At 48.8% G+C, this 72,089-nt stretch overlaps 1 protein-coding gene and 2 long non-coding RNA genes across 3 annotated transcripts; all 3 read left to right on the forward strand.

Moving 5' to 3' along the window:
• The first annotated feature begins 18,951 nt into the window (after positions 1-18,951).
• Positions 18,952-19,477, forward strand: LOC123131204 (uncharacterized). Its single transcript, XR_006464097.1, has 2 exons — positions 18,952-19,087; positions 19,169-19,477. It is a non-coding gene; the product is annotated as an uncharacterized lncRNA (long non-coding RNA).
• Positions 19,478-21,967: 2,490 nt separating this feature from the next.
• Positions 21,968-22,672, forward strand: LOC123131205 (uncharacterized). Its single transcript, XR_006464098.1, has 2 exons — positions 21,968-22,183; positions 22,279-22,672. It is a non-coding gene; the product is annotated as an uncharacterized lncRNA (long non-coding RNA).
• Positions 22,673-29,973: 7,301 nt separating this feature from the next.
• On the forward strand, positions 29,974-30,782 carry LOC123128798 (formin-A-like). The gene is made up of 2 exons (XM_044548897.1): positions 29,974-30,240; positions 30,332-30,782. Exons 1-2 carry the CDS (start codon positions 30,108-30,110, stop codon positions 30,514-30,516), a joined length of 318 nt encoding a protein of 105 aa, XP_044404832.1. The 5' UTR covers positions 29,974-30,107; the 3' UTR covers positions 30,517-30,782.
• Positions 30,783-72,089: the final 41,307 nt, after the last annotated feature.

Consider the following 72,089-nt stretch of genomic DNA (forward strand, 5'->3'; position numbering starts at 1 on the left):
AACGAAGCAGGGACTCACGGGGATCGTGCAGGGAGGGTCAGCGAGCTCGGGGAAGCGACGATGGTGGCGAATTGACGGTGAAGATCCTCGGCGGCCGGCGATGGAAACGGCGATGCCGGCGGCGTTGTGGCGCGTCCGTAGGGCCGTGGTTCGGTGGGGAGGAAGGAGGGGTCGAGGGGGAGCTCCTGGGCGCATCGGCGAGGCTAGGGGTGGCCGGTGGCCACGGGGAAGCTCGTCGGCGGCGGCGGGTGTGTTCGGTGGCTGCGCGCGAGAGAGCCAGAGGAGGAGAGGAGCTCGGGGAGAGAGTGAGAGGCCTGGGGGGGTGCGTGGCGTCGCGGACGGGGTCCAGGGCGACGAGAGGAAGCAGGAGGTGGCCGAAGCAGGGAGGAGGTGGCCGGGGCGCGTGGCCGCGCGCGCCGGGCGCGTGCCCGTCCTCCTGGCAGAGGAGGAAGGCGACAGGGGAGGGAGGCGGCGGTGGGCTGGGCCAGCGGGAGGAGCTGGCCAGCTGGGCCGGCTACAGGTAAGTGGCCCAGGTAGTCTCTCTCTCTCTCTTTTTTTTTTACTGTTCTGTTTTATTTTCTTCTGTTTTGTTTTATTTAATTTCGTTTTGCCACTGTTTTGAATTTTTAAACAAATTCAAACAATGCCAAAAACTCCTCTGAATAATTTTATTTGGCTAGATGGACTTTTCCAAAAGCTCATAAAATATTTCAGGGGTATTTGAAATTATATTCTAATTATATGAATATAATTCAAATTCAAATAGCTAATGATTTAAATTCAAAGTCCCAAAAATAAATCCTTAAAAATGTTCAATATTTTGGTTGGGACCAGAACCCTTACCAAAAATTATCAAACATTTAAGAAGAGCCTTTTGGAGCAATGAATAAGATTTCTAGGGTTTTTGCCCCTCTTTTATTTAGGGTTTTGAGGCTTCCAATATTCCTCAATTCAAGTTTCAAAATATAGACATGATGCACACATGAAGCTAGGCTAGAGCAATGCCAGAAGCTAGGGATGTGACAACTCACCCCCACTAAACAAGAATCTTGTCTCGAGATTCAAGCGTAGGGTAAGGTGAAGGGGAAACGCAACTAGTATAATCTTCACGATCCAGGGTGCACTTCAGTTGAACGTTGATTTGAACACCATCTTGGTCTTGTCATCTTGCTCTGAGAACTTCAGCTAATCATGACAAGAAGAGGAAAGGAAAACTCTAAAAGGATCGGTCTTCTCGAAGGTCGAACAACTCAGGACTAACTCACGGAATGAGACTTAGAACCATCTCTCGGGTGAGACACGAGATACACATCAAGAGGGGTGGAAAGAAACGGATGACGAAGGTTCACCAGGTAGACAATAATTCCACACTTAAGAAGGTGGTAATCGATTGTTAACGTAGTGAGGAGTTGAATTGTCTTAATACCATAACGATACACCTTAGGGAAGGTGACTCGTAGAGATATTTCCTTAAGTGGCAAAAAGAATTACTTTTGATTCGGAGATCATTGAAACTCTTCATACCAGCATAAGGCAATTCACAACGATCGTTTGGAGGGGGTCGGTAGAATGGCATACTCGGACTTGGATGATGTGGATTACCTTGTTGAAGACAACGTAATGGATGAATTTCCTCATCACCGGAGATGGAAGAGACCCATGGTAGAATGGCACATTGGTGGTGCAAGCTGGGAACAAAATGCAAATGCTGGAATGATTCTGGTAACTGGGGAAGAACCCAACAAAAGAGAGTGGATTCTATGTTTGAAAGATCATAGCATTGCCGAGGAAACTGAGAGCAACCTCGGTTAGTGCCGATGATAACACGTAGCGCTTGTGTGTGCTCTCAAGAACTTGAGCATTTCCATATTCATCAAAGTTTTACCAACATCCGTTTCAAGGATCCTGGAAACACAACTTGCTACCATGATGAATGGTGATGGAGGATGCAGATGCGAAGGAGGATAACACTTTCTCAGATTTCACCTTAGCGAGGCCAACCAAATAAAATCTGGATGAACGACCGAGAGACATTTAGCACTCCGCTTCTAATGTTCTCCTTAATGTGCTAGCGTAATACACCCATAGATATGGTTTGATATCTAGAACATCAAGTAAAAAGGTCGGACTTCGGGAGCAATAGAATCCATAAGGAACAGTTACGGAGGTAAATCCTACGAAATCCTTATGGGGAGGTGGCCAACTTCCTCAACCAGGATACTATAATAATAGGTCTTCCGGCTGGGTGTGTTGGCCACGACATCCACTTTACCGGTTATCGAGGGACCAATATTATAGTTCTTGGGAAATGTTCCAACCATCATATCTGCCTGAGACCCAGATCTGGTTGGTGTCAGGATATTCCAGACTCATCGAGTCTAGGAGGAAAAATGAAAGTTTGCAACACAAATCGACGAGATGACGTTGCGAGATTCTCAGGAAAATGAACTACGATAGCAAGCTCCAAAACATGAGCTGGTTCTGCTACAAACATGTGAACACGTTGTTCCAGACAAGCATGCCCACATGGTAGTTTTACAATAAAACACTACCGAGTTCTGATTGGGAGCCATCATCGAGGATATCGAAGTTCTTTCATAAGTCCGGATTAGCTCCTATGAAGATACTCCTTCTCCTTGAACAAATCAGTCGGTGGCTTGATGTGCTAGGATACACATATGGAATGAAGATGATCAGTCTATCAAACCACAGAATACTTCGCACGTGCATAACTGACTTGGGATGGTTCCAGAGGAGGCAAAAACATGCTTTCTCGAATTCACGTCGGCAACTTACATCAAATGCACGTGAATCAAAGGAAGTCACTTCTTTTATCCAAACATATACTTCATGAACGGGGCATGAAGAAAATGCTTTCAAAAGTTTCCAACACTAACTTAATGTTCAACAACATCATGGAGGAGATAAGAATGTTGTCAATGGGCTCAACAACAACTCATCGGAATTTCCATATCACTGGACTTCCACCATCGTGTGAACACGGTGATAGCATTGGTCAGCCCCAAAAGATATAATGGTGTATGCTCGAGGGATCAACCACGAGTAAGACAACATTACGAACATCGTTGGTTCTGACTTGATTTGACGATAGCCCACACTCAAATCAAAGGATTGATAAGACGATAGGTCCAGCAACTGATCACAGGGACCAATCGATGAAGATATCATCTTCCTTCAACACACACTACACAAGAATATCCCTTTGGAACGAACTAAGTCAGGCAAGCTTTTATCTTCCAACTCTCCAAGTCGTTGTCTAACTTAACCAACTAGCTCAGGGATATCCAACACAGATTCTTGGAGAAGGATGGTTCACAAGAAACCAACTTGATCACGAGCTCAACATAGCGGTCAGGTGACAACCTGGTAATACTTCTGAGAAGATATTCAGAAAATCACAAGCCACCGGTATGTTACTAAGCTCGAGAACAATCTTGCTTTTCAGGGCAAGACGATATGATCAATAGAGCAAGAATTTGAAATAATCCTAACTCATCGATCGAGGAGTGAACCAGGAGAATGGACTAGGTAGCACGATCAATCTTAGAATGATGATTCAATAACCAACACACTAAGAATAAAATTATTGTCTTTTAACTACCCAGCAACGAGGTTGCTAGGCGTATTGATTTCACGCATCACAATTCATTTGTCGGTATTCCGGTTGCATCAACACGAAGACCGAGGAATGACTAATGACGACAAGAAGTATCACTGTACCAGGAGTTCATAGGATGGTGTGCAATTCCTATAACAATCCCGATTTAAAGATGGTAATACTCCAAGGTAGAACAGAACAAAAGCTGGATTAGCAATTTGATCTGCGGAGCACAACTTCTTTGACCCAATCCTGGATATGGAAGAGGTACTGGAGTTTGTTTCTCCTAGTCATCCCGGAATGGAATGGCTTGACAGACCACAAGAGTCATAGGCATCGATGAACGAACGCACGCATACTCTTGACTATCAATTGATAGACGAGGGTCAGAATGCAACTAAAGAGAACAGCTCAAAGGAACATATAACTTTCTGAGTTGTGGATGCATAGATTAGTATGTCGAACCAAGTTCAACATATTTCTTCCGGATAACCCATGCAGAAAGGTAGAACTGGCAGAGTCACGATTTATGAGTGGAGATCTCCTCAAGAGTACTCTAATTGTGATCTTTTTTTGATCCAATAAACATCTACCATAAGTAGTTCATGGTATTTGGAAGAAGAAGATACCACGGACTTCAAGGACTATCGCAAAGGTTACTAATATCCTAAAGGCACTAGCAATTGCTATCAACATGAAGTAGGTAGAGTGAATCTCGGGTTCAAAACCCCAGGAACAGAATGCCTACTAACTAATAACATCACGGGATGCTTTCGAGAATAGAAGCCAGAATCATCACACTGGGATCACAAAACATTGCTAGATTACTAGGTGACTCCCTAAACACCTAGGGCCATAATAGTAACTCCAACATAATGTCAAGGCAATAGAATACCTCAACTCAACAATTAGTGTGATTGAGCTGGCATAAAGGAGCATCGAAACCAGAGGGAAAGGATTTGCAAATGCATCAGACTATTTAGAAACCTGGAATGACTCGGACAGCATAACGGCTGTAAATGCTCAGAAAAGATTTGAGACATTCACAAAAATGGTGGCATAACCACTCAGAAGCACAATACCAAGGTTTCGAGATCAACAATTAACATACAGAAGATAGTAGGAGCTGAACTGAGGCTTGAATCAACAATCTTATAAGTCTACGGATTAGTAACACGTGATCCTGATAGAAAGAAGAGAAAGCCTAGTTCCTTAACCCCGTAGGAAAGATAAGATGACTCAGATCAGAAGGGCATGAGGTATAAGGAGTAAAAAGAGCCTTACGTTCCATCCCACAATCAATTCCCTTATATAACTAAAGAATTTCTAGACTCAACTTCGACCAGTTTGGCTTGGTAATCCTACAGGCAGTCAAGCTCTGATACCAACGCTGTCAGGACCCCGACTCGATGTCACATCGATCTAGCCGGTAACACCTCATATCACTTTGCGGCCTCACGCACGGTATCCCCACGGGTGTCGCCTTACCTTTGCCCGGGACCGTTTGCGCCTTTTGGCTCACGTATATGATAGTGTCGCTAGCATCCATATGATAAGGAGCCCGGGCTGACATGACTAGTCGTAAACCCAAAGTGGCACAGACTTACAGGGACAGGCATCCATGACCCAGCTTCGAACGTGTCGGTCATCAGCAAGTGGGTCCGGGCTGTAGCACTGGGCTAGCAGGACTCCGGTAAACCGGGCTGTAGCGGGCTAACAGGACTCCGGTACTCAAAGCGTGACATTTCCCCGAAGGGACAGACACAGGAACGGAGAAGGACACATGCCGGCCAGCCTAAGTGTTCCGGAGCAGTAGCAAGCTACCATGGCTCAGTGGAAACACTAGGAGACATTTCCCGGTAAGAGAGGCTACTAAAGATAAACAACTAGATGGTCAGATCCCACACATACCAAGCATTTCAATAACATACACACAATATGCTCGATATGTGCAATACAACATGGCATCACAAAATGACTCTATGACTCAAGTAATTATTCATTAGGCTCCGAGGAGCGAGACATTACAAACATGGGTCTCACGACCCAACAATCAGAGCATACAAGTCAAAGCACAAGCGGAAGCTATCATGTCTGAGTACAGACATCTATAAATGAAAAAGGCTGAGAAGCCTGACTATCTATCAGATCCTGCCGAGGGCACAAGATCGTAGCTGAGGTATCAAGCTAAACGTCGAAGTCCAAGCGGAACTACTAGTGAGACTGAAGTCTCTCTGCAAAAACATAAAATAGGCAAACGTGAGTACAAATGTACCCAGCAAGACTTACATCAGAACTATCTACATATGCATCATTATCAACAAAGGGGATGGTAGGGTTTGACTGCAGCAAGCCAGCTTTGACTCGGTGGCTATCCTGAACTACGACTGCAAGTAACTCTTTTGAAGTGGCGCACACGAGTCCACATATTCACCAACCAATACACCACTATGGATCCGCTCCCGTCTCCCTACGAGAACGCCATCCATAGCACTCACGCTTATCTTGCGTGTTTTAGAGTATCCACTTTCACTTGTCTATGAACTGATATAAGGGGTCCAAGTTTCCATATCCGAGGAATCCGGCTATTCGAATAGATAATGATAACCCTGCAGGGGTGTACTTCTTCACACACGCTCCCGCCACTTATCGCCCTGTACACGTCATGTACCTCGGCAACCTTCAAGCGGAAGCCGGGCGAGGGAGTCGGCCACGACCTGACTAACCGAACAAGTCTCTCGTCCAGGTTTATCGCCTATTCGGGTTCCATCCGCAAGGAGATCCGGCCGGGGTGTCGCTCACGGCCCCAAACGATGTGAGCAGGGTTCCCAAGCCCACCAACCGGGTGCCACTTGGTACACCGTGCCACTGTGCCTAGTCTGTCCCAAGCCCACCTGTACCGGGTGCCACTTGGTAGACTACTAACACTACCTACAAACACCAGAAACTAGTTGCAACTCCTGGACAGAGATCATGTTGATTAATAAGTCGAGAGGGGCACTTAAGCATTCCAATGTGTGGTAGTAGCTGGTCATGGATCACAAACACAGAACTCAGTTCCTAAGGACGGCTGCAACGAGACAACCCACCATGTACTCCTACATGGCCTCTCACCGCTACCTTTACCAAATCGTGTTCACACACTTAGCTCACACACGTTGGGACATGTTCACACGCCTCTGATTCATCCCCGATGAATCAGACCTGACTCAACTCTAAGCGGTAGCAGGCATGACAAACAAGCATGAATGAGTAGGCACATCAGGGCTCAAACAATTCCTACTCATGCTAGTGGGTTTCATCTATTTACTGTGGCAATGACAGGTCATGCGAAGGATAAAGGGGTTCAGCTACCGCAGCAAGTATCAAATATGTCGTTGTTGTCCTAATGCAGTAAAAGAGAGCAGGAGCGAGAGAGTGGGATTTTATCGGAATGAACAAGGGGGTTTTGCTTGCCTGGCACTTCTGAAGATAACATTGAGTCTTCATCAGTGTCAACGATCACATCCTCGGTATCACGTCTATCGAGAGGGGACAAATACCGGCAACACAGAAGGAAACACAATCAATGCAATGCACAATATGATGCATGATCATGACAATAGCAAAATGAATGTGTTTTGGGCTAATGCATCTAGTAACAAGTTAAATGAAGTTGGTTTGAATACAAGATTCAAATTCAAACTCCATATGTGATTATTTAAATGCCCTTTAAATGATTTGTGCTAAACAGCACCTATAAGTTGTTCTAACATGCATGAAAATGGTACAGATGGATTCCTTGAATTTTTCTGATAATTTTTCATACATAAATTATTTAATTTGGAGTTACGATTAATTTTCTATGATTTATTGAAGTTTTAGGCATTTTCTGGAATTTCCTGAATATTTAGAAATAAAATAATTCCAGAAAATGAATTATGGCGTCAGCATGTCATCACCTTGACGTCAGCAGGTCAACAGGGCGCCTCCAGGTCAAACCTGACCAGTGGGGTCCACTGGTCAGTGACCCAGGGCTGTTTAGTGTCAATGGCAGGTGGGGCCGGGTCAAGGCCACGTCAGCAGAGTCAATGCTGACGGGTGGGGCCACTGGATTAGTTAAAAACTAAACAGAAACTAATCTATGATTAATTAGCAGGTGGGGCCCTGCTGTCAGTGTCACAAAGCGGTGATTAGTGGCTAATTAAGCCAGCCACGTCACTGGCCACCGGAGTTCGGCCGGCGACGACCAAAACTGCGGCGGGAGCTCGCCGGAGTGGCGCTGCGAGGGGTTTTGGGCCAAGCCAAGGGCACCAGAGGGTAGCCCGTGCCCGTGCGCATCTAGGGGGGCCAACGGGAGGTGCGGGGGTGGCCGGGGTTCGCCGGAATGGAGCCCGAGGCGGCGGCCGGAGCTCGGGTGGGTGCGGGGTTAGCGCTGCGGCTTGCAAACGAGCTAGCTGCCACGCTAGCGTTGCTCCACGGGTCGTTGCGAGTGCAACGGACGCACGCGCGGGGCCATTTGGTCACCGGGGCTTCGCCGGCGACGAGTCCGTGCGGCGGAGCGTCTCGGCCCCGGTAGAGGGGGCGGCTAGAGCTCGAAATCGGGCTTGGGGTTAGGGGGAAACGGAGCAGGGACTCACGGGGATCGTGCAGGGAGGGTCAGCGAGCTCGGGGAAGCGACGATGGTGGCGAATTGACGGTGAAGATCCTCGGCGGCCGGCGATGGAAACGGCGATGCCGGCGGCGTTGTGGCGCGTCCGTAGGGCCGTGGTTCGGTGGGGAGGAAGGAGGGGTCGAGGGGGAGCTCCTGGGCGCATCGGCGAGGCTAGGGGTGGCCGGTGGCCACGGGGAAGCTCGTCGGCGGCGGCGGGTGTGTTCGGTGGCTGCGCGCGAGAGAGCCAGAGGAGGAGAGGAGCTCGGGGAGAGAGTGAGAGGCCTGGGGGGGTGCGTGGCGTCGCGGACGGGGTCCAGGGCGACGAGAGGAAGCAGGAGGTGGCCGAAGCAGGGAGGAGGTGGCCGGGGCGCGTGGCCGCGCGCGCCGGGCGCGTGCCCGTCCTCCTGGCAGAGGAGGAAGGCGACAGGGGAGGGAGGCGGCGGTGGGCTGGGCCAGCGGGAGGAGCTGGCCAGCTGGGCCGGCTACAGGTAAGTGGCCCAGGTAGTCTCTCTCTCTCTCTTTCTTTTTTTTTACTGTTCTGTTTTATTTTCTTCGGTTTTGTTTTATTTAATTTCGTTTTGCCACTATTTTGAATTTTTAAACAAATTCAAACAATGCCAAAAACTCCTCTGAATAATTTTATTTGGCTAGATGGACTTTTCCAAAAGCTCATAAAATATTTCAGGGGTATTTGAAATTATATTCTAATTATATGAATATAATTCAAATTCAAATAGCTAATGATTTAAATTCAAAGTCCCAAAAATAAATCCTTAAAAATGTTCAATATTTTGGTTGGGACCAGAACCCTTACCAAAAATTATCAAACATTTAAGAAGAGCCTTTTGGAGCAATGAATAAGATTTCTAGGGTTTTTGCCCCTCTTTTATTTAGGGTTTTGAGGCTTCCAATATTCCTCAATTCAAGTTTCAAAATATAGACATGATGCACACATGAAGCTAGGCTAGAGCAATGCCAGAAGCTAGGGATGTGACACCAGTCGGAGCCACATGGGGCCCACAAGGCATGCATCAGGGCGCGCCTATCCCCTGTGTGTGCCCTGTTGCCTTGCCGTCCCCTCGCTTCTTGTCTAGTATCCCCCCAAAGCTTCTAAGGTCTCTCTTGTCTAGAAAAAATCATCAAAAAGTTCCATAGCATTTGGACTCCGTTTGATACTAATTTACTGAAAAACCAAAAACAAGCAGAAAACAACAACTAGCACTTGACACTGGGTTAATAGGTTAGTACCAGAAAATGATATAAAATAGAACAAAAAGTTATATAAAACATCCAAGATTGATACTATATAGCATGAAACAATTAAAAATATAGATACGTTGGATATGTATCACATGGCAATCTCATGGAGGTAGAGCGTGTGGCGTACATTCAATTCACTCATGAAAGTGGTTGAATCGCTGTTCAATTGCTTAGAGAATCTAGTGTAGGAGTTGCCTAATCCGGGCCCATATACATTCACGACCATGCGCGGGAGCATCCGCAGACATTGACCGGGAATGCATTAAAAGTACGCCTCCACAACTGGATCCATCAAACCAAATCCACAAATCCATACCAGACTCATGCAACGTTAAAAATACGTAGTTGAACACAAGTCATCGAACTACCAAAATTTGACACATTCTACTTAACTATGAAGGAAACAACAACGGAAGAAGTTCATGCATGGTCTCCCTTTCCCTTGGCGTATTCCTTGCGGAAGTAATGGTCGAAGATGCAAAACGGATCGAGGCGAATCTGCTCACTGCTGGTTGTCCGATCCGTCCTCGTCCTCGTCCTTCTCCTTGGGAGGTAGTCCGACCATGGCATGGACCGCTCTGCTTTGCACTTCTGCCATGACATGGATCACACTCCTTCATCACTTCATGATGATGTAGGCATGGAGGGCTTCCTCCTTGCTGCCCATGCCGGCGTGCGATTCCACTTGCTCCTCCTCGCGACCTTCGCTTCAAGGTGTGCCCGTAGCCTTGTGCGGCAAGCAAGCCGTGCCTCCTTCTCATTTCGTCTGCAAACCATGGAGGCGGATATGGCCTCCATTTTGGAAGTCGACGCCGTGGGCCACCTAAACGGTTCCACAGGCACAATGGGGTTACTTTGCGATGCGGTGGTGGTCACCGCTTCCCATGAGGCCGCCACCACTATTGGGGAATGTAGCATGCAATTTCAAAAAAGTTCCTACGATCACGCAAGATCTATCTAGGAGATGCATAGCAACGAGAGGGGGAGAGTGTGTCCACGTACCCTCGTAGACCGAAAGCGGAAGCGTTAGGTTAACGCGGTTGATGTAGTCGAACGTCTTCACGATCCAAATGATCTAGTGCCGAATATACGGCACCTCCGAGTTCAGCACACGTTCAGCTCGATGACGTCCCTCGAACTCTTGATCCAGCAGAGGGTCGAGGGAGAGTTTCGTCAGCACAACAGCGTGGTGACGGTGATGGTGATGTGATCCGCGCAGGGCTTCACCTAAGCACTACGACGCTATGACCGGAGGAGTAAACTATGGAGGGGGGCTCCGCACACGACTAAGAGAACAACTGTTGTGCTTTGGGGTGCCCCACTGCCCCCCGTATATAAAGGAGGGGAGGAGGAGGCCGGCCACCAAGGGGGCGCGCCAAGGGGGGGGGGAGTCCTACTAGGACTCCACTCCTAGTAGGATTCGGCCCCCTCTTTTTCCTCGCTATTAGTTTAGCAGGGAGGTACCAAAGTAGTTCTTAGGCGAAGCCCTGTGTCGGTAACTTCATCATCACCGTTACCACGCCATCGTGCTGACGAAACTCTCCCTCGACCTCAGCTGGATCTAGAGTTTGAGGGACGTCACCGAGCTGAACGTGTGCAGATCGCGGAGGTGCTGTGCGTTCGGTACTTGATCGGTTGGATCATGAAGACGTTCGACTACATCAACCGCGTTACTCAATGCTTCCACTTTCGGTCTACGAGGGTATGTGGACACACTCTCCCCGCTCGTTGCTATGCTTCTCCTAGATAGATCTTGCGTGATCGTAGGCAAATCTTTTAAATACTACGTTCCCCAACAATTCCTACATATTCTATGAAGGTCTTTATCGATCAAATCGCAATAACAACATACGTTATTCCCTTTGTCATCGGTATGTTACTTGCCCGAGATTCGATCGTCGGTATCATCATAACTAGTTCAATCTCATTACCGGCAAGTCTCTTTACTCGTTCCGTAATGCATCATCCTGTAACTAACTCATTAGTCACATTGCTTGCAAGGCTTATAGTGATGTGCATTATAGAGAGGGCCCATAGATACCTCTCCGATACTCGGAGTGACAAATCCTAATATTGATCTATGCCAACCCAACAAACACCTTAGGAGACATCTGTAGAGCATCTTTATAATCACCCAGTTACGTTGTGACGTTTGATAGCACACAAGGTGTTCCTCCGGTATTTGGAAGTTGCATAATCTCATAGTCAGAGGAATATGTATAAGTCATGAAGAAAGCAATAGCAATAAAACTTAACAATCATTATGCTAAGCTAATGGATGGGTCTTGTCCATCACATCATTCTCTAATGATGTGATCTCGTTCATCAAATGACAACACATGTCTATGATTAGGAAACTATAACCATCTTTGATTAACGAGCTAGTCAAGTAGAGGCATACTAGGGACACTCTGTTTTGTCTATGTATTCACACATGTACTAAGTTTCGGGTTAATACAATTCTAGCATGAATAATAAACATTTATCATGATATAAGGAAATATAAATAACAACTTTATTATTGCCTCTAGGGTATATTTCTTTCAGTCTCCCACTTGCACTAGGGTCAATAATCTAGATTACATAGTAATGATTCTAACACCCATGGAGTCTTGGTGCTGATCATGTTTTGCTCGTGGAAGAGGCTTAGTCAACGGGTCTGCAACATTCAGATTCGTATGTATTTTTCAAATCTCTATGTCTCCCTCCTTGACTTGATCGCGGATGGAATTGAAGCGTCTCTTGATGTGTTTCATTCTCTTGTGAAATCTGGATTCCTTTGCTAAGGCAATTGCTCCAGTATTGTCACAATAGATTTTCATTGGACCCGATGCACTAGGTATTACACCTAGATCGAATATGAACTCCTTCATCCAGACTCCTTCATTTGCTGCTTTCGAAGCAGCTATGTACTCCGCTTCACACGTAGATCCCGCCACGACGCTCTGCTTGGAACTGCATCAACTGACAGCTCTGCCATTCAGTATAAATACATATCTGGTTTGCGACTTAGAGTCATCCGGATCAGTGTCAAAACTAGCATCAACGTAACCATTTACGACATGCTCTTTGTCACCTCATAAACGAGAAACATATCCTTGGTCCTTTTTAGATATTTCAGGATGTTCTTGACCACTGTCCAGTGATCCACTCCTGGATTACTTTGGTACCTCCCTGCTAAACTTATAGCAAGGCACACATCAGGTCTGGTACACAGCATTGCATACATGATAGAACCTATGGCTGAGGCATAGGGATTGACTTTCATTTTCTCTCTATCTTCTGAAGTGGTCGGGCATTGAGTCTGACTCAAGTTCACACCTTGTAACACAGGCAAGAACCCTTTCTTTAACTGGTCCATTTTGAACTTGTTCAAAACTTTATCAAGGTCTTCCATTTTGAGGATAGATCCTCAATTCTGACTATGCAAAAAAATGCACTCAAGTGGCTGTACCACTGATGCTAGCGGTTGTACCGCTCCCTTGTGGACTGGGTAAACGCAGGCCAAGCTAGGCGGTTGTACCAGCCACATGGACGGTTGTACTGCTACCTCCCCTGCCGCGGTAGCGATGGCCCTCGTACTGGGCCAACTACCACCGGAGGCGGTCTCCCTTCAGGTTTGGCCAGCGGTATAGGGTGGTGCTGGAGCGGTTGCACTGGTTATTACACTAATAAATGGTACAACTGGTGGTGAGGGTGGTTGTACCGCTTGACCCACCAGAAACACTCATGCCTTGCACGGTTGTACCGCGCAGCTGACTGTTGTACTATGCAGCTGAGCTATTGTACCACTCAGTCCTGGCAAATGGCTCATGTGAATTGGGGTGGTTGTACCGCTCTCTGGAGCAGTTGTACCGCTCCCATGTGTTTTTATGCATAATGGTTGGGTTTGATGAGGGACTATTTAAGGAGATGGATCTGCCACCTCCCACATACCTCTTGGCCTTCTTCTCTTCTCCATTAATGCCCTAAGCTCTATTTTGCCAAATTTCTTTCTCTAGCCAATCAAACTTATTGGTTTGCTAGGGATTGAGGGAGGTCTAGATATACGTATCCACCAAAGGAAATTTGATTCCGCCATATATTTCTTGTGGGTTTTATTACTCTTGGGTGTTTGGGCACCCTAGACGGAAAAGGTCACCTTGGAGCCATGATCCATTGTGGTGAAGCTTAGTGGTGGTGTTGGGAGTCTCCAATTAAGTTGTGTAAAGAGTCCCAACCTTATTTTTAAAGGTTACAATTGCCGCCTTCAAGGGCACAACTAGTGGATTCATGACACCTTGCATTGTGCGAGGGCCTGAGGAGAATAAGGTGAATCCTTGGGGCATTGTGCCTCCACGCGCCTACGGAGGCGTACGTTCCCCAAAGGGGAGAACTTTGGAAACACATCCTTGTTTTCATCGTCTACACTTGCGGTTATCTCGTTCCTTTACTTTGAGCAAGCTTCTACCTTGCGTTTACTCTTGATTGCTTGTGTTGCTTGTTGTGCATGCCATATATGTTTCCACCTAGTTGCATATCTATACAACCTATCTTCATTGTTGTGCCTAAAATATTTGGGAACAAAGTTAAAAATTGTTAGTCGCCTATTCGACTCCCCTTCTAGTCAACCATACCAATTCTTTCGTACGTCTGGGCTAAATAAGTTGCCATGCCTGCAGTGCATAAATTACCATGGTATTACACATAAGCTACCCGGGGTATGTTTTCAACAACTATCTCCCTCGGGTCAAAGTTACCCCACAGTTTGTACCTAAGTTATCATGTACGCGGTACATATATTATCGGGCTGTTTACACATAAGTGAACCGGGGTGTGTTTTCACAAACTTCTTTTCCTCATGTCAAAGTTATTGCAGTGTTTTATACCTAAGTTATCATGTTTGTGGTGTGTAAATCACCATGTTATATACAAATAAGTTGTTGGGGGTATGTTTTCAGATCTATGGTGTGTACATTATCATGCTATATACACAGAAGTTATCAGAGGATATGTTTTCAACAACCCCCCCCCCCCCCCCTCCCCCCACCCAGGAAAAAAATTACTACAATGTTTTTACATAAATTATTAGGATTGCGGTGCGTATATTGCCATGCTATTTGCACAAAGGTTGTCGGAGTATGTTTTTCAACAACTTTTTCCCCGGGGTGAAATAGCTACCATGATGTTAGTACGTGTGGCATCAACTTTCTTGAGCGTAAATTAATATGCTATTACACAAAAAGTTATCGAGGGTATGTTTTTCAAAAACTTGTTTCCCGGGTCAAAAAGTTATCCCGGTGTTTGGTCATAAGTTATCATGCTTACAGAGTGTATATTATCATACAATTTGAACACAAGTTATCAGATTAAGTTTTCAACAACATTTTCTCAGGCCAAAAGTTATTGTGATATTTATACATGAGTTACCAGTTCTATTACGAGTATATAACATTTTATTTACATAGAAGTTACCGAAGTATGTTTTTCAATAACTTTTTCCCCAAGTAAAAAAATACAATGGTACTTGTAAGCATGACAGCATGACAAAGAAAATTGGTGGGAGACGGTTGTGCGGGAGAATTAGACGGGAAATTGAGATCGTGAACCGGTATGGGTTTGTGTTGGCAAAATAAAATCTGTGGGTGGTGGGCGTGAAAAATCGGAGGATATTTGGTAATGGTCTTGATTCACCATGCTTTTTCTTATGTGTTTTTAGTTATATTAAACTTTTTTTATTGTATTTGCTGAACATTGTTCAGTCTTTTTTTAACTGTATTTTGTTTAGTCTAACCGGCTACTAGATTTAGCCTTCATCATGAGGTTGTGAGTTCAGCTACTATCATTAGCATTTTTTCGCACAAAACTAGACAAAATAATAGCAGAAGTAGTGTAAAAAATAGCAAATAAAATAGGGCCAAGTGGAAAATAATATGTGCATGAGAGGCAGGAGAAAAAAGAGGATAGGGAGAGAGAAGCAAAGCGGATCGAACAACCAACGAGTCGTTCAATAATAAAATGAAAAATGTGTGATTCATCGGGGGAATTTCGCATTATCGAATGCTTAATCCCCTAAACGAAATTTTTAACCCTCAAACATAACTTAAAGATCTTACCTGCAAAAAAACATAACTTAAAGATCTGCTAGACATGTCCTTAGCTATCTCCAACACTGATCGTCAAATGACCCGCAACTGTTCGGATAGTGCGGTCCAGGCGTGTTTTGCCATGGTCCTGCATCAGTCTGTTTGGCGATCCAGGCATATTTTTTCGACAAACCAGAAACAAAGTGGAAAGGACTTCACAGAACTTCGGACCACTGCCACGTCCGTCTTTGGCAACAATGACCCATCCAAAAACCCATTCCTCGCCATCGCGCTTTTCCTCCTGAAGCCAGCTGCCCGGCTCCAGAGCGTCAGTGCTGCATTTATGCCGGTCCAGAGTAGACGCAATCTCTCCCTCGAGTCGGCATTGAAGCGGCGCGTCAGCCAATAGAGTGTCGCGCACTGCACGCCTGCTGCACACACCTCCTCACCGCATTGAAACGTCTTTCGTCGCCCGGCTACTTCATTAAACTCGCGCGTGTGTCAAAAATCTACTCTTGGCACACGTCCGTTCGCGAGCTGGACGACAATGTACACAATGTCGGTTGGCTCCTCACATCCGTGTGCTGTTTAAACGAGGCCGGACGGCAAAAACCACGCACCACATCTCCGCTATCCATCTCCTCCTTACACCACACCCGCCATGGCATCCGACAAGTAGGATGAGGAGTTCTCCGGCACTAAAGCTGGGTGGGTGGCATGTTGAGCCCACCGGATAAACTCCACGCAACTCGTTACTCCACCTCCCTCGTCGCTCCAGGCTGTCACCACCATGGGCAAGGCTCTAGACCGGCGCGTGGAGGAGACACTCGCCGCTCCTAGCCGGCACGTGGTTCAGCAACTTGCCGCTCCAAATCAGTGCGCGAAGGAGTGGCGAGTTGCTCTAGGCCGGCACGCGAAGGAGCACAGCGACATGAACATCGTGGCGGGCGTGGACTTGCCCTCTGAGTGGAGGCGAAGGCCACGGTGACCGTCTCCCCTGTCTCAAAAACAAACTCCATGCTTCATGGAAGCGGAGGCTACTCTTCCCCTTCCTCTGAAGCATATCTGTCCGTGGCTCACGGCAGCCCGATGAGCAATGTTGTTGGACATAGGGAAGACATATTGTGGGAATAGGGCTTCGCCGCGGCAGGCAATACATTGGGTTAGAATAGTCTAGCCTAGTCTGATATAATTTAGTTGAAATGTGTCCGAATGCAAATGTTTTCGTCCGGTTCATTTTTTCAGATAATTAACATGGTTTGAAATGTATGCTGATAACTTTGAATGGTCGGCTTCTGCATCAGTGTTCGTGGATTGGTCCATCGATCCACGGATGGATACGGTGTCCAGTTTAAGGGTGAGCGTTGGGGATGCTACAGCTCACAAGGTTGAAACTGGAAGCAAGCGTGGTAGTGCTAACCGTGCATCGCGGGGGCAGGACAAACATCATGCAGGCTTCGAGGTCAACACGCGCACGCAAGACTAGCAGAGCCAAGACCCACTTTCCCCGGCTGGCTGAGATTTTAAATATGCCGCAACCGGGCAACGATCAGCTCACACATCACGCGGAGTCTCGAGGAGCAGCTCTCCTACTGTCACACTGCCTACTACTCGAACTGTACGCTATTACCGGTGTAGTTCAGTGCTCTCTGCTGTCTGCTCCGCCTACGTACACAGCTCGATCGATCGATGATGTACCGGAGGATAGCCGCCCGGCTGCTCGTCGTCGTCGCCGCCGCCGTCCTACTATCCCTGCTGCTGGCCACCTGCGCGGCCGCCCCGCATGGCCTGCCGCCGCCGCCGCGTCCTCCTCCGGGTACGTGTATACGCACCGAAGTTTCCTTTGGTGTTCCAAATGCTAGCTCTTATTGTGTGCATGAATGGGCGCGTACGTGTGATCGCAGTGCTGCTCCTAGGCGGCGGCCGGAGCCCGGCGCGCGAGGGGAAGGAGCTGGATCTGGGAACGCCCGCGAGGCGGCTGGGGCAGCATACATCGACGAATGTGCCTCCCTCGCCGAAACCCCACGGCAACCCGGGGTCGGCGGGGCCCGACCCGCCGCCGCCGCCGCCGTCGAGCAACGAGTAGGGCGAGGAGGCTCCGTGGTACCAGCACGCGACGGTGGCCGTGGGTTTCGGTACGATGTATCATGTATGGTACTCCATGTACAAGGGACGGCTAGCTGCATGTCATGTACGAGAACACTTTCGCCAGTGTACAAGTCAATAAGCTCGTTTCGAAAAGAAAAAAAATGCCAATAAGTTGCGTGCTCCGCACCTCATTGGTCTTTTTTCTTTTTAACACAGTACAGACACAAGCGCTCATATACACGCGCATACATTCACCTTTATGAATGCGCACACGCTCATATACATGCCATGTACGAGGACGCTCCGTTTCTTGTTAGGTATATAAGAAGAGATTCTTTATGACTTTACTGTTCATCACGAGCTCAAATAAGCTCACCAGCAGAACATGGCTTTCAGAGTTTGTGCTTTTTCATCTCCTAACAAAATTTACTTAGAAATATTTTGCGTCTGAGCCTATTCAATCACTAAATCCTAACTATGCATCTACCTTTCATGAATCTCCATACTCTTCTGCTATGCTATTCCCAAATATCCTAGCTAAATCTTGAAAATTCTCCATTGTTTATGCCGATAATTCATGTGTCATAAAATTCATTTTTCCATAGTTGAAGCGCCCGAGGTGCACGCACCCAAAATTATTAGAAAGCCACTTAGGTCTCAAATAATGAAAAGGAAAAGGAACAAGGGGGTTCAATGATAGAACAATGTTAATAATATTATTTATCTTCACTGATGTTATTAATTTGTTCTTTGTTTAGCACATCCAAGCTCTTTAATGATATGCATTGATGTATCGATTTGTTCTTTCCAATCTCTGAAATGCTACGCATTGATGTATCAATATGTTCCTTCCTATCTCTTTAATTATCTGCATTGATGTTATTAATTTGCTCTTTAATGATATGCATTGATGTACCGATTTGTTTTTTCCAATCTCTGAAATGCTACACATTGATGTATCAATATGTTCCTTCCTATCTCTTTAATTATCTGCATTGATGTTATTAATTTGTTCTTTGTTTAACGTCCAATCTATTTAATTACTTCCTTTATTCCTAAATATAAGCCTTTTTAGCAAAATGAGTGAATCTACACTCGAAAATATGTCTTTATACATCCGTATATAGTCCTCTCTAAAAAGACTTAATTTAGGAACAGAGGGAGTACTTGAGTCAATGTCATTAATTTGTTACTTGTTTAATATATCCAATCTCTCTATCTGCACGCAACTTACTAATTTTGTTCCTATTATATGTAGTTGTTCTACCTTGGAGGCTAGTGGGCAACAGATCTCTATAAATTGACATCTTTTCTTCTATCTAGCACGCAAAAGTTCATAGTACAACACATCTCTCTAACAAAACATGAGGACTTCAGCAATCCTATTTATCTCCATTGCCCTCATGCTGATGATTTCTTCAGGTATCTACATACACATACATGTCATTCCATATGTTTGCTCTGTGCAGTGATCTTCCTTAACATTATTTCGGTTTATAATAGATGTGGCAATCGCCAAGTATTGCGGTCCTAGAGTCTACGAGGGCCAGTGTGATGAAATCTCTTGTCGTGACTGGTGCAAGATAGTGATGGCCCACAACAGCAAATGTGTTCCCAAAGGATGCCAGTGCGAAGCATGCTGGGCAAGACCGCCGAGCTCGTCATCGAACTCACCGCTGAGTTAGACCACATGGACGTAAAACTTTATTTCATGGTTTATGTTTGTGGAATGAAATTTGACTTTATGGTTGGTCGAGTAATAACAGTGATGGCAAGCCTCAAGTATACAATAATACTATGAAACCATTTTAATTAATTGTCCCTTTAATACACAAATACTAATACTATGAGAGGTCAATTTCATGAATTGTACTCTTTAATACTTCAGTGCTACACAAGAATTCGATAGAGAAGGACGAATCTTCCGTCATGTGCATCCGTGGATGCACATCGCCATAACCTTATTCAAAAGGAAAAAGTCCAAAACAAACCTTCAATTTATAGGCGAAAGCTAAATCAAACCTCGAACTCTCAATCCCTGAAATGAACACACCAAACTCTCTAATCCCGGTCTATTTTAAACCTTGACAGAACGTAGCCGGGATTTTCTAATTGGGCCGGCCCAGTAGCGCACTTACTCGCGCACGCACACTAATCTGGTTTTCTTAGTTTCTTTCTTTTTGCGTTTTCTTTTCATTTTTCATTTTTACACATGTCTAAATTTGCTCAATATCCAATGTACATTTTTGACGCACACATTAAATATTTTTGGATAAACTTTTGATATTTTCAAATACATTATGTACATTTTTAAATTAAATGTTTTAAAAACTTTTTGAATACATGGTAATATTTTTTCAAATACATGTTTTACATTTTATTAATGACAAAAAACATTTTATAAAACTACATGAACACCCTTTTACGTGGTTCAATATTTTTAAATCTGCATACACTTTTTTCAAGGACATGCCACATATATTCAGTTAAGGTTATGACACATATTTTTACATCACGCAAACATATTTTTACATTGCACACACATTTTTTTGAAAATGTCGCAAACACATTTTTTGAAACTCGTGAGCACTTCAAAATTTTGTTCAGGTTGCAAAAAATGTTTATAAAGGTGTTCGCTTTTTCAAAGTTGTTAGTTTTTAAAAGTATTCAGAATTTTCAAAAAGTTCTCACACTTTATAAATGTTCAAATATTTCATATATAAATACGTTTTCAATACTTGTTTGCCCCTAAAACATATTTTCAAAGTTCGATGATTTGGTTTCTGATTAAATATTTCGGGCCTCTGACTATGTCAGCCATAGTTATCTAATGTAGTGGCTACCAGGTCCCAAGTTCAACTCCAGGGCATGTTTTTTTGTGTTGAAATTATTAGGTCACCCGATAAGAAAAAGAAAGAAAGAATTTTTATGTCCCATTGTTAAGGAAAAAAACTTGCTTTATGTCTGGTGAGCTGGCCAACAATCTGAAACATTTTATAAATACATTATTTATGAAATAGTTTACGAAATACCAAAAACATTATTAAAAAATGTGACACAATTTTAAAAATACGAAACATTTTTCAAATCATGTGAAAAACTGTTGGAATTCTGAACATTTTTTGACAAATGTAATTTTTTTGAAATCACAAACAGTTTTTTAAAATGCTAATAGAGTTTACAAATTCCAAACAGTTTTTAAAAAACACAAAAAGAATTGAATTTGTTCGAAAAATAGAAAACAGGAACAGTTTTAACTTCTGAACAATTTTAGAAATGTGCGGACATTTTTTAAACCTCACGAATTCTTGTTTTGCTATAGTGGGCCGGCCCAAATTCTTGTCCGTGAGAGTAGCTGGTAATCCCAACCGGGATTGTTGTATTCCCGATGTGCCAAACAGGTATAGGGTCCAAAATAGATCGGGATTACAAGTTCAGAGTGTCAATTTCCGGGATTCAAAGTTCAGGGTTTGATTTAGCTTTCATCTACAACTTCAAGGTTTATTTTAGACTTTTTCCTATTCAAAAAGACGTCCCCCAAAATAAAAGAGGTCATCTATTTGCCTCGGTTCAAGCGCTAAGGATCGAACCCCTGTGCGGGCGGACGGCCGCGGCGGGGCCACTTCGCCCCTGTGTGCAGCTCTCACGCGTGGAACTCGCTCTCGGCGGCGCTCGTGCGCGTCTCGATCCCGCCGAACTCCGCTCTCCTCCGGTTGCAGCCCCCTCTCCTGATGGGCTGCAGCGGCCGTCACCGGTGTGGCTCCTACGCCCAGATCCGGACACGCCGTTGCGCGACTGCGGGCTTCCGGTGGTGCCGCGGAAGATGCGAGGCGGCGGCGCGACGACGGGCAAGCTCGGGCCGGGCACAGTGCTCCACTGGCGAGGCGCCGTGCTAATCTAGCGGTTGTGTGCACCTCCGTTGGACCGGGGTCAAATCCAGAACCTCATGAGCAAAGATCTCGATCTGCGAAAGAAAATGGCACCCACGTCGCATCTGAGCCGCGTGCTCAAGGACCTCCTCGTGCATCACGAGGGCAGAGGTCAAGCGCGAGCGGCGGCCTGCACACAGTGGGCTCGCCGGCATGGGTGCATGCACCCATTGCCAGGACATGGCAAACAGCCCGTTCAGAGTTGGAAGTCGACACAAAACTACGAGAGTCCAATCAGAATCCAGGGCCCCCGGGTTGAGAAAAACTTGAGAATGCAGCAAGCGTACAACAAACAGCTCACATCTGTCTGCCTCAGAGCGTCTCTCCACGGTCAAACATGGCTCAGAGTCTCCACACCTCTCACTGTCTGCCACCAGTTACTCACCAGCCATCTCGTTGGACGTTGGCTATACTTATGACCTGCTCGACCTCTGATCTCACCGCAATTCTGCGTGGTAGTGGTTTCTTTGCTCCTACACAGCACGCTTGATGCGTCGCGGGACAGCCACCGCGTGGTGGTTGCTTGTCGCCGCCGCGCTCCTGGTCCTGGTTCTGCCGCTGCTGGCCTCGTCCGCGCGTCCTCCTCCAGGTATTTCTGATCGGTGCCCCTGTTTTTTCCTCCTTGATGCATGTAGTGCAGACAGTACATCGGAACTGATCGGTCGGTGTGGGGGCTGCATGCAGTGCTGCAACGAGGTGGTGGCGACGCCGGGCTGGGTGGAGGGAGAGAGCTAGCGGCCATGGGAGCTGCGAGGCGGTTGGGGCAGAGGACGCCGGTGAATAAGCCTCCCTCGCCCAACCCCCACGGCGCGTCGTCGATGGCCGTGCCGCCGCCACCGTCGCTTACTAGCTAGGGCCAAGGTCAGGTGCGGGAGTGAATGCTGATACGTGTATGCGATGGTGCCTGTGATCGCCTAGCTTGGATAGGCAGACTATGTTCTTCCCGATAGCCGATCTCCTGATCGGTATTAGAGAAGAAACAACTAGCAGCTGTGCACAATAAATACGGGTTTTGCTACTGATAAATTATGGAACTGTATGGAAACATGTGGGGATATACACCAAGTGATGACCTTTTTTTTCTTCTTTTTTTTCGCAATCAATCTCTGTTAATTGTGTACTTTGTCAATTCAATGTACACACAATTCGGTTAAAAAAATGTACACACAGTTGACTGCCATTAATTCTCCTTCTCCACGCAAAATTTTGGAAGAGTGAGATTACCCCTGAAGATCAAGGTCTTCATGTGGCTTGTTTTGAGAAATAATGTGTTCAACAAAAAGAAATTAAAGTCAAAAGAAAACAAGTCTACCGCCGATTCCTCTCACCTCCGGGTGCCTACTGGCGTCAGCAAGGCTGTGGGAGGTGTTAGTGTGGTGAGGTGATGGCGCTACCTGCGGCGAGGAATAAGCCCTCCCCGTCCAGTCCTCATTCTAATGCTGCCATTTGGCATTGGTGGTGTACGTGTGGAGCTTCTAGGACCAAATCACGGGCCTCGTTTTTGTTTTTGTTTCATCTACATGACGAGGGGCGTACTATGAAGGGGATATGAAGTCGCGGGGTGATTTTTTCTCCGGTACCTTCTTCCTCCGATGAAGCTGAGCCAATGCGGTTTTCATCGGGGAACTTGAGGGGTTTGTGTCCCTCCTGTTGGAAATATGAGCAATTTATCAAATAATTTTATTAACAGAAATACTAGATAAAGCATGACTAATATAAAAGAGATAAAATAAGTCATGCGTTCTGACAGAAAGAAGGTAAATAGCTTCTGCATATATGAACAGTAGCCTATCATATCTAAAACAGACAGTATAGCAAGTAGCATATATGAAGCAGAACCTAACATGTGTAGGACAAGGACTAGAACAAGGAACTGCGGCAGAACCTTTAACAGTAAAGACAACAACACGTACGGGACAGCAGCAGCAGAAGCGCTGGACTTGGGGTCGGTGTCCTCGCCTGCCATGTCGTCGAGGAGGTCGTGGACGTAGTCGTCGGCGACCGGATCGTCCGTGATGAAGCAGCCAGTGACGTGGCAAAAATTTAGACATCGGCTCGGCTCATTTCCGCAACCCGCAACCCGCGGCGAGGCGTGGCGGAGGAGGAGGAGCGCGCGTGGATGTCCCTCTTGTTCTCATGCTCATACATGTGGAGAAAGAACCTCCCTTATAAAAAGGTCCTACTCCCTCTAAACTAGCAATGTGGGACTAAACTTTTGTTTCACCTCTTGCCTTGCACAAATGGGATGCGTGGGCCTCTAGGATTTATTAGGAATTTTTGAAACTGCTATTGGGCTCGGCCCAAAATAGACAAAATTCCAGCAATCCCCCACCAGATCCCAGAGGCACACAAAAATTTGTCTTTGGTTCCAAAACACTGTTTTATATATCGGTACTGCAGTGGAGACTGTTAAGTTGAACTTTCACCTAGAACTCTATGCTACACTAGTAAGCAACTTGAACAGTGGACTGGGCCTTGAACTGCAAGTTTTCTGCGAATCTAGTTTCACATAAAGCCTTGACCGATACGTGGCTACCGTGGGTCTTCCCCGCGGGTGGAGCTTATGAGTCATACTCCGTGACCTTTCATGAGTTTACTAGAGAGAACTCTACTCTCATAGATTGCGACGTTTGACAATTAGACTCATATAGGTGTGTTCTTCAAAAGATGTTCTGCAGGATAACATCTCTGCTTAAATAAGCCACTTAGAACACATTAAGATATACATCAACCTGCCATGCAGATAAGGAGAGTATTGCATCTTCATGGAGTGGTATTGTGAATAGTAAGGATACTCTCCTCTCAGTTGACCAACAGCTTGTCTTCCATATCTAATTCACGGGATCTCCGATCACAAAGAATATGTTACCACTGTGAACAACTCATATTGTGGGTCTCATACCCATCTCCCTCGATGCATTATCTATCACATTACGTGATAGACCCTTAGTAAAAGGATCTGCCAGATTTTTAGACGTTTGGATATAATCCAATGCAATAAATCCGGAGTTTTTCATTTTTTTTGACAGACTTTAACCTTCTCTGAACGTGTCTTAATGACTTCATGTTATCCTTTGAGTTGCTCACTTTCGTGATCACAGTTTGATTGTCGCAGTTCATAAGGATACTCGGTACAGGTTTCTCAACAACCGGTAAGTCATTCAAGAGCCGACGAAGCCAATCTTCTTCGACCGTACCTGTATCTAGTGTTGTGAGTTCTGCTTACATTGTTGACCTCGTTAAGATGGTCTGCTTGCAAGACTTCCAAGAAACAGCGCCACCTCCATGAGTGAATACATAACCGCTCGTGGCCTTTATCTCATCAGCATCTGAGATCCAGTTTGAGTCACTATACCCTTCAAGCACCTTTGGATGCCCGGTGTAGTGAATTTCATAATTTGCAGTGCCTTTCAAATAACGCAAAACTCTCTCTAGAGCTTTCCAATGCACATCTCCTGGTTTTGAAATAAACCGACTCAGTTTGCTAACAACAAAAGAGATGTCAGGTCTTGTAGCACTGGCTAAGTACATAAGCGAGCCAATAATCTGAGAATACTTCAATTGGTCTCTAGCAATTCTTCGATTCTTTCGAAGCAACACACTAGCATCATACGGTGTTGGAGAGGGCTTGCAGTCACTATAGCCAAAGCGACTCAAATTTTTTTCCACATAGTGAGATTGAAGCAATGTAATCCCACCATCATCGTCTCTCAACAACTTGATGTTCAGAATGACATCAACCACTCCTAAATCCTTCATCTCAAAACAACAAGATAGGAAATTCTTGACCTCCTTAATAACATTCAGATTGGTTTCGAAAATCAGTATGTCATCAACATACAAGCACAGGATAACTCCCTCGCCCCCACCATGGCGATAGTACACACAATTGTCAGCTTTGTTCACAACAAAGCCTGCAGCTGTTAAAGTTCTTTCAAACTTCTCATGCCACTGTTTGGGTGCTTGCTTAAGTCCGTACAAAGACTTCAGCAACTTGCATACTTTCCCTTCCTGACCATCTAGTACAAACCCATCTGGTTGTTCCATATAAATTTCCTCGTCCAACTCTCCATTTAGGAAAGCAGTCTTAACATCCATTTGATGAACGAGAAGACCATGCGAGGCAGCTAGTGAAAGTAGAACTCGAATAGTGGTCAGTCGAGCCACAGGTGAGTAAGTATCAAAGAAGTCTTCACCTTCCTTTTGGGTATAACCCTTAGCCACGAGCCGAGCCTTGTACTTTTCAATAGTACCATCAGGCCTAAGCTTCTTCTTGAATACCCATTTGCATCCTATAGGTTTGCACCCATAAGGATGATCAGTTATCTCCCAAGTTTCATTTGCCAAGATGGAATCCATCTCGCTACGAACCGCTTCCTTCCAGTAGTCAGTATCTTCAGATGCATAGGCCTCTAAAATAGAACTGGGAGTGTCATCTATGAGGTACACAAGAAAATCATCACCAAAGGACTTTGCAGTCCTCTGTCTCTTGCTCCTAATAGGAACTTCATTGTTCTCCTCCACAGGACTTTCAAAGTGTTCCATCGAAATTGTGGGTTCGGTAATTGTAACTGGTTCCTGATTCGATGAACTAGGCATCTTCTGATTAGATGAGGTAGCCATATCCTTCATGGGAAAGATATCTTCAAAGAAAGTCGCATCATTCGACTCCATGATCGTACCGACATGCATGTCAGGTACCTCAGATTTTACAACCAAGAATCTATAGCCAATGCTATGAAAAGCATATCCCAGGAAAACACAACCCACAGTCTTTGGTCCAAGCTTCCGCTTCTTTGAAATTGGAGCATTGACTTTCGCCAAACAACCCCATGTTCGTAGATAAGAGAGTTTTAACCTTTTCTTCTCCCATTCCTTGAATGGAGTTATCTCTTTGTTCTTTGTGGGGACTCGGTTCAGGACATGACATGCTGTCAATATCGCCTCCCCCCACCATGCCTTGGAGAGACCCGATATATCTAACATGGCGTTAACCAAATCAGTTAGAGTACGGTTCTTTCTTTCGGCCACCCCATTTGACTGAGGTGAGTAGGGAGAAGTCCTCTCATGGATTATACCATGTTCCGCACAAAAAGCATCAAACTCATTGGAAAAATACTCTCCACCACGGTCGGACCTAAGCCTCTTGATTTTTCGATCAAGTTGGTTTTCCACTTCAGCTTTGTAGATCTTGAAAAAGTTCAAAGTATCATCCTTAGATTTCAGAAGATACACACGGCAGTATCTAGTGGAGTCATCAATTAACGTCATGAAATATTTCTTTCCACATTTTGTCAACACACCATTCATTTCACATAGATCTGAATGTATGAGCTCTAGTGGTGCAAGATTTCTTATTTCCGCAGTTGTGTGAGACTTACGAGGTTGCTTAGCTTGCACACACACTTGACACTTAGATCCCTTGACGGTGGTGAAACTAGGGATTAAGTTCAACTTCGCTAGTCGTGACATGCAACCAAAGTTAACATGACAAAGACGTGAATGCCACACATTGGATTCACTATTGTTGTAAATATGATTAACAACTTTATTGCAAACGTCTGATAAGGATAAACGAAACATGCCTCCTGACTCATAGCCTTTACCAACAAAGGTTCCATACTTGGATATTACAAATTTATTCGATTCAAAGACAAGCTTGTAGCCATCTCTACACAGAAGAGATCCGCTAACAAGATTTTTATTGATGGAGGGGACATAATGCACGTTCTTCAGCCGCACGATCTTCCCCGAAGTAAACTTCAGATCGACCGTGCCAACACCATGAACAGAAGCACTTGAACCATTGCCCATCAGCACGGTTGAAGTCCCTGCGGTCTGATAAGATGAAAATATGGAAATATCACCGCATACATGCACATTAGCACCCGTGTCAATCAACCAGTCAGGAGAATGATATACTGAAAGAATAGTGGGAAATATACCATACCCAACATCCTTCATGTCAGTGTCTCCAATGACAATATTAGCGGTCTTGCCGCCTTTCCCAGGATGACGCTTGTCATAGCGATTAGGGCAACTAGGAGCCCAATGATCAGGATCCCCACACACATGACAAGCAGCCTTAAACAGAGTATCCATTTTCTGAAAAGCTTGTGCCTGTTGAGCATCAAGCTCTCCTTCAGGTTTGCCGAGAGTGGCGTCATATCAACTCATGGTTTGAAACCATAAGACTGCTCTCACACGCCACCTCTTATAGTGGATACCCTCAAACATAGGAGGTCGCATGGAAGCAGCAAAACCACTTGGGGTAAATTGCCTATAATAAGGTTTTTGGATTGTTGGAAATATGAGCAATTTACCAAATGATTTTATTAACAGAAATACTAGATAAAGCATGACTAATATAGAAGAGATAAAACAAGTCATGCGTTCTGACAGAGAGAAGGTAAATAGCTTCTGCATATATGAACCGTAGCCTATCATATCTAAAGCAGACAATATAGCAAGTAGCATATATGAAGTAGAACCTAATATGTGTAGGACAAGGACTAGAACAAGGAACTGCGGCAGAACCTTTAACAGAAAAGACAAGAACACGTAGGGGACAGCAGCAGCAGAAGCGCTGGACTTGGGGTCGGTGTCCTCGCCTGCCATGTCGTCGAGGAGGTCATGGACGTCGGGGAAGAAGTCGTCGTCGGGGAAGTAGTCGTCGGCGACCGGATCGTCCGTGATGAAGCAGCCAGTAGTCGCGCTGAGCGCTCCCAAAAACCTTATCACCCTTCTCCCGTACAGGACTCAAAAGGTGCGGTTTCGGAGGCCTACTGTCCCGACCTGCGGTGCATGCCGCAAGCCGGGATGGGAAAGATCGTAGCAGCAGCGCAGTGTTCAGGAACTTTGTGGCGAGAGGAAGGGGATCTTCTGGTGTGTCTCTCTGAAGAGGAGCGACCTCTCTTATATAGGCACAGGAGAAGGACGCGAAGAGGCTGTGGCGGGAGGTGAAGCAACGAAGGGAGACGAAGCGAACAGGCAGCGGCCGAAGAGGCGCGCCGTTCGAATTCAGTGTCCACTACAGAAAACGTTTCAACTCCCACGTGACCTTTCATATACCCGTCGTGCGTGGCAAAAATTTAGACATCGGCTCGGCTCATTCCCGCAACCGCGCCGCGCCGCGCCGCGTCGTGACGAGGCGTGGCGGGCGGCGGAGGAACGCGCGTGGATGTCCCTCTTGTTCTCATGCTCATACATGTGGGGAAAGAACCTCCCTTATAAAGAGGTCCTACTCCCTCTAAACTAGCAATGTGGGACTAAACTTTTGTTCCACCTCTTGCCTTGCACAAATGGGCTGCGTGGGCCTCTAGGATTTATTAGGAATTTCTGAAACTGCTATTGGGCTAGGCCCAAAATAGACAAAATTCCAGCACCTCCTCCCCCTTCTTTTTGGCCGAATTTGGAATTATCTTCTGGCCCTCCTCAATGTCAACTTCTACGGGATGGTGATCCATCCATATCGTGGTCACCGGCGTCTTCTACTCTACATGGACAATTTGACAGGTCACCGCTTCTTCAAACTCCTGGGTTGTAAGGGGGCAGCGACCGGGAGGGGCAGTCCAGCAACACCAAGCTTGCCTTCAGCGGAACAAAAGGAACGGTGGCCTTCGTGGATCCAGGCGGCAGCTACCTACCATGCACTACTCTAGCATGCAAAAGTTCATAGTACAACACATCTCTTTAGCAAAAGACGAGGACTTCAGCAATCCTATTCATCTCCAGAAGTACTGCCCCCATAGTAGGGGAGCGGCGATAGCGATGCGTCGGTGGCTCGTTCTAGCGGCGGTAATGGGCGTTTGGTGTTCTTGAAATCTCGATGTAAATTTTATTATATATACGTATTTGAGATGCTTTTTACTTCGGTACTTTCGGTGAACTTTTATGATTAGATACCATCTTTCCATAAAAAAAAAATGCAAGTACTATGAAGTCATTTCCCTGAATCGTATTCCACATCTCTCGGTCCAGGTTTTTTCAAAAAAAAAATTGTCTACTACCTAAGAGCAAGAATTTCTTAGATGTGATCACAGTTTTCCAAATTTCCCTACAAAATCCCGATATACGAGTGTGGAATGAAGTCCTGCCCCTGCGGTCTGCGTAGAGGTTCTTTTTAAGCATCAACAACTTTATTTCCCATATAGTAATAGACATATCGTCTACAACTTGCATGGAATTGACTTACCTGGCCGCATGGCTGCATGCATGCATCGCTTGTGAAGGGAACCGAGACAACCAACAGTGCAAACTTCGAAGTCAACACAAAGACTACAAGGGTCGAGCCCATGAATGAGATAATGTAAAAAATAAACGTCACAAACGTCCAACGAACAGCTCACACCATGATCGGAGAGGGTCTGAGCCTCAAAGCAGGGAGTCCGTGCACTACGCCGGGCGTTCCCACCCCTGTCCCGGCCGTCTCCTCCGCTACTTACTCGAGCAGATCTCCCGCTTTCCGCACCAGTGTCCACTGTCCAGTCGCCTCTCCTCCCAAGGCTCGCCTGATGCGTCGCGGGATAGCCGCCGCATTGCTGCTCTTGCTCGTTGCCGCCGCCGCCGCGGCGCTCCTGGTCCTGGCTCCGCCCCTCTCCTGCGCGCTCTCCGGCTCCGCGGGTCGCCAGCCGCCGCCCCCTCCAGGTATATAGAAGCTCTGCTCGGTGGTTTTCCTTTTGATGCACAGTACTTTGTACACATGTGAGCTGATCGACCGGTGCGAGACTGCATGCAGTGCTGCCGCGAGGTGGTGGCGGCGGCGACGCCGGGCTGCGTGAAGGGATGGCGCTGGCGGCCGTGGGTGCCGCGAGGCGGTTGGGGCAGAGGACGCCCCTGAGCAAGCCTCCCTCGCCGAGACCCCACGGCATGACGTCGATGGCCATGCCGCCGTCGCCGACGCCACCGTCGTCGACTTACTAGCTGGTGCCAAGGTCAGGGGCGGGAGTAGTGAATACTGATACGTGTACGCGTTGATGCCCTCGACCGGCTGCGCTGTGCTCTTCCCGGCGGCGATCTCCAGATCTCTTCGTGGTGAACAACCGGCTGCTGTGTGCAATCATGATTTTGCTACCGATAAATAGTATACAGGAAACATGTGAGGATATGCACCTCACTCATGACCCCGACAATAGTGTTTTCTCTGTTAATTCAACGTACACGCGCAGTTGATTGCCACTAATTCTCGTTTTTCACACAAATTTTGTGGAAAGTGAAATTATCCCTGAATAAGTTCTTCATATGGCTTGTTTTGAGAAATTTTCTGCTAACAAAAGACAACTCGATCTATCGAGGCTGGCATGGGGATGGAACGTTTCAGTTATGTGGTTTTGCTAAAACTGCAGATCATTTGCTCTCACAAATGTTCGTTGGTTAGGTTGATCTGCAATGTGCTTTTAATTTTTAAAAAGAAAAGTATATTTTCCGTCTCTCAACTCTTGACGAAGTTTGGATTTAATCCCTCTATTACAAAACCAGACAATTTGCACCTCCAACTCATGAAACTGGACAAGCTAAGTCCCTCTCCCGATATGACATGGCGTGGTTTCGACCGGGTCTGCGTCCACGTGGCACCCCCCGATGGGTCTTCTTCTTCCTTCTCGTCCTAACTCAGCTCGGCATTTGTCGAGCAGTTCTGGTGTGTGGAGCAGTATGAGGAGAATGTGGGCGCGGAAGCCTCCGGCAAAGTGTCATTGGTCCCTGACGACCTCCGCAAGACAGCTCTGGTGCCGTGGTGCGTGTCCCCCAGCGTGCCGCCTGCGCCGCCGAAAACAAGCTTGCCTCAATGGAGTTCACATGAGCGCTACGTGTGTTTTCGTTTTTTCTTCTTCTTTGTACGTAAAGCTTGGTCATGTGTGACTTTGGACTGGTAAAAACCACGTTGAGTCAGCATGATACTGCTAGAGGGATAAAACTTGTCCGGTTTCAAGAGTTGGGGATGCAAATTGTCCGATTCCGTAATTAAGGGGTCAAATTTAGATTTCGTCAAAAGTTAAGGGACAAAAAGTATACTTTTCTCATTTTAAAAACATATAGGATATGTTCTAATTCTGGCTTCCAAGATTTAGGAAGTAGAATAACCAACAATTTTAGTAAGCGAGCATAGCAACTCCATTGTAATTTGTTTTTTCGCCAGAATCATGCAAACTAAAAATGTCATCCTCGGGATAATATAAATTGGCATCAAAACGACCACAAATTGCCATCCCTCATAGCGAAGGTTAGCTGAATTGCATTACCCTAAATCTTTACGTAAAAAAATCTTTGACCCCAATAGCCAAAACGATTTTAATGGCAATTTGTTTTGGTTTTGCATGACAATTTTCGTCAGTGCGCATGGCAACTTCGCTGCAATTCTGTTTTTCGCAAGAAAATTGTTGTGCTTGCAAACTAAAAGTGTCATCCTCGTGATAGCTAAAGTGCCATCAAAACGTTCACAATTGCCATCCGCTGATTATCAGTACCGAAAATCTTCACTTGTGATTGGGATAGCTGAGATTTTCTGGACTATTTGAGAGATCAGAAATTGGGCATGCTAAGATAATAAGAAATCCGACGATCTATGTACGGTGGTGAATCTAGTTGGATATTAGCTTATCTGTTGGTCAATTATAATGACAAATAGACAAATCATGAGGCGTTGATCTGTGAAGTAAGACTCATCGAACAAATAGCAAGTGAAATCTTTTGCATAACTCCTGGTGAAGTTCAAAAAAGAGAATGTTTGTTGCCGGTTCACATGCTTGGAACAGAGTTGATGATATGACAAGTCAAAGTTTGTCTTCCCTCTTATGTAGGGCAGCGAAGGAGATGATGTGTATATGTTGGAGCAGGAATTTTGGTCTCCTATAATAGTTTAGATGCTTTCTAGTCGTTTCATCCAGCTTAGGACGTGTCATCTAGGTTATGTAACAAATTCACTTCCTGATTTTGTTACTTTTTATGCTATACCTTTATGTTTTTGCTTTCATGCTTAGTAGTTTAGGCCTTGTTAAGCAAAATATTGGTTTAATTTTGAATAGAATCAGAGGAGGTGCTCTCTTTCCCAAACAAGAAAAAACTATTTCGCTAAGTTGGCTCTTCACCATGTGTTCGCGTTGCGCTTTGGTCCCTCTGTTTGTGGTTTTCGTCGTTCATGCCATTGTTGCTTGTTCGAGTCTTCGAGACATACAATGCAACTAGCGGCTCGCCGAATGCATTTGCCAATAAAAAGGAACTAATGCCATAGAAAATACTCCCCTTGATGAGCTCCATGACACCTTGTTAATGCAAAATGGTCAGCATTTGCCACTCACTAATATATCATCTTCTTAATTTTGATACAAGGACTCATCTCCCTTTCATCATTGAACCTAAAACGGAGCTCACCTCTTTCACTTGTGTCTCCTTATTTTTTCTCTTGAGCCGCTTTCGTCCCCTTCACATTCCCGTGGCCCTCCCATCTTTTTTTCTTCTTCCTAAAGTCTTACTCTGCCATCACAGCTGTCAATAGAGGTATTAAATCGTGTTCTAAGTCCCAAAGGGGGTCGTACTACTACTGGTCCGATTAACCTCCAAGGATGGATGGATGCTCGTCATCTTGGGCCATAATTAATATCTTGCTAGGTTCACTTGCTATAGCTATTTGAAGTCCACAAACCATCCTGACCAACGGTCAAATTTTTTTTTTGAACTTGTCCTTGAGTTCATTGGAGTGTCACAAACGTCGAAACCGGCGAGCAATCGACATCCCCTTCTCCTCCACCTCCTCCCCGCTCCTTCTACCACCGCTCATCCTCTCACATCTGACGTCACGGAACAGTTTGCTAGGCAACCACATCGAGCATGACACAAATTCTTTCAAAAATGAAAATTTAGGTCAAAAGATTCCAAGTTCGAAAATTGCCTTCAAACTTTTATTTGACCGGGTCAAACCCTGCAGAACCTCCAGGAAGAACCTCACACAAAACCGGCAGAAATCACATATTTGACCTGAAGACGAAATCAAATCACAAACTAACCTGTTTTCGAAAAAAAATCACTCTGCTGACCCTTTCATGTGGCGCCCGACAGCTAGGCGCCGCACACTACTATGCAGCGCCTCTGCGTTAGGCGTCGCACCTCCTGCCAGTGTGGCAGCCCCACAGACAGCACTGCAGCGCCTAACAGAGGCGGAGCCAGGATTTATCGAAGCCTGGGGCTAAAGCTAAACCACTATAAATAACGCCAAATATCACAACCTAAAGGAAATAAAATGCCAAATACTCTACGTGCCACTGCATCTATATCAATATAAAAAGACGCAAAGAGGCAGATCCAATAAATCACGACCATCAAATCAGGTCAATCCAATGACCTAGGCTACTTCAATATCGAGCGCTCAACACATTTAGCGTGTAGTTAATTTTATGCCAAATATAGTATTAATCACATAATAACACGCAAATAATATCCCACTAATATTCGCATGCATTTAATATACTTTCAAATTAACGTGCATTGCACGTACACATTTACTAGTGTTAGAAGTACACCACACATTCAGATTAAGAATAGAATATGAATTTCTTATTACCATAAGAGCCAATTTAATAAATATCTCATCAATAAAACAAAGTGCATCATTACGAACAGTCGTACCAAATTAGTGAAGGCTTGTCTCATTTGAGGCCGTCGTTTCTTCACAAGCAATAATAGGAACCGGAGCTGTAAACATAAAGTTGAGTATTTAAAATCAAGAACTAGACATAGACACGTCATTGTTCATATGAAATTTTGGGAAGCAAGAAATATTATACCATGATCACGAAAAACTCTCCACGTCCTCTTCATCTTGGATTTCTATTTTCCCCCTGTTAACAAAGAACGATGGAATAAAATTGACTAAAGCAATACAATTTAACATCACCAATTCATTGATTTCAGCTGATAAAAAGGAACTAGGGGGAAATATTAGATGGTTCGACATACCTAGGTATTTAGCATTACCTTTTCAATCCGGTGTGGATCACAGGAGATGAGGCATGGAGAGTGCTTTATTCAAACGACGCGATAGATCCGCTGTTCTGAGCGTCGGCCGCCTGGGCGATCGTCTGCTGGAGTCGAGCAGCGCAGAGAGTTGGGGGCGCAGGGTGAGACTTTTCGGTCGATCTACCGAGACGAAGCGTGAGGATCGGAGCGATCTTGCATCGTGGCTGCTGGCGATTCTTTGGAGCGATCTGGGCACTAGCAATTTTTGGAGCGATCGTCCAAACTGGTGGGCTGAGGCCTAGGGCTGGGCCTCTACAAGTGTACTAATATATAGGAAAATTCCTGCTGGGTAGCCTACTAGATGGGCCACGCCTGGGGCTATAGCCCCAGTTGCCCTAGGCCCAGTTCTGCCTCTGGCGCGTAAGCCTTAGGCGCCACACTTGTAATGTGCAGCGCCTAGCGCTTAGGCGTTGCACAGTGACTTAAAGCGCATCGGCCCAGCCCGACCAGGCAGTTCTTTCCCCTCTCCGCTCTCTGGACAGAGAGCAGCGGCGGTGCCCCCATCGAATCCCCTCCCCCCATCCCTCTCAGATCTGAAGATTTGATCCGTGGATTCGATCTCCAATCCATCCTACTAGGTAAACTCCTCCGTTCCTTTTCTTTTCCTCCGTAAATTTGTTGCCATTTTAGAGATTTGTCCAAGATTTGATGGAACCCTTGATTTGCTTGATTTAGGATGTGTAGTCATAGTGGTAGTACCGTAGTGTTGTTGCTTAGTTCACAATATATGGTTCTTGTTAGTGAAACCCTAGATTGTTTAGTTTTTTTAGATATATATGAGATGCCTATTTTTATAGATAACTATGAGATGTTGAGTTTTGTAGACATATATGAGATGTTTGTTTAGATATATATTAGATGTTGAGTTTATTTGAAATATTAGATGTTGAGTTCATTTGAACACATATGACATATTCATTGTGTGAGAAGGAGATGTTGAGATTCTTGTAATTGAACACATATTAGATGTTTAGTGTATACCGATATTTGAGATGAAGATGAACTCATATATGTTTATTGTTTGAACTTTGTAAGGATGGTTTGGCTTCTCGACGATGTCTACGACACGAAACACCGGGCCTACATGATGCGTGAGAAGGAGATGGTAATAACGAGTAATCTAAATATTTTGTAAATTTGCCTTAAGTTGAAATTTACATGCCCTAAGATTTGTCATTACTTGTTTTTTGCAGAATCTTGAACCATTGAAGATTCGGTATCACGGGGTCTCTGGTCCTGCCATGCCTTACGATGAGCGGTACACACCATACATCAAGCAGGCAGGACTACTCCCATGGATTCAGTTGGTCAGCCGGTCCATGCCGAATCTGAACGCTCCACTGGTGTCCGCTCTTGTTGATCGGTGGAGGCCGGAGACGCATAGTTTCCATCTTCGGACTGGGGAGATGACCGCGATGCTCGAGGATGTCTCGTTGATCACCGGTCTTGCTATCGACGGGATGCCTCTCTGTATGAGCACTGATTCTGATGGGTGGCGTGAGCAGATGATTGCTCTTATCGGTATGGCTCCTACCGAGGCTGAGGCTGATGTAGAGGAGGGAGAAGAGAAGAAGAAGAAGGAAAGGAAAGCAGCCGGAGCTGCTTTCACGTGGATTCAAACTCACTTTGCGACGTGCCCTCCGGATGCCACTGATGATGTGATCCAGACACATGCTCGTGTCTACATGTGGTATGTTGTGTCGAGGACTTTGTTTCCTGACTCCACTGGCAAGAACGCTCCATGGATGTGGCTGAAGGCGTTGACCGTCTTCGATAGCAAATGGAGCTGGGGTTCAGCGACTCTTGCCTACTTGTACCGACAGGTAGTTGGTCTGTTTTGTGATCAACTCATTTCTTCATTAGCAATGCAAGCTTGCTGTCAAGTTAACATTGTTTTTCTTTCATATGCAGCTGGACGATGCGTGTTGCAGGATCACGGGTAGTGCAGGCATTGGTGGTAATATGCTTCTACTTTCTGTATGGAGCTGGGAGCGTCTGCCTGTTGGACGCCCGAAGAGCGTCAGGTTTAATCCTTGGTATGAAGATGAAGATGACGAATTACGGCGCCCCACTTGGGCTTACAAGTGGGATGTGGTTTCTGAGATGACGAACGATGTCAATCTCATGTACCAGAAGTACGTTGCCGAGTTGGACACGGTTACGCCTGAGCAGGTAACGAGGTCATTACTTCAGTCATTTCTCATGTTTGCTTGAAAAAAATCACCAATTTTGCATTGTTGCCCTATTTCATAGGTGGAATGGCAGCCATATGGCGTCGATGACAGACTTGGGTACACCCCAGAGTTTACCATCAACCCGATGTGCTTGTGAGATAGGGATCTCAGGCGTATGTGGTGCCCACTGATATGCAACTGGGCTGTTGAGTTTCATTTGCCACATCGCGTGTGTCGTCAGTTTGGTCTGTTCCAGCCTCACCCGCCAGAATGGGTGGATACGGACAAAGCACTTCATAGGTAAGAGAGCATGAACCGTATTGACTAAGCATCGTCACTCCTTGATTTTGCTAATGTTTGGTTTTGTACCATGCAGGTTGGACAGGAGAAGGCAGCGGAAGATAAAGGACTGGGACAAGCATCATGCTTCGTATGTTACCCGCTTCCAGCTTTGTGTGGAGGAAGCTCGTAGCAGTGCACGCGCCAAGCTTCGTGAGCATAGTCCACTTTCTTTTGATAACTACATACGATGGCTTCTTGAAAATACCCGAGTTGAGATATGCCCGCCGGCATATAATGAGGATATTCTTGAAGAACCCGTAAACTTTGAGGATCTATCAAAGGGGAAGTACAACAGAGATGTCAGGGTAGGGCACAGAGTCCCTGCTGTTCTTGTGATTAACTATGTGGTAAAGTGTTTCTTCTTTACTTTCCCATTGGCCGTATTACACATGTTTGAATGGCTAACGTGTTCATTCTTTCTCATCTGCAGCGCACCGAGATCAAGAAAGCAGCTGATGAGAGCCAGTCTATTCTGGAGGAAACACCGGTTGGAAAAGGAAATGATGATGGTTCACTACGAGCATTTCTCAAGGTACATATCGCATTCACTATGAGAGCCAGTCTATGTTGCGGAGTCTGATATCGTATACACTTGTTCATGTTACAACGTCAGGCCAAAAGTTAAGGCGGTTATCGAATCTTCTCGGTTGCTGCGATCCCGAATTTGATGAACCATCTGCCTCTAGGTCTGGTACACCATCAGACCCCTCATCTCACCATCAGAGGGACGATGTGAGTTCCTCACATGCTTATCTGGATGATGAGGGTGCGGTCACCCAAGAGGTATGACTAATCCTTTAGATGTGATTCTCACTTGATTACGACGTCGGTCTTCACCATATTGTTTGATTGTGTGATAGGGCGATGAGCTTGATGATGACATGACTTTGGCGGACGCTCAACTTCGGTCCCCATATGTGTTCAAGCCTAGGCAGCTCAGACGTCGGTACACGCCCAACGACTTTGACAACAGGGGCAACCCAAAGGTGGTCATAGGGACCTTGCGGATGGCTAGCTTGGATCATGAGGCGGAGGCGGAGGCGGAGGAGGAAGTGCAGGAAGAGGAGGCTCGTCCACCCAAGAAGAAGAAGATTGCCTGCAGGCGTGGCACCAGGAACACACGCGGAAGGCATTAGTGCTTGTGTTTGTTAGTGCTCTTGTAGCCGTTTCATTAGGTTGATGAACTTGTGACGTTATGTTATATGTTGGTGAACTATTACTAGTGTGGTATTTGTGTTTGCGAACTAGTAGTAATGTTGAATTGTCCTAAATGATGTGATGTTCAAGTTATTAGTTGTCTTTGTTCAGTATGTGCAATTTACAGTAATTTTAGTGATGTTCAAGCAAGTTATGTGAGTGTTGCATGAGGCCAAAATGGCATCTGTTTCTGTAGTTTGGCAGTTAACAGCACTGCAGCGCCCAACACCCAGGCGCTGCACTGTACTGTGCAGCGCCCAACGCTTAGGCGCTGCACCATACAGTGCAGCGCCCGTCTTGTAGGCGCTGCTCAACTGGCCATGGCTATCTAGAGAGCCACATAAGGCTTGCAGCACTGACCGTCCACGAAAAATACCAAGTTAGAGTGCAGCGCCCAACTGCAAGGCGCTGCACTGTACTGTGTGACGCCTATCCCTTGGGTGCTGCACTGTACTGGAAAAACTGAGTTCACAACACGTTCATTTCACTGGAACATCATAATACTTACAATGACTGCAGCATCACAGCAATTTGAACAAACACAAATTTTATGCCGATGAGTTCATAACTTAAGACAATTCAAACATTACTACGACATGGTTCACGACATATTCATTACAAATGACAAATGGCAGCTTGCCCTAGAAGATAGTTCACCAACATCTCACATGCTCACAAGTTCACGACACATTCATTAGAAGATAGTTGACAACGAGTGCACCGGAGCGAAGTCCCTGCTGAGTAGAGCAAGGCCATTTCCCCTTCTTGTCACGTGCCGAGTCCTCCTCTTGCGCCTCGCGAGCCTTTGCAAGCTTTCTTGCCCTCTCCTCCTCACAAGCAAGTTTCGCTTGATGTGCCCTCTCCTCCTCTCGTTTCTTCCTCTCCATCCTCTCCTTCTGACGACGCTCTTCCTCCAAGCCTCTTCGAAACAATTCTTCGAACCGTCGTTGCCACCTAAGACAATCTTGGTATTGGTCCTTTTTGACATCTTCTGGCACTTCAAGATCTATCCACGTGAAGTACTTGCATAGAGGAGGCAGTGACTGCATACAACATTTTTGTTAGTGTTGACACACATTGGAGAGTAACATTTTACTTCTCGAGCTTACCGGTGGTCGGTCATAGGCGTTAGTTGGAAGTGCACGATCATAAGCATAGTTCGGGCATACAAAATATCTCCGCCCTTCCGTCCATGATTTCTTTCGGTCGGTGGACACCTTCACCTTGCAAACATCTCCACACCAACATGGCGGGATATTGACATCTTTCTCCTTCACCTTGTCCAAAGATGCGTCCTCCCACTTGTTCGGCATGTCTTCTTGGTTAGCACACGGTGGCCTCGTCATGGAACCGGATGAAGCCATGCCTACAAAACCGAGAATTCTTGGTTAACCCTAACCCCCACTTAACAATAACCACAACCCTAATCATAGCATAACCCTAACACCAACATCAAACACACATAACCCTAACCCTAGCATACTATGAAAGCCTAACCATACCAAATTAGCAAAGAAACATAACATGATTCAACACAAATTTCCAAATCCAAGCCAAAACTAGGGTTTCCCCAAAGTAGCAAGATTTGAGTAAATGTGACAATTCTATGGATGAAAACGAGGGGATCGGAGGAGAATACCTTAAGGGAGGGGTTGGCTTCGAAATCAACGGTCAAGGACTCCGGATCTGAGAAGGATTTGGGAGGGGGAGATAGGAGGGCAGAGGGGAGGCACTGAGCTTCGGGTTTGTGTGGGGGTGGGGGTGTGTGGGGTGGGGATGGGTGGGAGGGGGGTGAGTGCAGCCTAATAGATGTCTAGATGTGCAGCGCCTAAGGGCAAGGCGCCACACTACACAGTGCAGCGCCTTGCCCTTGGGCGCTGCACACCTGGACATGCCAGTCCAGAGAGCAACAGAGCCGTTCCAGTAGCTTTTGCACCCGCAAAATTGCTAAGTCGGCGTGCAACGCCTATGGCCAAGGCGCTGCACTGTACTGTGCAGCGCCTAATGTCAGGGCGTTGCACAGTATAGTGCAGCGCCTGTCCCACGGGTGTTGCACACTGACTTAGCAATTTTTCGGGTGCAAAAGCTACTGGAAAGGTTCTGTTGCTCTCTGGAATGGCATGTCCAGGTGTGCAGCGCCCAAGGCAAGGCGCTGCACTGTGTAGTGTGGCGCCTGTTGGGGAACGTAGCAGAATTTTAAAATTTTCTACGCATCACCAAGATCAATCTATGGAGTCATCTAGCAACGAGGGAGAGAGGAGTGCATCTACATACCCTTGTAGATCGCGCGTGGAAGCGTTCAAGAGAACGGGGTTGATGGAGTCGTACTCGTCGTGATCCAAATCACCGATGACCTAGCGCCGAATGGACGACACCTTCGCGTTCAACACACGTACGGTTGGGAAGACGTCTCCTCCAACTTGATCCAGCAAGGGAGAAGCAGAGGTTGGTGAAGATCCAGCAGCACGACGGCGTGGTGGTGGAAGCAACGGTGATCTCGGCAGGGCTTCGCCAAGCACTGGGAGAGGGAGGAGTGTCATGGGAGGGAGAGGGAGAGGCCAGGGGCTAGGGTGCGGCTGCCCTCCCTCCCCCCACTATATATAGGGTCCCTAGGGGGGTGCCGGCCCTAGGAGATCCAATCTCCAAGAGGGGTGGCGGCCAAGGGGGTGGCTTGCCCCCCAAGCCAAGTGGCCCCCCCACCCCTAGGGTTTCCAACACTACACCACAACACTTGATTGGGGGCAGTTAATGAAGGAAATATGCCCTAGAGGCAATAATAAAGTTATTATTTATTTCCTTATATCATGATAAATGTTTATTATTCATGCTAGAATTGTATTAACCGGAAACATAATACATGTGTGAATACATAGACAAACTTAGTGTCACTAGTATGCCTCTACTTGACTAGCTCGTTGATCAAAGATGGCTATGTTTCCTAACCATGAACAAAGTGTTGTTATTTGATTAACGAGGTCACATCATTAGTTGAATGATCTGATTGACCTGACTCATTCCATTAGCTTAGCACCCAATCGTTTAGTATGTTGCTATTGCTTTCTTCATGACTTATACATGTTCCTATGACTATGAGATTATGCAACTCCCGTTTACCGAAGGAACACTTTGTGTGCTACCAAACGTCACAACATAACTGGGTGATTATAAAGGAGCTCTACAGGTGTCTCCAAAGGTAGATGTTGGGTTGGCGTATTTCGAGATTAGGATTTGTCACTCCGATTGTCGGAGAGGTATCTCTGGGCCCTCTCGGTAATGCACAACACATAAGCCTTGCAAGCATTGCAACTAATGAGTTAGTTGCGGGATGATGTATTACAGAACGAGTAAAGAGACTTGCCGGTAACGAGATTGAACTAGGTATTGGATACCGACGATCGAATCTCGGGCAAGTAACAAATCGATGACAAAGGGAACAACGTATGTTGTTATGCGGTCTGACCGATAAAGATCTTCGTAGAATATGTAGGAACCAATATGGGCATCCAGGTCCCGCTATTGGTTATTGACCGGAGACGTGTCTCGATCATGTCTACATTGTTCTCGAACCGTAGGGTCCGCACGCTTAACGTTACGATGACAGTTATTATGAATTTATGCATTTTGATGTATCGAAGATTGTTCGGAGTCCCGGATGTGATCATGGACATGACGAGGAGTCTCGAAATGGTTGAGACATAAAGATTGATATATTGGAAGCCTATGTTTGGATATCGGAAGTGTTCCGGGTGAAATCGGGATTTTACCGGAGTACCGGGAGGTTACCGGAACCCCCCGGGAGCTATATGGGTCTTAGTGGGCTTTAGTGGAAAGGAGAAAGGGGCAGCCCAAGGTGGGCCGCGCGCCTCCCCCTCCCCTAGTCCTATTAGGATAAGGAGAGGTGGCCGGCCCCCCTCTCTCTTTCCCCCCTCGAGGAATCCTATTCCAACTAGGATTGGGGGGGAATCCTACTCCCAGAGGGAGTAGGACTCCCTTGGCGCGCTCTCCTTGGCCGGCCGCCCCCTCCCCCTTTGCTCCTTTATATACGGAGGCAGGGGGCACCCTAGGACACACAAGTTGATCCACGTGATCGTTCCTTAGCCGTGTGTGGTGCCCCCTGCCACCATATTCCACCTCGATCATATCGTTGTAGTGCTTAGGCGAAGCCCTGCGTCGGTAGAACATCATCATCGTCACCACGCCGTTGTGCTGACGGAACTCATCCCCAAAGCTTTGCTGGATCGGAGCCTGGGGATCGTCATCGAGCTGTACGTGTGCTAAGAACTCGGAGGTGCCGGAGTAATGGTGCTTGGATCGGTCGGATTGGGAAGACGTACGACTACTTCCTCTACCTTGCGTCAATGCTTCCGCAGTTGGTCTGTGTGGGTACGTAGACAACACTCTCCCCTCTCGTTGCTATGCATCTCCATGATCTTGCGTGTGCGTAGGAAAATTTTGAAATTACTACGTTCCCCAATAGTGGTATCAGAGCCTAGGTTTTATGGTTTGATATTATATGCACGAGTAGAACACAAGTGAGTTGTGGGCGATACAAGTCGTACTGCCTACCAGCATGTCATACTTTGGTTCGGCGGTATTGTTGGACGAGACGACCCGGACCAACATTACACGTACGCTTACGCGAGGCCGGTTCTCCCGACGTGCTTTGCACATAGGTGGCTTGCGGGCGACTGTATCTCCAACTTTAGTTGAACCAAGTGTGGCTACGCCCGGTCCTTGCGAAGGTTAAAACGGAGTCTATTTGACAAACTATCGTTGTGGTTTTGATGCGTAGGTGAGATTGGTTCTTACTTAAGCCCGTAGCAGCCACGTAAAACTTGCAACAACAAAGTAGAGGACGTCTAACTTGTTTTTGCAGGGCATGTTGTGATGTGATATGGTCAAGGCATGATGCTGAATTTTATTGTATGAGATGATCATGTTTTGTAACCGAGTTATCGGCAACTGGCAGGAGCCATATGGTTGTCGCTTTATTGTATGCAATGCAATCGCGCTGTAATGCTTTACTTTATCACTAAGCGGTAGCAATAGTCATGGAAGCATAAGATGGGCGAGACGACAACGATGCTACGATGGAGATCAAGGTGTCACGCCGGTGACGATGGTGATCATGACGGTGCTTCGGAGATGGAGATCACAAGCACAAGATGATGATGGCCATATCATATCACTTATATTGATTGCATGTGATGTTTATCTTTTTATGCATCTTATCTTGCTTTGACTAACGGTAGCATTATAAGATGATCTCTCACTAAACTATCAAGAAGTGTTCTCCCTGAGTATGCACCGTTGCCAAAGTTCGTCGTGCTCAGACACCACGTGATGACCGGGTGTGATAAGCTCTACGTCCATCTACAACGGGTGCAAGCCAGTTTTTGCACACGCAGAATACTCAGGTTAAACTTGACGAGCCTAGCATATGCAGATATGGCCTCGGAACACGAAGACCGAAAGGTCGAGCGTGAATCATATAGTAGATATGATCAACATAACGATGTTCACCATTGAAAACTACTCCATCTCACGTGATGATCGGTTATGGTTTAGTTGATTTGGATCACGTGATCACTTAGAGGATTAGAGGGATGTCTATCTAAGTGGGAGTTCTTAAGTAATTTGATTAATTGAACTTAAACTTATCATGAACTTAGTACCTGATAGTATCTTGCTTGTTTATGTTAATTGTAGATAGATGGCTCGTGCTGTTGTTCCGTTGAATTTTAATGCGTTCCTTGAGAAAGCAAAGTTGAAAGATGATGGTAGCAATTACACGGATTGGGTCCGTAACTTGAGGATTATCCTCATTGCTGCTCAGAAGAATTACGTCCTGGAAGCACCGCTGGGTGCCAGGCCTGCTGCTGGAGCAACACCAGATGTTATGAACGTCTGGCAGAGCAAAGCTGATGACTACTCGATAGTTCAGTGTGCCATGCTTTACGGCTTAGAATCGGGACTTCAACGACGTTTTGAACGTCATGGAGCATATGAGATGTTCCAAGAGTTGAAGTTAATATTTCAATCAAATGCCCGGATCGAGAGATATGAAGTCTCCAATAAGTTCTATAGCTGCAAGATGGAGGAGAACAGTTCTGTCAGTGAGCATATACTCAAAATGTCTGGGTATAATAATCACTTGATTCAGATGGGAGTTAATCTTCCAGATGATTGCGTCATTGACAGAATTCTCCAATCACTGCCACGAAGCTACAAGAGCTTCGTGATGAACTATAATATGCAAGGGATGAACAAGACTATTCCCGAGCTCTTCGCAATGCTGAAAGATGCGGAGGTAGAAATCAAGAAGGAGCATCAAGTGTTGATGGTTAACAAGACCACTAGTTTCAAGAAAAAGGGCAAAGGGAAAAAGAAGGGGAACTTCAAGAAGAACGGCAAGCAAGTTGCTGCTCAGGAGAAGAAACCCAAGTCTGGACCTAAGCCTGAAACTGAGTGCTTCTACTGCAAGCAGACTGGTCACTGGAAGCGGAACTGCCCCAAGTATTTGGCGGATAAGAAGGATGGCAAGGTGAACAAAGGTATATGTGATATACATGTTATTGATGTGTACCTTACTAGAGCTCGCAGTAGCACCTGGGTATTTGATACTGGTTCTGTTGCTAATATTTGCAACTCGAAACAGGGACTACGGATTAAGCGAACACTAGCGAAGGACGAGGTGACGATGCGCATGGGAAACGGTTCCAAAGTCGATGTGATCACGGTCGGCACGCTACCTCTACATCTACCTTCAGGATTAATATTAGACCTAAATAATTGTTATTTGGTGCCAGCGTTGAGCATGAACATTATATCTGGATCTTGTTTGATGCGAGACGGTTATTCATTTAAATCAGAGAATAATGGTTGTTCTATTTATATGAGTAATATCTTTTATGGTCATGCACCTTTGAAGAATGGTCTATTTTTGATGAATCTCGATAGTAGTAACACACATATTCATAATGTTGAAGCCAAAAGATGCAGAGTTGATAATGATAGTGCAACTTATTTGTGGCACTGCCGTTTAGGTCATATCGGTATAAAGCGCATGAAGAAACTCCATACTGATGGACTTTTGGAACCACTTGATTATGAATCACTTGGTACTTGCGAACCGTGCCTCATGAGCAAGATGACTAAAACGCCGTTCTCCGGTACAATGGAGAGAGCAACAGATTTGTTGGAAATCATACATACCGATGTATGTGGTCCAATGAATATTGAGGCTCGTGGCGGATATCGTTATTTTCTCACCTTCACAGATGACTTAAGCAGATATGGGTATATCTACTTAATGAAACACAAGTCTGAAACATTTGAAAGGTTCAAAGAATTTCAGAGTGAAGTTGAAAATCATCGTCACAAGAAAATAAAGTTTCTACGATCTGATCGTGGAGGAGAATATTTGAGTTACAAGTTTGGTGTACATTTGAAAAATTGTGGAATAGTTTCGCAACTCACGCCACCCGGAACACCACAGCGTAATGGTGTGTCCGAACGTCGTAATCGTACTTTACTAGATATGGTGCGATCTATGATGTCTCTTACTGATTTACCGCTATCGTTTTGGGGATATGCTTTAGAGACGGCCGCGTTCACGTTAAATAGGGCACCATCAAAATCCGTTGAGACGACGCCTTATGAACTATGGTTTGGCAAGAAACCAAAGTTGTCGTTTCTTAAAGTTTGGGGCTGCGATGCTTATGTGAAAAAGCTTCAACCTGATAAGCTCGAACCCAAATCGAAAAAATGTGTCTTCATAGGATACCCAAAGGAGACTATTGGGTACACCTTCTATCACAGATACGAAGGCAAGACATTCGTTGCTAAGAATGGATCCTTTCTAGAGAAGGAGTTTCTCTCGAAAGAAGTGAGTGGGAGGAAAGTAGAACTTGACGAGGTAACTGTACCTGCTCCCTTATTGGAAAGTAGTACATCACAGAAAACTGTTTCTGCGACACCTATACCAATTAGTGAGGAAGCTAATGATGATGATCATGAAACTTCAGGACAAGATACTACTGAACCACGTAGATCAACCAGAGCGAGATCTGCACCAGAGTGGTACGGTAATCCTGTTCTGGAAATCATGCTGCTAGATCATGATGAACCTACGAACTATGAAGAAGCGATTGTGAGCCCAGATTCCACAAAATGGCTTGAAGCCATGAAATCTGAGATGGGATCCATGTATGAGAACAAAGTGGGACTTTGGTTGACTTGCCCGATGATCGGCAAGCAATTGAGAATAAATGGATTTTCAAGAAGAAGACTGACGCTGATGGTAATGTTACTGTCTACAAAGCTCGACTTGTCGCAAAAGGTTTTCGACAAGTTCAAGGGGTTAACTACGATGAGACCTTCTCACCCGTAGCGATGCTTAAGTCTGTCCGAATCATGTTAGCAATTGCCGCATTTTATGATTATGAAATTTGGCAGATGGATGTCAAAACTACATTCCTGAATGGATTTCTGGAAGAAGAGTTGTATATGATGCAACCGGAAGGTTTTGTCGATCCAAAGGGAGCTAACAAAGTGTGCAAGCTCCAGCGATCCATTTATGGACCGGTGCAAGCTTCTCGGAGTTGGAATAAACGCTTTGATAGTGTGATCAAAGCATTTGGTTTTATACAGACTTTCGGAGAAGCCTGTATTTACAAGAAAGTGAGTGGGAGCTCTGTAGCATTTCTGATATTATATGTGGATGACATATTACTTATTGGAAATGATATAGAATTTCTGGATAGCATAAAGGGATACTTGAATAAGAGTTTCTCAATGAAAGACCTCAGTGAAGCTGCTTACATATTAGGCATAAAGATCTATAGAGATAGATCAAGACGCTTAATTGGACTTTCACAAAGCACATACCTTGACAAGATTTTGAAGAAGTTCAAAATGGATCAAGCAAAGAAAGGGTTCTTGCCTATGTTACAAGGTGTGAAGTTGAGTCAGACTCAATGCCCGACCACTGCAGAAGATAGAGAGAAAATGAAAGATGTTCCCTATGCTTCAGCCATAGGCTCTATCATGTATGCAATGCTGTGTACCAGACCTGATGTGTGCCTTGCTATAAGTCTAGCAGGGAGGTACCAAAGTAATCTAGGAGTGGATCACTGGACAGCGGTCAAGAACATCCTGAAATACCTGAAAAGGACTAAGGATATGTTTCTCGTATATGGAAGTGACAAAGAGCTCATTGTAAACGGTTACGTTGATGCAAGCTTTGACACTGATCCGGACGATTCTAAATCGCAAACCGGATACGTATTTACATTAAACGGTGGAGCTGTCAGTTGGTGCAGTTCTAAACAAAGCGTCGTAGCGGGATCTACATGTGAAGCGGAGTACATAGCTGCTTCGGAAGCAGCGAACGAAGGAGTCTGGATGAAGGAGTTCATATCCGATCTAGGTGTCATACCTAGTGCATCGGGTCCAATGAAAATCTTTTGTGACAATACTGGTGCAATTGCCTTGGCCCAGATTTCACAAGAGGACCAAGCACATCAAGAGACGCTTCAATTCCATCCGGGATCTAGTCCAGGTGGGAGACATAGAGATTTGCAAGATACATACGGATCTGAATGTTGCAGACCCGTTGACTAAGCCTCTTCCACGAGCAAAACATGATCAGCACCAAGGCTCCATGGGTGTTAGAATCATTACTGTGTAATCTAGATTATTGACTCTAGTGCAAGTGGGAGACTGAAGGAAATATGCCCTAGAGGCAATAATAAAGTTATTATTTATTTCCTTATATCATGATAAATGTTTATTATTCATGCTAGAATTGTATTAATCGGAAACATAATACATGTGTGAATACATAGACAAACAGAGTGTCACTAGTATGCCTCTACTTGACTAGCTCGTTGATCAAAGATGGTTATGTTTCCTAACCATAGACAAAGTGTTGTTATTTGATTAACGGGTCACATCATTAGTTGAATGATCTGATTGACATGACCCATTCCATTAGCTTAGCACCCGATCGTTTAGTATGTTGCTATTGCTTTCTTCATGACTTATACATGTTCCTATGACTATGAGATTATGCAACTCCCGTTTACCGGAGGAACACTTTGTGTGCTACCAAACGTCACAACGTAACTGGGTGATTATAAAGGAGCTCTACAGGTGTCTCCAAAGGTAGATGTTGGGTTGGTGTATTTTGAGATTAGGATTTGTCACTCCGATTGTCGGAGAGGTATCTCTGGGCCCTCTCGGTAATGCACATCACATAAGCCTTGCAAGCATTGCAAGTAATGAGTTAGTTGCGGGATGATGTATTACAGAACGAGTAAAGAGACTTGCCGGTAACGAGATTGAACTAGGTATTGGATACCGACGATCGAATCTCGGGCAAGTAACATACCGATGACAAAGGGAACAACGTATGTTGTTATGCGGTCTGACCGATAAAGATCTTCGTAGAATATGTAGGAACCAATATGGGCATCCATGTCCTGCTATTGGTTATTGACCGGAGACGTGTCTCTGTCATGTCTACATTGTTCTCGAACCGTAGGGTCCGCACGCTTAACGTTACGATGACAGTTATTATGAGTTTATGCATTTTGATGTACCAAAGATTTTTCGGAGTCCCGGATGTGATCATGGACATGACGAGGAGTCTCGAAATGGTCGAGACATAAAGATTGATATATTGGAAGCCTATGTGTCGGAGTAAATAGCCATGGGTAGCCTAGCCGGCTTCCCCTGGCCCTTCTGAAAAAGTTACGAGCCCGCCCGGCTCTCAAGAATCCAAGACATGGAGCCGCCTTCCCCTAGCTGGCTGCAACCCAGGCCGGCTTTCGGAAGGCGGTCCGACTTTAGCCCTCATGAGAAGGCCGACTCCAAGAAGCCGGCCATGAGAAGGCTGACTCCAAGAAGCCGGCTCCCCATAAAAAGGTCAAGACCGTACCCACAAAGTTTGCACCCACCTAACGGCGGTGCGACGGGGCGTGGCTACAGTAAAGCCTGCCACCCCCGAATCCTGGAGCACGCCTGGTATGGAGCACCGTACGGGCTAGGCACGACCCGTCCGGCGCGGCACTGTTGCCATGTTGACCCTGGCAGCACCCACGACGGGCCGCCAGCGTGGCCCACAGACGGTGGGCCCCTTTGAGCAGAGAGACGCCCGAAGGCGGCCACGCCTCCAACTAGTCGGCCCAAGACAGAGCCGGCTCCCCGCAGCCGGCTTGCCGCCTTCCTCGAAGAGGACGCCCCATTAAGGAGACAAGACGCGGTAAGGCTACAGCGATCGCCTGACAGGCGGCGGTACTGTAGCCGCGCTTACCACGATGAAGCTCACGTCAACAAGATGGAGCCACAGTAACCAGCCGCCGACCAGGCCCTGGACAGTGGGGCCTGCCTGTCGACCAAGGGGCCGGCAGCCGGCGGGACCCACCAGTCGGCGGGCCCCAGCAGCCGGCGCAGAAGCCGGCGAGCGCAGTCACAGACGGCTGGGCCCCGTGCCCAGTCGGATTACCATTGTACCCCCGGGGGTAGGCCTATATAAACCCCCCGGAGCACCCATGCAAAGGGTTGGACCCCTTGCTAGTTCTAGACACCACACAAGGAGAAGAAGCAGGCTAGCCGTGCCCTTCTTCCTCCTCCCCCCAAACAGCTCAAGGAGCGTTGTGTAGCTACTTGATTCATCTAGTGAACATGCGGAGACCCCGCAGAGCAGCAGTAGGGGTGTTATCTCCACGGAGAGCCCCGAAGCTGGGTAAGATCCGCCGGCGTGCATGTCTTCGCCTTATCCCGTTTCCAGGCACCGGCGATGTCTTACTGGCTCCCACAATGATAAGCCACCCGTTGGCATATGTCGCACCTACCACCCGACATTTGGCGCCCACCGTGGGGCCAGGTGCACCGTCGTCCGGAGACCTGTTCTGGACGGGAACCTTATTCCTCCCCCGCGAGCGTAGCCAGCCCGGCACGCCCGATGGCGCTTGCCACGACGCGCTGCAAGGCGTCACCAGCATCTGCGCGGCAAGCGGCCTCGCCGATCTCCTCGACAAAACTCTCATCTCCGACGAGCTCGCCTCTGATGCGGGCACCGACCACCTCGCCAACCTTCTCGGCCAGCTCCATGTCTCCAGCGAGCCCGCTGCGGACCTGGAGTCGGTTGGCTCCACCGACCCGATGCCTGTCGACTCCGACACGGCCTCCTACGACACCTTCCCCACCAACGTCACGATCTACAACGACCCGCTTCCTCGAGCCGACGGCTGCGATGCTGTCACCACCGAAGTGATGGTTGTCGGCCACGGCGGCCCGGCCGACGAGAGCGCCCACGACGCCTCGCACGCGGCGGCCCACGACTTGTCCGCTCCCCTCCCGGCTAATGCCGATGACGAAGCACTGGAGGCACGCCGCCTCGCCCTCCTCGCAGAGGGCCGGAGGCTGGCCTCCGTAAGACGCCTCACTGAGGCCTACCAGCGCGAAGCTGACCGCGCCGCCTTTGGCACGCCGGCCCCGGGCGGGCCAAGCCGGGCCGGCCTTGTCAAGCAACGCGGCGCCGTCATCGCCGACACGCTGGGAGTCGACCGCCCGGTCTATGCCACTCCGCTCGAGAACTTGCGTGCCGCCCAGGCGGCTGTAGACGAGTTGGACGGCTTGGAGGCCGAAGACCTCCCCCACATGACCCGGCGCATCCAGCAATTGATTGACGCAGCCGCGCAGCGACACGAAGCCGACGCCCGCGCGGAAAGCCCTCCCCCGCGCCGAGAACACGGCGCGACGTCCCGGACGCCGACTACGAGCAATACCCGCGCGCGACGCGAGAAGGAGCCGGCTGCCAGCCGCAGCCGGACCCGGATCTCCATCGAGCGAGACGCGGACGGTCATCCCCGAGCCATGGAATGGCGGGGCGACCCGCCTCCGCCTCCGCCCCGTGGAGAGAGATATCCCGCCTCGCCGCCAGTGGCGCACCCGACTCTCAGCGGCCGGCTAGGCCGCCGCGAAGGAATCGGCGAGAACGACGCCCGCCATCGGATCGACCGCCTGGCGCGATCCCTGGCATTGGAAGAAGAAGACGATGTCGGCCCGCCTTGTTTCGGCCCCCGCATCCGCGACGAGCCCTTTCCCAAAGGGTTCTCGCTCCCAAGAGACACGCCCAAGTACAACGGCTCCGTGAAGCCGGAAGATTGGTTGATCGACTACTCCACGGCGGTTAGCATAGCCAACGGCAACCGGCGCGTTGCCGTGAAGTACGTGCCCCTCATGCTGCAAGGCACGGCGCGGACCTGGCTCAACAGCCTCAAGCCGCGTAGCATCAACAGCTGGCTAGACTTCACAGAAGCCTTCATCCGCAACTTCACCAGCACCTACAAGCGGGCTCCCAAGCCCAGACAGCTCTCCTTGTGCGTACAAGGCCCCGCCGAGTCCACTCGCGATTACCTCACGCGTTGGGCCGAGCTCCGCAACTCCTGTGAAGGGGTGCACGAGGTGCAAGCCATAGAATACTTCACAGCCGGATGCCGAGAAGGCACCCTCCTCAAGCACAAGCTCCTCTGCGACGAGCCGGCTACCCTCGACGAGCTTCTGGACATAGCGGACAAGTACGCCAACGCCGACTCCTCGATGAAGACCGAGCTTCGGGTAGACGCGTCCGGAAAGGTACTCAACCCGGCGCCCAAGACGCCGGCTGGGGATTCCGGCCGACACCCCAACTCGAACGACCACAAGCGCAAGGGCCCCGCGCCGCCTCCCGCCAGCCGGCAGGTGGCCACAGTCGAAGATGCGCCGCCTGAAGAACGACCGGCGCCCAAGAAGCCCAAGGGCGGCAGGCCGGCTTGGCAGCCCGCCTTCTCCTACGAGCAAACCCTCGACGCCCCTTGCAAGTTCCACAGCGGCGCGAGGCCGTCCAACCACACGACCCGGAAGTGCCATTGGCTCACCCGAATCTCTAAGGGCGAGGGGCTCGTGCCGCCTCCGCCGCCTCCGGCCGCTCGGCCCGCAGTCGGAGCCGTGCATGACGAGTTCCCTGACGAGCAAGCAACCTACATCGTCTTTACAGCCAGCCCGAAGACCGGCGCAGCAAACGCCAAGAGCGCCAGGAAGTTAGCGTGGTCGCTGCCAACCCCGCCGGACACATGCATTGGTCAGAAAAGCCCATCAGCTGGAGCCGGGCCGACCATCCGGAGGTGATGCCGTCTCCCGGCTCTTATGCCTTGGTCCTGGAAGCCACCCTCGCAACGGACAGACGCGCCGCCCGCTTCTCCCGTGTGTTGATAGACGGCGGGAGCAGCATCAACATCCTGTACCGTGACACCCTGGAGAAGCTAAACGTCAAGACGAAGCAGCTCATGCCTACTCGGACAGTGTTCCACGGCATCGTACCCGGCCTGTCCTGCGCCCCCATTGGCAAAATCAAGATTGATGTACTTTTTGGGGACAAGGAGCATTTCCGCCGGGAAGCGATCTGGTTTGAAGTGGTGGACCTGGAGAGCCCTTACCATGCATTGCTTGGCCGACCTGCCTTGGCCAAATTCATGGCAGTTCCCCACTATGCATACCTCAAGATGAAGATACCAAGCAACAAAGGCGTCATCACCGTAGCCGGTGATTACAAGAAGTCCTCCGAGTGCGCAGCGGCCAGCAGCCGGCTGGCCGAGTCCCTTGTGATTGCCGAAGAGAAGAAGATGTTGGACCGAGTCGTGGCCATAGCCGGCAAACAGTCGGCCGTGTCCCCCGACCCCAAGGAGCATGACGCTCAAGGATCTTTCCAGCCGGCCAAGGAGACGAAGAAGATACCTCTTGACCCCGAGCATCCAGAGAGGTTTGCCGTCATCGGGGCAAACCTGAACAGCAAATAGGAAGGCGAGCTCGCCGATTTCCTCCGTGAGAATCGGGACATCTTTGCATGGTCCCCCAAGGACATGCCGGGTGTTCCGAGGAAATTCGCCGAGCACAAACTACACGTTCGAGAAGACGCAAAGCCAGTCAGACAACCCCTTCGCCGATTGTCGGAGGAGAAGCGCAGGATTGTAGGGGAGGAGATAGCCCGGCTCTTGGCGGCCGGCTTCATCATGGAAGTTTTCTTTCCAGAGTGGCTCGCCAACCCGGTCCTTGTGCTAAAGAAGAACAACAAGTGGCGCATGTGTATAGACTACACGAGCCTCAACAAGGCCTGCCCCAAAGATCCTTTTGCCCTGCCAAGGATTGACCAAGTGATAGACTCCACAGCCGGATGCGAGCTGTTGAGTTTTTTGGATGCTTACTCCGGATATCATCAGATAAAGCTAGACCCGGACGACCGCCTGAAGACCGCCTTCATCACGCCATTTGGAGCCTTCTGCTACCTGACTATGACATTCGGCTTGAGAAATGCCGGTGCCACTTTTCAGCGTTGCATGCAGAAGTGCCTCCTCAAGCAACTCGGCAGAAACGCTCACGTATACGTGGACGACATCGTGGTGAAGACGGAGAAGCGCGGCACCTTGCTGGGAGACCTCAAGGAAACGTTTGAGAACTTACGCCGGTTCCAAATCAAGCTCAACCCCGAGAAATGCGTGTTCGGAGTGCCAGCCGGCCAGCTCCTAGGCTTCCTGGTCTCCGAACGCGGCATCGAATGCAACCCGGTGAAGATCAAGGCCATCGAGAGAATGGCGATCCCCACCAAGCTTCGAGACATTCAGAAGTTCACCGGGTGCTTAGCCTCCTTGAACCGCTTCATCAGCCGGCTCGGAGAGAAAGCTCTCCCTCTCTACCGCCTCATGAAGAAGAGCACTCACTTCGAGTGGAACGACCAGGCCGACCAAGCTTTTCACGAGCTGAAGAAGATGCTGGCCACGCCGCCTGTCCTCGCGGCGCCGACTGAGAAAGAGCCCATGCTCCTCTACATCGCTGCAACCAGCCGGGTGGTCAGCACCGTCATCGTAGTCCAGCGCCCAGAAGAAGGCCGAGCCCAGCCGGTCCAGAGGCCGGTGTATTATTTGAGCGAGGTGCTGTCCGCTTCAAAGCAGAACTACCCGCACTACCAAAAGATGTGTTATGGCGTGTACTTCACCGCCAAGAAGCTGAAGCCCTACTTTCAAGAGCATCCCGTCACGGTCGTATGCACTGCCCCGCTAGCCGAGATCATAGGCAGCCGGGACGCATCCGGCCGGGTGGCGAAATGGGCCATCGAGCTGGCCCCGTACACGATCTTCTACCAGCCCCGCACTGCCATCAAGTCCCAAGCACTGGCCGACTTCCTCGTCGACTGGGCCGAGACCCAGTACCTGCCGCCGGCTCCCGACTCCACCCATTGGCGCATGCACTTCGATGGGTCCAAGATGCGCACCGGCTTGGGAGCCGGCGTCGTCCTTACCTCTCCGAAAGGCGACAAGCTCAGATACACGCTACAGATCCACTTTGCCGCCTCCAACAATGTGGCCGAGTACGAGGCGCTCATACATGGGCTCCGGCTTGCCAAAGAACTTGGCATTCGCCGGATCCTATGTTATGGCGACTCGGACCTGGTAGTCCAGCAATCATCCGGCGACTGGGACGCCAAGGACGCGAATATGGCGAGCTACCGCTTCCTGGTCCAACAACTCAGCGGATACTTTGAAGGATGCGAGTTCCTCCACGTACCGCGAGCCGACAACGAGCCAGCCGATGCCCTGGCTCGAATAGGCTCCACTCGGCAAGCAATTCCAGCCGGCGTCGCTCTACAATGCCTCCTCAAGCCGTCTATCAAGCCGTCTCCAGAGTCCGATTCCATCTTCGTGCCGCCTGACCCCGATGCGGCCGGGTCCGGCTCGAAGAACCAAGTAGGCGACCCCAAGACCCCCGTAGCCGGCCCGGCGACTTCGGCAGCCGGCTCGGGGACTTCGGCGGCCGGCTCGGGGACTTCGGCACCGGCTCGGGACTGCAGCCGGCTCGGGGACTGCGGTAGCCGGCCCGGGGACTGCACCAGCACTACAGCCGGCGGCCGACTCCAGCACCTCACCGCCCAGCCCGCCCACCCTGGTGGCAGTAGCCACATTGGCAGTAGAAGAAGTCGCGGCTCCATCATGGGCTCAGTCCATCCTCAACTTCCTAGTAAACCAAGACCTGCCGGCTGACGAAACAGAAGCAAGACAAGTCCAGCGTCGAGCCGGAGCATACACAATCGTCAACAGAGAACTACTCAAGCGCAGTGTCACTGGAATCCTCCAACGGTGCGTCGAGCAAGAGAAGGGCATTGCAATCCTCACAGACATTCACCAAGGAGAATGCGGCCACCATGCGGCCTCAAGATCACTTGTCGCCAAAGCCTTCCGCCATGGTTTCTTCTGGCCGACTGCTTTGGATGACGCCAAAGAATTAGTCAAACATTGCAAGGGATGCCAACTCTTCAGCTCCAAGCAACACGTGCCGGCTTCGGCACTCAAGACCATTCCCCTCACTTGGCCCTTTGCCGTTTGGGGACTGGACATGGTGGGCCCATTCAAGACGGCGCGCGGCGGCATGACGCATTTGCTTGTCGCCGTGGACAAATTCACCAAGTGGATTGAGGCAAAGCCGATCAAGAAGCTGAATGGGCCGACTGCCGTGACGTTCATCGCAGACATAACAACTCGGTACGGCGTGCCGCACAGCATCATCACCGACAATGGCACGAATTTTGCCAAAGGAGCCTTGGCACGTTTCTGCGCAGCCCAAGGTATCCGGCTGGACTTAGCATCCGTCGCCCACCCGCAGTCAAACGGCCAGGTCGAGCGAGCCAACGGCCTCATCCTCTCCGGCATCAAGCCCCGACTGGTTGTACCTCTGGAGCGCTCAGCCGGCTGTTGGCTCGATGAGCTGCCGGCTGTCCTCTGGAGTCTGCGCACTACACCAAACAAGTCAACCGGCTTCACCCCTTTCTTCCTTGTGTATGGTGCCGAGGCGGTCATCCCAACTGACATCGAGTTCGACTCGCCTCGAGTAACCATGTACACGGAAGCGGAGGCCAAGGAAGCACGAGAAGACGGCGTCGACCTGCTGGAAGAAAGCCGGCTGTTAGCCCTCAGCCGGTCTGCCATCTACCAGCAGGGTTTGCGCCGCTACCACAGCCGGAAGGTCAGGCCAAGATCTTTCCAAGAGGGCGATCTTGTGCTCCGGCTGATCCAGCGAACAGCCGGCCAGCACAAGCTCTCAGCCCCTTGGGAAGGCCCCTTCGTCATCAGCAGAGCTCTAGGCAACGACTCCTACTACCTGATCGACGCACAGAAGCCGAAGGCGCGCAAGAGAGACGACTCCGGCAAGGAGTCGGAACGACCATGGAACGCCAACCTCCTCCGAAGATTTTACAGTTGAAATGCAGTATGTACCGTGCTAACTTTTGTATTAAGTACAAGACAATAGGCTCCCCGAGGAGGGCTCGGGGACTGCCATCCCTTATTTATGAATGAAAAGTATCATGCTTATGACCTTGTCGTATCATTTACTTATTCCGTCCGGCACCGAGTTCGACTAGTCGGCTCGGGGACTGGCCGACTGGAGTTATGTTAGAAGTCCTACCCGCAGTCAGACAAGTAGTGTGCCGACTCTCAAGCCTTCTCTTGCCAAAAGTCACAGTTCGAAGAACCGACTGTCCGGCTGGCAAGAGTTAAAGGTAGGAACGGGCGCCCACATGAAAAACGGCTAGGGACTAACGGACTAATATAACAAAAGCCGGTTTTTCTCACACCGCCGACTGGCTACCAGAGTAGCCGGCCGGCCGGTTTCCATTCACTTCACTTTAATCCAAGAAAGCTCAAGTACTTGCCTCCCCAAAGAGGGAAGGCGGCAAAGGAAAAAGCCTAAGGATAAAAAAGCATACGCGAATGGAAACCAAACATGCACATGATAATATTTACATAAAAAGACCTCCGAGAGGCCAGCATTCAACATAGTTTGGATACACCCCCAGTGGGTGGAACTGCGAAAACTTAACAAAGATTGTTCAAAGACAACAAAGCAGGAGAGATAAAGACGGCAGGTCAAGCTGGCAGAGCGGCCGACGAGCCAGACTGGTTGGCGGAGACGGTCGTGCCGGCTGAAGGAGCGACCGACTGACGAACTTCGGCTTGGTCGCCGCCTCCCGCAGAGGGCGCGCTTCCACGCGCCTCGTTGCTGGAGGCACGGTCGGCCTGAGGTCGGCCAGTTGTTCCACCAGCCGGCTCGACGTCTTCGCCGTCCTTGTCTTCGTCTTCTTCGCCCTCGTCGCTGGAGGCAATCTCCTCCGCCGAGTCCTTGCCCACCGCCGGGTTCAGCCCGAACCACTCCTCCGGCTGAGCAACACCGTCATCATCGATTTCGGGTGCGAAAACGCTGATGTCGGTGCACTCGGCGATTGTCGAAGCTCGCTGGGCGATAGCCGGCCTCACCTCCTCCAGCTCCGCGTCGGCCTCCATCCGCCAAGTGCGCAGCTGGTCCAGGCTCAGCCCTGGGTACCAAGCCCGAACGAATTCCAACGCCCGCCCGGCTCCGAGGCGGGCCGCTGACGCTTTCCAAGCCTCGAAGCGACCAACTGCGACTTCCAGCCAGTCGGCAGTTCGGCTTGGGGTGCGGGGGATCGTCTCGCCGGGCCAGAGGGCGGCCAACACTTGCGCCCCGGCACGTTGGAGCCGGCGAAGCATCCGATGAGCCGGCTGCAACCGTGCCTGGACAGCCAGGAGCTGCTCCTCAAGGGTCCGGTTTGCATCCGGCGCAATGTCGGCCCCCGCTTGACGGCGCGCCTCGCGATGGGCCTCAATGCTTTGGGCGGCGAAGGCGGAGTAGCCCGGGAAGTAATCTGCAAGAAACAACAAGCAACAGCTCAAGATAAGTCAAAAAACCCAAGCGGCAAGGGGCAGGGGAGGGCCGAGGAAGGCAACTTACCGTCGATCAAGTCCTCGATCCGGCCGAAGCCTTCGTCCAGGGCCTCGCCGGGTCTCAGACCAGCTCGCCGCCGCCATCTCATACTCCGCCATCAAGGCGGCTTCGCTTTCCTGCGCCGCCTGCAGGGCCGCTTTGTGGCTCTCCTCTTGGTCGGCCAGCTTCTTGGCTAGGCGATCCCGTTCCTGGACCAAGGCGGCGCACTCGGCCTCCTTGGTATGAAGGGCGGCCTTCGCTTCGCCGAGCTCCTTCCTCAAGTCGGCGTTGGCCCCTGAAGACAAAGAAAAAGAAAAACCAATAAGAAAGAGTCGTCAAGAAAGATCCGACCCGACTGCGCAGCAGTCGGCCCGAATCTCGGGGACTACACCCAGTGGGTGCGCTGACGCGCCCCCACAGGAGACAGACAAAATCGAGTACTTACTTCGGCTGTCGGCCAGGTCATCGGTCCGCCGGCTCAACTCCCGAGCCTGGGAGTTGAAGGCGGCAGCACGAAGGTTGTGGTATTCCTGAAAGTTCAGAAAAAAGCAAAGTAAGGTAGCCGTCGAGAAAGATCCGACCCGACTGCGCAGCAGTCGGCCCGAATCTCGGGGACTACACCCAGTGGGTGCGCTGACGCGCCCACACGGAAGAAATTAAGAAAGCAAAGCAGCCAAGAACGAAGGACTCACCCGGATAGTGGCTCGCGTTGACAAGAACTCTTGGTTGAACTGTTGCAGCAGGGCGGCCTGAGCTTGTAGCCGGCTCCGGACCCCTTGAGCCGCCGCATCCAGCTCGCCAGTCCCCCTGCTGGGAGTCCACTCGGACATGGCGGTGCTGGCCGCCTCCAGATCTTCCGCCGGCTGGCCTGCGCCCGCAACTCGGTGCAACTCCGGCGGAGCGGCGCCTCCCCCTGCACGCCGGCTCGCCGCCGGCTGCACCTCGAGGCCGGCTCTATTCTCCGGCTCACCTCCGGCCGGCCCCTCTGGCGCCGCTGACGGTTGGCCGCCTTGGCCCGCTCCGGTTGGCGCCGCTGGCGGCGCTCTCCCCGCAGAGGCCACGGGGTCCTCCCCCCTCTCCAACAGCGGCGGGTCTTGGACGATCTCCTCCGCCAAAGGCAATGGGGTGTCGGGGGCTACAGCCCGGAGAGGAATGGCGAGCAGCGGAGGCTGGTTGCGCGAGCTTTCCGCCTCTGTCTCCGCGGTAGTCTCCTCCGTCTGGGCCTTGGCCGCCGCGTCGGCCTGCTCCCTCGCCGCCTGGGCGGCCGCCTTCTCCGTCGCCTCGCGCTCCTCTCGCGCTTCGCGGGCGTTCCACTCTGTGGCCTCCCTGAGATCGGCGCGGGGGTCCACGCGGCGGGAGCTCGAAGACCCTCCAGCCGGCCCCATGACGGAGCCGCCCGGGCCCCGCTCAAGGGAAAGCGGCGCCCTGTCCGGCAAGCGAGAAAAAGCTAAGAAGAATATTCGAAGAAAAAGAGAATGATGACAAGCATGCGGCAAGGCAGTCGAAGACTTACGCTGAGACCGCCGTAGGCTGCTTCACCGCCTTGCGGAAGCGGGCCGCTTTCGCAGCCGCCTCGTCTCGCTTGGTCGCCGCGGCGGAGGCTTTGGACTTCTTCGGCCGACTGCCGAAGAGGCCTAAAGCGGCCCGGCGCTTCTGTGCGCCGCTGCCGGTAGCCGGTGCGATAGACGAGCCCGCGCCCTGATGGTCGGCCGCCGGCTGGCGATGCGGGGCGACTTCGGCTTCGAATTCGTCCGGCCAGTCCTCGAAGCTCGCGGTGAACCTTGAGCCTCCGGGCTCAGCACTGTACCCCACAACAGCGTCTTCCATGGCGGCCGCCCCCAAGTCCGGGGCGTCAACATCATCCACCGTGCGGTCGGGGGTATACTGGCGTTCAATTCCCGTCGCCCCAGCCGGCGGCACAAGAAGAGGGTTCTGCTCAAAAGAACCGACTGGTCAGAAGCCGGCCGTCATGAAGCCGGCCGGCGACAAAAAGAAGATAGAGAGAGAGGCTTACCACGGGCGGAGGATTGGCGCGGGAATACGGCACCTTGCCGTATTGCCAGTCCCCGGCGAGCTTGCAGTTGGCGATGTAGTTAACCATGAGCGCCACCTCCGCGTGGGGCATTTCCCATGTGCTCAGCCGGCTTTGGGTCGAAGCGGCCGCTCATCTGACACATCATATGGGGCCGGCTTTGGAGAGGAAGGATCCGGCGCTCCACGAAGGCGGCCACCAAGTCGGCCCCGCGCAAGCCTTCCGACTGAATCAACACCCGAAGCCGGGAGATGGCGGCGTTCCCGGCCGGAGACAATGACCAGGACCGGAAGCTCCACGAGGGCTGCCTCCCAGCCGGCGGGCCGGCTACGTAAGCCGGCAGGTTGATGTAGTCTCCTTGCTCGGCGACGTTCTTCACATAGAAATAAGATCTTTGCCAGACCTTCACCGACTGGATCAGGGGGATGGGCGGGAACGGATTGTTCTCGCTCGCCCTCCTCATGGCGATGAAGGCTCCGCAGGGGGCGGGCACGCCGGCGACGACCGTGCCGAGCTTGCTCTGGAAGAACTCTCCCCAGAGCTCCAGCGTGGGGAGCAGCCCCAAGAAGCCTTCGCAGAGGGAGACGAAGGCCGACAGCAGCATCACCGCATTGGGCGTGAGGTGATGCGGCTGGAGGTTGTAGAACTCCAGGAAAGAGCGCAGAAACCCGCTCGCCGGAAGGCCGAAGCCGCGCAGGCAGTGCGAGCGGAAGACGACCCGCTCGCCCTCCTCCCGCACCGGCGAGATCTCCTTCGCGGGCGCCAGGCGGACCTGTACGCGGTCGGCGCCGGGCAGGCGCCGGGTCTGGCGAAGGAACTCCACGTGGTCTTCATGGACGTTGGAGCCGTCCCACGAGCTTGACAACGCCATGGGAGCGAGGCGGTGTAGAGACGCGACGACGCTGAGACGGGAAGCTGCGACAGCAGCGAGAGGAAGAAGACGAGGGTTAGGAGGGGCGGAGCAGGAGGGAGCGTGCGAATCTCTGTCGCTCTCCCTCCTCCCCCTACTTATAGGCTCACGTGGCGGAGCCGAGGAGGCACGGTGTGGGGAAGCGTGGGGATCGATCGTGCCCACTCCCCACGTCCCGCGATTATCGAGCCTTAACGGTGAAACAAAACTGCCTCGAGAAGGCGAGCGGCCCCGGTGGGCCACGGAAGATCCGCGCCCGGACCCAGGCTCACGAGTGGGGGGCCCGGGCCTGCGGCCTCGTCCCGTTGCGCGCGTGCGCTCGCAGGATCTCGCCGCCACGTGGCCGCGGGAGGGCCCGTAGTCGGCACGCGGGTTGCCCCCCTCCTCTCGCCTACAAGACGCGGGGCTCTCTGAAGTCGGCGCACACCCGCTAAGCCGGCCCTTCAGGATGGGAAGCTGACCAAGCTTCTCGCCCCCCTGCTCACCTCGGAGCTCGATCAGCTTCGGGGACTACTGTCGGAGTAAATAGCCATGGGTAGCCTAGCCGGCTTCCCCTGGCCCTTCTGAAAAAGTTACGAGCCCGCCCGGCTCTCAAGAATCCAAGACATGGGGCCGCCTTCCCCTAGCTGGCTGCAACCCAGGCCGGCTTTCGGAAGGCGGTCCGACTTTAGCCCTCATGAGAAGGCCGACTCCAAGAAGCCGGCCATGAGAAGGCCGACTCCAAGAAGCCGGCTCCCCATAAAGCGGTCAAGACCGTACCCACAAAGTTTGCACCCACCTAACGGCGGTGCGACGGGGCGTGGCTACAGTAAAGCCTGCCACCCCCGAATCCCGGAGCACGCCTGGCATGGTGCGCCGTACGGGCTAGGCACGACCCGTCCGGCGCGGCACTGTTGCCATGTTGACCCTGGCATCACCCACGACGGGCCGCCAGCGTGGCCCACAGACGGTGGGCCCCTTTGAGCAGAGAGACGCCCGAAGGCGGCCACGCCTCCAACTAGTCGGCCCAAGACAGAGCCGGCTCCCCGCAGCCGGCTTGCCGCCTTCCTCGAAGAGGACGCCCCATTAAGGAGACAAGACGCGGTAAGGCTACAGCGATCGCCTGACAGGCGGCGGTACTGTAGCCGCGCTTACCACGATGAAGCTCACGTCAACAAGATGGAGCCACAGCAACCAGCCGCCGACCAGGCCCTGGACAGTGGGGCCTGCCTGTCGACCAAGGGGCCGGCAGCCGGCGGGACCCACCAGTCGGCGGGCCCCAGCAGCCGGCGCAGAAGCCGGCGAGCGCAGTCACAGACGGCTGGGCCCCGTGCCCAGTCGGATTACCATTGTACCCCCGGGGGGTAGGCCTATATAAACCCCCCGGAGCACCCATGCAAAGGGTTCGACCCCTTTCTAGTTCTAGACACCACACAGGGAGAAGAAGCAGGCTAGCCGTGCCCTTCTTCTTCCTCCCCCCAAACAGCTCAAGGAGCGTTGTGTAGCTACTTGATTCATCTAGTGAACATGCGGAGACCCCGCAGAGCAGCAGTAGGGGTGTTATCTCCACGGAGAGCCCCGAAGCTGGGTAAGATCCGCCGGCGTGCATGTCTTCGCCTTATCCCGTTTCCAGGCACCGGCGATGTCTTACTGGCTCCCACAATGATAAGCCACCCGTTGGCATATGTCGCACCTACCACCCGACACTATGTTTGGATATCGGAAGTGTTACAGGTGAAATCGGGATTTTACCGGAGTACCGGGAGGTTACCGGAACCCCCCGGGAGCTATATGGGCCTTAGTGGGCTTTAGTGGAAAGGAGAAAGGGGCAGCCCAAGGTGGGCCGCACACCTCCCCCCTCCCCTAGTCCTATTAGGACAAGGAGAGGTGGCCGCCCCCCTCTCTCTCTTTCCCCCCTCGAGGAATCCTATTCCAACTAGGATTGGGGGGGAATCCTACTCCCAGAGGGAGTAGGACTCCCTTGGCGCGCCCTCCTTGGCCGGCCGCCCCCTCCCCCTTGGCTCCTTTATATACGGAGGCAGGGGGGCACCCTAGGACACACAAGTTGATCCACGTGATTGTTCCTTAGCCGTGTGCGGTGCCCCCTGCCACCATATTTCACCTCGATCATATCGTTGTAGTGCTTAGGCGAAGCCCTGCGTCGGTAGAACATCATCATCGTCACCACGTCGTTGTGCTGACGGAACTCATCCCCAAAGCTTTGCTGGATCGGAGCCCGGGGATCGTCATCGAGCTGTACGTGTGCTAAGAACTCGGAGGTGCCGGAGTAACGGTGCTTGGATCGGTCGGATCGGGAAGACGTACGACTACTTCCTCTACGTTGCGTCAACGCTTCCGCAGTCGATCTGCGTGGGTACGTCGACAACACTCTCCCCTCTCGTTGCTATGCATCACCATGATCTTGCGTGTGCGTAGGAAAATTTTGAAATTACTACGTTCCCCAACAGTTAACTGCCGGAAGAAATACCCGACCAAGGGCAAATAAACTGCCAGGACATTAATTTCTGCCAGTACAAGCATCTTAGGGCAAGCAAACTGCCGGGAGAACTCGAGCAACGAGGGCACATGAACTACCGGTACAATCTAGGGCCCATCATCTGCCGGAACAACTAGAAAACGGCCCATATTCTGCCGGGACCGTCTTTGGCGCGACAATGAAAAGTTTGGGCCCTAAGCGCTCGCTAGGGTGACAAAGAATTTGGCCCAAAAGAAACTTAGACGCGTCGGCCCTCCACACCATACCACACACATCGCTGGCCCCCAAATCCCAATCCACCCGTGCCCTACACTAGAGCGCCGCCGCCCCCAACCATCTGACCTTCCGCCGCCGGCCGTCCTCTAGCCATCGCCATCCCCAAATCACCAGATCGCCGATGCCCCCGACCATCTGATCCCTCCGCTATCACCCCCAGCACCGCAGCCCCTCCCGCCGCCCCAACCAGCCCCACCACCACCGTCGCCCCCCCACCACCGCAGCCCATCCACCGCCCCAACCAATGCACTACTGCGGCCTCCACCCAGACCACTGACACCGTCGCCCCCCACCATCGCAGCTCCTCTGCCGCACCAAGCACCCACTGTTGCTTCCTCCACCCAGACCACTGCTGCCGTCGCCCCCAACCACAACAGAGCGGCACCGCCGAGCACCAATTGACACGGAGCATCACATCGCCGAGCCACTCCACCGGTGACCATCCTCCTCCGCTGTACGCCGTCGTTTATCAGCTACCACCCTCCTCGCGAGCTTCCTCCCCCAAGCTGGCCCTCTGCACAAGCTCACCCGAGCACCAAGGAGCTCCTCCGGTAAGCTGCACCTTCTCCACAGTTCACGCCTTCACTAGATTATGATTTCTTGAAGCAAACACATGAACTTTCTGTTGCTAATTTTTGCTTGTATTGATCTGTTGGGAGCCTTTATGTACTTTATACAGATGCAGTTTATGTTGCTACAAGTTTTGCTTGTATTGATCTGTTGGGAGTCTTTATGTACTTTATAATGATTCACATGTAATAAGCATCTTGCAGTATTAGTGAAGGAACGACACCAGGAGACAACCCACTGGCCAAGGAGCGCCCTTATATCATCAATATCTACCGAAACATTAGTGACCACAGTAGTAAATTATATACGGTCGTGTCAACTGCACTCTGGTCGTAGATTTGAAGTTTGGTCATCGTTCATATTGATGTGAGTACACCATGACCACCCCCCTGGAGTGCACCAAAATGACGAGTCATAACTGCTTCTTGTGCGAGCTTACTTTGTTCATTTTCAATATAATATATGGTAGATTGCTCTTCTTACCATGGTATTTTAGTTTGATGTTAGATTAGACTATGTGATAGCATTAGCATGTTACCTCCTTGCCCCAACCAGCGTTGCCTTGCCTCTACTTCCTTGCCTGAGTAGTGTCGTGTACGTCCTCTACATCATCGCCAGAGCAGCACCACATCCTCTGCTTCTTAATCATCGGTGATATTTCTTTGCTATTCCCATGATATATATAATGATATTCTTACTACTATTTTAGTGTTTGCATTTCCTGAAATGACATGTTTCAATTCACTATTTCTTCTGTGCTAGATTGTATTCCTGGTCTGTATTGTATTTCTCCTTGCCTGTACTAGTTAATAATGGTATGCATTTTGTTATTAGATTTTTTCCTATTAATAGAAGTACACTTTCTTTCGTATGTTATACGATGTATTGCATGGCCTTACAAGCATGTAAGCTTAGGTCCTATGATTAAATATACACTGACTATCATGGTTGATTTCTTAAAACTCTTTTGCTTCTATGTATGCAGTTGGAAGTCAATTAATGGCAAATGCAGCAATGGGTTGCGACCACAAGCAAGCTGAGGAGGTAATATACATGTTTTCTTGGCTGAATATTTACATTAGTGTGTACTATCAAGGACAGATAGTAATGCTTTGCTCATTTGGTTGCTACATGGTTAACTTGTGTCCAGGAAACTTGAGCTCCTGATTCCAGTATATATTATTAATTAGTAATTCAAACAGATCATTATAGTTCTTTAGAAGTGTGCTTTTGTGTCCATCGGCCATGAATTTGTAGAGAGGTCAGTTGAATAAATATGGTTACAAATATAAACTTCAATTGGTTCATCTTTCTTTCATGTACACGATAGACTCTACCATGTAGAGAAATGATTTTCATTGGATTCCACGCTCACAAATTTCATTTGATTCATTTCTCATAATTGGATCCTCTTTCTTTCATGTACATGAAGTATTTCAGTTTGTTTGTTTGTTTGTCAAAAGCCTTGGTTTATTTTTCTAGGCTAATTCAAGTTGTTGTGCGAATCATTTATGTAACTCAACTTTAATAGCTCCTGCAAAGAGGGAGCAGAAATTAAAAGGCTTGTTTGTGCAATGCTTCATTGAAAATCACAATACTCCCAATACACCCTTCATCAGATTCTTCAATAGGAGAAATGTAGTTCAGCTTCGTGTTCTGGATGCAGGAAGTCTGTAGTCATAGTTGTTGTCATTGCTCTAAGGAACACGGTACCACGCAAAACCACAAAATGATATCGTCATTTATAGATGTCCAGATTCATTATCCTATTATGTTGTGCCAACTTCATATAGGAACTCAAAATAAATCAACTTATATCCAAGGTCAGTCTCAATATCAGGGCCAACTAGAGACTGCACTAGCACACTGAATCTGCAGGTTCCAATACTAATGTTTAATTGTATTACTTTGAAGAAGCCAAGGTATACGACATACGAAATTTTAAGAAGCACAACTAAACACTTGATGCGTTCTGGTAGAGAAATAGTACCAAGTGAAAATAAGATGCTATAATTTTGCATATGTGCTTGTTCAGTACAGTAGCTTCATAATTTGCTTATTTAATGTTCAGTGTGTGATCGTGACCTTGTGCTTGTGCTTCAAAATGTAGAAAACAATCAAAATGGTCATCAATTCTGTTCGCTTTACTTTGGTACAGGAATAGCGTCACTTTTGTTGTACAAGATAGGCACACCTACTTGCTGTTAATATTTGTACAGACTTTGCACACTATATCTGGATGAGAAGTAAGATAAGCTTGCTACTGTCAAGATGATAAAAAATGGACATGTTGATGTCCAGGATATGTTCTCTACTAAAGTAGAGATTACTCTAGAGATGTTACTAGTTGCTCTATGTTTCAGAACATATGTGGCTGTTGTATGTCGGCATGCGGATGTTGTATGTGATTGTTGTAACATCTTCCCGTTAATATTTGTACAGACTTTGCACACTACATTTTGATGAGAAGATAAGCTTGCTACTATTAAGATGATAAAAAATGGACATGTTGATGTCCAGGACATGTTCTCTACTATAGAAGAGATTACTCAAGAGATGTTACTGGTTGCTCTATATTTTAGAACATATGTGGCTGTTATATGCGATTGTTGTAACATCTTCGTTGAGTTTTGACTGCAACTATTATATGTAACATCTTCTGATCTATTGCAGGTTTCCCAAAGGTGCACAAGTTCACTAAGATTTGGAAGATCTTTAAGCTGCTAAAGATTTGGAAGACCTAAAATTAAGTTGGTGGAGTGATAATGACCTGTGTCTTGTTTGTTGAACTTGAGACTTGCTCTGCTCATTTTGGTGGTTGTTAATTAGCTCATTTAGGTTGTGTGGCACACATCTAGAAACATATGTACATCTCTAGTGGCACTACTTTATTTTTGTTGTGTGGCAAACATATATATGTACTTCTTTTGTGGCACAACCTCTTTATATATGGTCGTTATGATTATCGAATGAAGTTTAAGGTTTTCGATGAGGCCTATATGTTACTTTGAAGTGCATGTATAAATTGTGTGCTATGTCCTGATTGCGTAGATATATATAGAGAGAGAGAATGGATGGATATTACATAATAGGGATGCCTAGAACATTTTGCTAGTGAACTCAACAAGTTGTCATAATATCTGTCGGGTGAACATACTTGTACAGGCGGTTTAACTGCCGGTAATTGCAGTTGCACGTGCTCTGAACAATCTGCCGGGAGAAAACGAACTGCCGGCAAATACATGTGTCAGGGCAGAAAACTGCCGGGAGAAGTTTATCTGCCGGGAGAAGTAATCCCCGGCAGCCATTCTCGTGGCGGTTCTATCTGTCGGGAGAACCACAGTCCCGGCAGTTTGTCTGCCCTTTAAAGAGGCTTCTCCTGGCAGTTTTTCTGTCCTTACATCAGTGTTGTGGTGTAGTGCAACCCTAGGCGCAGGGAAGGCCCAAGGGGGGCGCACCAGCCCACTAGGGGCTGGTTCCCCTCCCACTTCAGCCCATGGGGCCCTTCGGGATAGGTGGCCCCACTCGGTGGACCCCCGGGACCCTTGCGGTGGTCCCGGTACAATATCGATTACCCCCGAAACTTTCCCGACGGCCAAAACTTGACTTCCTATATATAAATCTTCACCTTCGGACCATTCCGGAACTCCTCGTGACGTCCGGGATCTCATCCGGGACTCCGAACAACTTTCGGGTTACCGTATACTAATATCTCAACAACCCTAGCGTCACCGAACCTTAAGTGTGTAGACCCTACGGGTTCGGGAGACACGCAGACATGACCGAGACGACTCTCCGGTCAATAACCAACTGCGGGATCTGGATACCCATGTTGGCTCCCACATGCTCCACGATGATCTCATCGGATGAACCACGATGTCGAGGATTCAATCAATCCGTATACAATTCCCTTTGTCAATCGGTACGTTACTTGCCCGAGACTCGATCGTCGGTATCCCAATACCTCGTTCAATCTCGTTACCGGCAAGTCACTTTACTCGTACCATAATGCATGATCCCGTGATCAACCACTTGGTCACATTGAGCTCATGATGATGCATTACCGAGTGGGCCCAGAGATACCTCTCCGCCATACGGAGTGACAAATCCTAGTCTCGATTCGTGCCAACCCAACAGACACTTTCGGAGATACTTGTAGTGTACCTTTATAGTCACCCAGATACGTTGTCACGTTTGGCACACCAAAGGCACTCCTACGGTATCCGGGAGTTGCACAATCTCATGGTCTAAGGAAATGATACTTGACATTCGGAAAAGCTATAGCAAACGAACTACACGATCTTTGAGCTATGCTTAGGATTGGGTCTTGTCCATCACATCATTCTCCTAATGATGTGATCTCGTTATCAAATGACATCCAATGTCCATAGTCAGGAAACCATGACTATCTTTTGATCAACGAGCTAGTCAACTAGAGGCTCACTAGGGACGTGTTGTTGTCTATGTATTTTCACACATGTATTACGATTTCCGGATAACACAATTATAGCATGAACAACAGACAATTATCATGAACAAAGAAATATAATAATAACCATTTTATTATTGCCTCTAGGGCATATTTCCAACAGTCTCCCACTTGCACTAGAGTCAATAGTCTAGTTACATTGTGATGAATCGAACACCCATGCAGTTCTGGTGTTGATCATGTTTTGCTCTAGGGAGAGGTTTAGTCAACGGATCTGCCACATTCAGGTCCGTATGTACTTTACAAATATCTATGTCTCCATTTTGAACACTTTCACGAATGGAGTTGAAGCGACGCTTGATATGCTTGATCTTCCTGTGAAACCTGGGCTCCTTGGCAAGGGTAATAGCTCCAGTGTTGTCATAGAAGAGAGTCATCGGGCCCGACGCATTGGGTATGACTCCTAGGTCGGTAATGAACTCCTTCACCCAGATTGCCTCTTGTGCTGCCTCCGAGGCTGCCATGTACTCCGCTTCACATGTAGATCCCGCCACAACGCTTTGCTTGCAACTGCACCAGCTTACTGCCCCACCATTCAAAATATACACGTATCCAGTTTGTGACTTAGAGTCATCCGGATCTGTGTCGAAGCTAGCATCGACGTAACCCTTTACGACGAGCTCTTCATCACCTCCATAAACGAGAAACATATCCTTAGTCCTTTTCAGGTACTTTAGGATATTCTTGACCGCTGTCCAGTGTTCCATGCTGGGATTACTTTGGTACCTTCCTACCAAACTTACGGCAAGGTTTACATCAGGTCTGGTACACAGCATAGCATACATGATAGACCCTATGGCCGAGGCATAGGGGACGACACTCATCTTTTCTCTATCTTCTGCCATGGTCGGGCATTGAGCCGTGCTCAATCTCGTACCTTGCAATACATGCAAGAACCCCTTCTTTGACTGATCCATTTTGAACTTCTTCAATATCTTGTCAAGGTACGTACTCTGTGAAAGACCAATGAGGCGTCTCGATCTATCTCTATAGATCTTGATGCCTAATATATAAGCAGCTTCTCCAAGATCCTTCATTGAAAAACACTTGTTCAAGTAGGCCTTTATGCTTTCCAAGAATTCTATATCATTTCCCATCAACAGTATGTCATCCACATACAATATGAGAAATGCTACAGAGCTCCCACTCACTTTCTTGTAAATGCAGGCTTCTCCATAAGTCTGCGTAAACCCAAACGCTTTGATCATCTCATCAAAACGAATGTTCCAACTCCGAGATGCTTGCACCAGCCCATAAATCGAGCGTTGGAGCTTGCACACCTTGTCAGCATTCTTAGGATCGACAAAACCTTCCGGCTGCATCATATACAATTCTTCCTTAAGGAAACCATTAAGGAATGCCGTTTTGACGTCCATTTGCCATATCTCATAATCATAGAATGCGGCAATTGCTAACATGATTCGGACGGACTTCAGCTTCGCTACGGGTGAGAAAGTCTCATCGTAGTCAACCCCTTGAACTTGTCGATAACCCTTAGCGACAAGCCGAGCTTTATAGATGGTTACATTACCATCCGCGTCTGTCTTCTTCTTAAAGATCCATTTATTTTCTATGGCTCGCCGATCATCGGGCAAGTCAGTCAAAGTCCATACTTCGTTTTCATACATGGATCCTATCTTGGATTTCATGGCTTCCAGCCATTTGTCGAAATCCGGGCCCGCCATCGCTTCTTCATAGTTCGAAGGTTCACCGTTGTCTAACAACATGATTTCCAAGACAGGGTTGCCGTACCACTCTGGTGCGGAATGTGTCCTCGTGGACCTACGAAGTTCAGTAGCAACTTGATCTGAAGTTTCATGATCATCATCATTAACTTCCTCTCTAGTCGGTGCAGGCACCTCAGGAACATTTTCTTGAGCTGCGCCACTTACCGGTTCAAGAGGTAATACTTCATCAGGTTCTACTTTCCTCCCACTTATTTCTTTCGAGAGAAACTCTTTCTCTAGAAAGGATCCATTCTTGGCAACAAAGATCTTGCTTTCGGATCTGAGGTAGAAGGTATACCCAATAGTTTCTTTAGGGTATCCTATGAAGACGCATTTTTCCGATTTGGGTTCGAGCTTTTCAGGTTGAAGTTTCTTGACATAAGCATCGCATCCCCAAACTTTTAGAAACGACAGCTTAGGTTTCTTCCCAAACCATAATTCATACGGTGTCGTCTCAACGGATTTCGACGGAGCCCTATTTAAAGTGAATGCGGCAGTCTCTAAAGCATAGCCCCAAAATGACAGCGGTAAATCGGTAAGAGACATCATAGATCGCACCATATCCAATAGAGTGCGATTACGACGTTCGGACACACCATTACGCTGAGGTGTTCCAGGCGGCGTGAGTTGTGAAACTATTCCACATTTCCTTAAGTGTGTGCCAAATTCGTGACTCAAGTATTCTCCCCCACGATCTGATCGCAAGAACTTGATTTTCTGTCACGTTGATTCTCAACCTCACTCTGAAATTCCTTGAACTTTTCAAAGGTCTCAGACTTGTGTTTCATTAAGTAGACATACCCATATCTACTCAAGTCATCAGTGAGGGTGAGAACATAACGATAGCCACCGCGAGCCTCAACACTCATTGGACCGCACACATCAGTATGTATGATTTCCAATAAGTTGGTTGCTCGCTCCATTGTTCCCGAGAATGGAGTCTTGGTCATTTTACCCATGAGGCATGGTTCGCACGTGTCAAATGATTCGTAATCAAGAGACTCCAAAAGTCCATCTGCATGGAGCTTCTTCATGCGTTTGACACCTATGTGACCAAGGCGGCAGTGCCACAAGTATGTGGGACTATCATTATCAACCTTACATCTTTTGGTATTCACACTATGAATATGTGTAACATTACGCTCGAGATTCATTAAGAATAAACCATTCACCAGCGGAGCATGACCATAAAACATATCTCTCATATAAATAGAACAACCATTATTCTCGGATTTAAATGAGTAGCCATCTCGAATTAAACAAGATCCTGATACAATGTTCATGCTCAAAGCTGGCACTAAATAACAATTATTGAGGTTTAAAACTAATCCCGTAGGTAAATGTAGAGGCAGCGTGCCGACGGCGATCACATCGACCTTGGAACCATTCCCGACGCGCATCGTCACCTCGTCCTTCGCCAGTCTCTGCTTATTCCGCAGCTCCTGCTTTGAGTTACAAATGTGAGCAACCGCACCGGTATCA

Source organism: Triticum aestivum, chromosome 6A, assembly GCF_018294505.1.
Source record: "Triticum aestivum cultivar Chinese Spring chromosome 6A, IWGSC CS RefSeq v2.1, whole genome shotgun sequence".
NCBI classification, from domain to species: Eukaryota; Viridiplantae; Streptophyta; class Magnoliopsida; order Poales; family Poaceae; genus Triticum; species Triticum aestivum.

What these genes read in the sequence shown, in the direction of transcription:
- LOC123128798 (XM_044548897.1), top strand. Translation starts at nt 30,108, where the DNA reads ATGCGTCGCGGGATAGCCGCCGCATTGCTGCTCTTGCTCGTTGCCGCC. An exon ending in CCAGCCGCCGCCCCCTCCAG is followed by an intron (nt 30,241 to 30,331) that starts GTATATAGAAGC and finishes GACTGCATGCAG; the next exon opens with TGCTGCCGCGAGGTGGTGGC.